General features: G+C 40.7%; 4 protein-coding genes and 1 long non-coding RNA gene across 5 annotated transcripts in view; 1 reads left to right on the top strand and 4 right to left on the bottom strand.

The window, feature by feature from the left end:
• slc15a2 (solute carrier family 15 member 2) overlaps window positions 1-11,444 on the bottom strand; it is a 14,014-nt gene extending 2,570 nt beyond the window's left edge. Inside the window, exons 1-20 of the mRNA XM_062403176.1 lie at window positions 11,365-11,444; window positions 9,815-9,902; window positions 9,132-9,273; window positions 8,745-8,837; window positions 8,343-8,442; window positions 7,475-7,565; window positions 7,317-7,394; window positions 5,794-5,876; window positions 5,565-5,648; window positions 5,339-5,428; window positions 4,505-4,549; window positions 4,199-4,234; window positions 3,510-3,598; window positions 2,912-2,993; window positions 2,558-2,683; window positions 1,650-1,814; window positions 1,489-1,535; window positions 1,287-1,394; window positions 251-350; window positions 13-156 (exon numbers count right to left, since the gene is read on the bottom strand). Of these exons, the coding sequence (XP_062259160.1) occupies window positions 13-156; window positions 251-350; window positions 1,287-1,394; window positions 1,489-1,535; window positions 1,650-1,814; window positions 2,558-2,683; window positions 2,912-2,993; window positions 3,510-3,598; window positions 4,199-4,234; window positions 4,505-4,549; window positions 5,339-5,428; window positions 5,565-5,648; window positions 5,794-5,876; window positions 7,317-7,394; window positions 7,475-7,565; window positions 8,343-8,442; window positions 8,745-8,837; window positions 9,132-9,273; window positions 9,815-9,902; window positions 11,365-11,373 (1,800 nt within the window). The 5' untranslated portion in view covers window positions 11,374-11,444. The remainder of the gene's footprint in view (window positions 1-12; window positions 157-250; window positions 351-1,286; window positions 1,395-1,488; window positions 1,536-1,649; window positions 1,815-2,557; window positions 2,684-2,911; window positions 2,994-3,509; window positions 3,599-4,198; window positions 4,235-4,504; window positions 4,550-5,338; window positions 5,429-5,564; window positions 5,649-5,793; window positions 5,877-7,316; window positions 7,395-7,474; window positions 7,566-8,342; window positions 8,443-8,744; window positions 8,838-9,131; window positions 9,274-9,814; window positions 9,903-11,364) is intronic.
• Window positions 11,445-12,784: 1,340 nt separating this feature from the next.
• Window positions 12,785-29,959, bottom strand: LOC133967275 (sterol 26-hydroxylase, mitochondrial-like). The gene is made up of 9 exons (XM_062402625.1): window positions 29,583-29,959; window positions 27,836-28,026; window positions 25,996-26,195; window positions 24,605-24,802; window positions 18,500-18,663; window positions 17,607-17,773; window positions 17,019-17,100; window positions 16,303-16,509; window positions 12,785-15,574 (listed from the first exon to the last, which is right to left on the bottom strand). The coding sequence occupies exons 1-9, from the start codon at window positions 29,853-29,855 to the stop codon at window positions 15,455-15,457; spliced, it is 1,602 nt and encodes a 533-aa protein (XP_062258609.1). The 5' UTR covers window positions 29,856-29,959; the 3' UTR covers window positions 12,785-15,454.
• A 2,652-nt stretch (window positions 29,960-32,611) lies between these two features.
• Window positions 32,612-43,613, bottom strand: LOC133967276 (sterol 26-hydroxylase, mitochondrial-like). Its single transcript, XM_062402626.1, has 9 exons — window positions 43,309-43,613; window positions 41,483-41,673; window positions 39,243-39,442; window positions 37,815-38,012; window positions 36,605-36,768; window positions 35,815-35,981; window positions 35,217-35,298; window positions 34,512-34,718; window positions 32,612-33,805 (listed from the first exon to the last, which is right to left on the bottom strand). Exons 1-9 carry the CDS (start codon window positions 43,573-43,575, stop codon window positions 33,686-33,688), a joined length of 1,596 nt encoding a protein of 531 aa, XP_062258610.1. The 5' UTR covers window positions 43,576-43,613; the 3' UTR covers window positions 32,612-33,685.
• Window positions 34,595-41,588, top strand: LOC133967277 (uncharacterized). The gene is made up of 6 exons (XR_009924028.1): window positions 34,595-34,706; window positions 36,547-36,691; window positions 37,800-37,933; window positions 40,148-40,184; window positions 40,448-40,501; window positions 41,452-41,588. It is a non-coding gene; the product is annotated as an uncharacterized LOC133967277 (long non-coding RNA).
• A 2,527-nt stretch (window positions 43,614-46,140) lies between the features above and the next one.
• eaf2 (ELL associated factor 2) lies at window positions 46,141-51,144 on the bottom strand. Its single transcript, XM_062402721.1, has 6 exons — window positions 50,957-51,144; window positions 49,837-49,931; window positions 49,271-49,407; window positions 48,707-48,885; window positions 48,314-48,526; window positions 46,141-48,164 (listed from the first exon to the last, which is right to left on the bottom strand). Exons 1-6 carry the CDS (start codon window positions 51,057-51,059, stop codon window positions 48,121-48,123), a joined length of 771 nt encoding a protein of 256 aa, XP_062258705.1. The 5' UTR covers window positions 51,060-51,144; the 3' UTR covers window positions 46,141-48,120.
• Between the last annotated feature and the right edge of the window lie 19,891 nt (window positions 51,145-71,035).

Genomic DNA, 71,035 nt, shown 5'->3' with positions numbered 1-71,035 from the left:
TCAGTCACAAACCTGTGAGTAGGAGAACTCCAGGCCAGTAATGGAGAACATGACCTCTCCAGCCGTTATGAGCACGTACTGGGGGATCTGCCAGGCAATGTTCACGTTGTTGGGTCTCACGTCTTCCACCCTGTTGGCTGCAATTTTACCTGAGTCCTGACAAAGCACACAGAGATGGTGTCGTGAGTCCGGTTCACTTTAAAAAATCTTTATAGAAAAAGAATGGTGTTTGTGTGACCAGCATCCTGACCTCAGTGAGTATGAAGGTGTAGGAAGCTCCAAAGTCCAAGACGCCCAGGTTAAACTCAGTGCAATTCTCTGACTGGGGGCTGCAGCTGACGTATGGGTATCTACACCGAGGCAGGAGAGCAGTGCATAAGGGATGAGATGAATCAGACAACATAGAAAAGCGTAAGATGACAATAAAAAGCAACTAAAATCACCCCCCTTTGGCTGTAGGCCTCCGCCAACCAATGTAGTTTGAGTCCCTCTAAGTGTTTCCGATATTTGAATCCACAATAAAGTGAGTTCACTGCGAACTTTGACCTTTGACCACTCAAATCTAAATCAGTTAATCTCTGAGTCAAATTTTTGACAACTGGTCAAAATGTGTATAGAATCCCTGAAGGTAGACTTGATACATCATGTTGCAAAGGTCAAACACTTCTTTTGTTAGGCCACATTGAGCTTGACCTTTGACCACTCAAATCTAATAAATTCATCATTGAGTCTAAGTGAACATTTGTACCATATTAAGAAGGATTGCCCTGAGGTGTTTCTGAGATATAGAATTCTTAAAGGCAAAAAATTAAATTGTGAGGTCACAAATCTTGACCTTTTACCACCAAAATGGAATCACTACATCCATGAGTCCAACTAAATGTTTGTGCCAAATTTTGCCAAGATTTCCTGATGTATCATGTTCACAAAACAAAAAACGTTTCAAATTCTAGTCAGCTGAGTGAGTCTATGTGAATATTTGTACCACATTGGAAAGGATTCCCTGGAGGTGTTCTTGGGATAATGCCTTTATAGACAGAACATTTGAATTATAAGTTCAGAGCGAACTTTGACCACCAAATTCTTTGAGTACAACCTAATAATTGATCCAAATATGACAAAATTCCCTCCAGGCATTCTTGAGATATTACCTCTTGAAGAGGCCAAAGACACAAATCTTCTCTGTGAGGTGGAACTGATTTACAGGAGCTGGTTAAACAGCAGCTAGATGAGCGGTGACTTCGTGATTTGAGCTCTTTCTGCTGATTTAGAGCTGATGTACTCACATTCCCCGCTCCACAGCCTTGCTTGGAGTGATGCTGTAACCGGGGAGCACGTGGAAAGTCACGTCTCCCACAGTGAGGTTCATTTCTGTTGGTTGCGTGTTGAGAAACCTGTTGAATTAGAATTTTAAGAACTGATTAAAGTTAGGTAAATTGAGCTATGACAAAAGGTATATTTTAAAAATGAACATTAAACAAAGTTGACCTCAGTGAAGGATTCCCATTTTCATTTTTGTTTATGGAGTCATTCACCTGGGTGATAAATAAACAGACATGTCAATAATAAAGGTTTCTGACAATAATATCGATTTCTGTTGTATGAATTTCAGAATACAGTTCTGTCAAGTTTTCCTTCACTGCACTCACAAGTTTGCACTGGATTCCTGTAGTTTGGGAGTAGATGATGAGGGTGTAGGCCTTTTGTTGTTCAAACGTCTGATCACACGGTGAAGCTTCTCCATTCAAAGTGACTTGAATTGTCAGTTCTTTGCTGGACGACCCCAGTGGAAGTGTTTCATATTGAGGAGGGTCCTGACACAAAGAGATCTGATGTTCACCTTCTTTACAATGACACAAGGAGATTCATTTCATCACTAATATTGGAGGAGGTAGATTCTGGTCTCTGCTGAGTTATTAACATGTAAACAGTTTTTGAAGATGCAAAATTGCTAAGTCAGAAATGTCCCATGACATATTTTCCAAAATAATGGTGGGTCGGGCCATATTGAAATAAAACCCAGAGATTTTGAGAATAATTCTGAAATATTACAAGAATAAATTCATAATTTTGTGAGAAGTAAGCCGTAATTTAACAAGAAAAAATTATATTACGATAATTATGTCGTAGTTTAATGAAAGAAATCAAATATTATGAGATAAGGGGGGAAAAAGTCAATTCAGATTTCATTGTTTCTTGAGAAAAAAGGAAGTAATTAATGACGTTCCTCAAAGAAAGAAAGAAATTAGCTGGAGGCTCTGACAGTAGTGCTTTCATTCAAATGTAAAAACAAAGTTATAAATGTCTCGAGGGCTTAAACACAGACAAACACCAACATCTTATTATTATGAGTTAACACTTTACATACCTAGACTCATGTTTATGTTCGATGTGCAGTATTTCTGATATTGTCCACGTTATATTTATAATTTAATTTATAAGGTATGGGTTGATCCATGTTTATTCTCTTCATATTATAGATTCAGAGTCTGCGATCCTGACACGGAAAAAACAGACCAAAACCCAGAATATACTTTATAAAAATAAGTGTAAAAACCTGAAGGTATGGGATTGGCTCTTTAAACAGGTCACTGCCAGGAAAAACCACCATGACATCACCCCTTGCCAGGTTTAAGGTCTGCACGAGACATTTCCCTGAAGGTGCAGGATCCACCACTGTTTTCTAAGAGATGGAGAAATCAAAGCACCACACTGATAAACACCAGAAAACAAACTCTTATAAGTAGTATTATAGCAAGACCTTGTTATTATTGTAAGATAAAAACTCAAATACCATGTTATATAATTTACTGATATATCATATTACACAAGCTTCAGTGAGTAAAGATGTTCAACTCATCTCCACTTCCTCTCACTGCATTAACTCAAACTATTCACGATTCAGACGTACCACGACGTTCACCTCGACCAGTGTGGCCGCTCCAAATGCCAGCGCTGCAAAAACCATCCCTGCAGCCATTTTCTTTAGAGGCCTGAAGGCAGAGAGAGTCATTGACATACAGTTACACTTCCTCCATGACTCAACACTTTTGAAATCTGAGCGATTTTCACATCAGTGTCCTTATTGACCTTATTGAGAGACTTAATTCCATCTGTTATAAATTTATCCTTTTCAACTGGCACCATTCTCTAAAAAACATAGATAAAAGGAATAATTATGAAAGAGCCCAGTGCAATTTGGACATGAAAATCCACGTTTATACTTTTAAATACAGTTTTAGTTCTTTTTCCTGGGAATGAAATGATGAAACCCTAACCCTAACCCTAACCCTAACCCATTTATTCTACTTATAAAACCATGTGTCCCTGGGTAATAAAGCAATAGTGCTGTGTATGTGTGCACCTTCATTTGTTATTAACCCTCCGAGGTGTATCCCCGCATATAAAAAGAAAGGTCATGTGCCTCATTGTGCAGGTTGAAGAGGCCTTTTAAACACTCATGTCTGCAATAAAGTCCAGAGGGTCCAAAACAACAGGTGTCGACTCACGTGAGGTGGATTCTGCAGAGGCCGATGAGCGGATAGATGATGAGGTCAAAGATGGGCACAAAGAGTAGAATCAGCAGAGCGTTCATCATCTAAACAGCAGGGAGGAGGAAGCACCGTTTTAACTGAGTCGGTAAACGACTCATAAAAGCATAAATGTTGAAGTAACACAAGAATAAAGACAGATTCTACTTTGCCAGAAGGAAATATGGTGGAGATTAAAAAAGCTGTTAAAGTGTTTTCATGGGGACGACAGCATCATTCAAACATCAGTCCGATTTATTGTCTTAAATGAGACGTACTTGTGTTTTCATCCGGGGTGAAAATCGTTCATGCCACAAACATGGAATGTTTCTGGATGCACCGAAGATTTTCATTTTAAGTGTAATTCAGATATTCACTGTTGCTTAGCTGCTTTCAGATATGCACTGATCCGAGTTTCTCCAAGGCAGGTGTATGTGTCAGGGCAAATGTCCGAGTGAGAGTTCATAAAATAGCATTTTCAAGATCCAGAATGAACTTTACATCTCATGATTGAGCTTCCATGACACAGAATATATTAGATACTATATAAGACAAGAAGGGATAGGATTTATAATTGTATTGTTCATAATGGTACATTTTGTCATGTATAAAGGAGAATGTGAGAAACTGTACACAAGCTACATCCCAGTGAGCGCAGGGGCACATACCTGCATTTGGTCCGGCTTGATAATGAAGGAATCTCCCTAAATAAACAAAAGCAACTTTATTTTTGCTTTTAGAGCACATATTCCTAAACTTTAACTCCATAAATCTGACGAGTAATGACTAAACCTGATCAATGTTTCTCATGGCCATATACAATTAAATTCACTGGAACAAAGGGAGGATCCGTTTTACAGCTGAGAGCTTGTGCAATCAGAAAGATGTCAAAACCCCCCCACTGGGTTTGGTGCAATAATAAAAGATGTTATCAGCTTTTTTGAAAATTTAGATGACAGTGTTATTTCTCTTACAACAGCCATGTTCATCCTCGTGGCTTGAAGCGTCCAGCGGGAACCCTGCAATAAAAAAACAAGAGAAACACTGACTGTGACAGACGACAGACGACAGACCGTTCTGTTTTTCTGGAAAGGACAATGATGAGGAGTTGACAAACACTCGCCACGTATTCCCGAGAAAGACTAAGGTCTGTGGGATTGGGAAATTTGTTTTAACTCAAGAAGAGTGAAATGTGAGAAAGCAGATCGTGGATTGAGATTTCATGGTTGGCACATGGTTGTGTTGAGCGTTTGGTCAGCGGAGAACTGTCACCAGCGATTGACCTTGTGCCGACTGTGCCGACTGGTCAGGTCTGAACGACCAAGTAGAATCTGATTCTTGATTTAACTTTGAAATCCAAGTAATACCTGCTTCAAATATTTAAAATGAAAATTTGAAGTCAAATAAATTTTTTTTATAAAATAATTTATTTCTATTTATCCAAATTACTATTTTGGTTGTATCAAAGCTACTAAAAATGTCTTTAAAAATGTAATAAAAATCATTGATATTATTATTATCTGATATTGGATGTGTTCTAAAGAAAAGTCCTGTTGCTTAGTTTTAGTGTTTAGTTTTTTGCAAGTATAGGGCCAGAAACAAAGATTCTCAAATTTGGCTTGGGTGTACTCATAGTCTGTAAACATAGAGTAGTCCATCCAAAAGTTGTTGAAATATTTCAACCTCGATAAATATGTTGAACCGACATGCCGATTGTCATCTGAGGCTTCTTTAACTTAATCTTGGACACATTAACGAGACAAACTGATGTTGTAGCTGTTGTTTATACGTCTTTTTTCTGCACATACCTGCTGATCGAACAGAGCCCAGAACATGGGCAGTGGGATGTAGAGCACCAACACCCGCAGCACCATCTTAATCTCCTGGATCAGACGCTTCTGTTAACACAGAGAGCCACAGTGTGGATGGATTATTGATCCCATAAAAAACCACAAATGCTTTTTTGACGTCTTCCAGGAAAAGACTGTGGGGCAGATACAAATCTTGAGGTTACAACAGTCGCCCTTCAGTTACCGAGTACTTCTCCTCAGCCCAGTCCAGCCAGTGCTTCCTCTTGGGGACATCCTTTGAGCTCCTCCAGCGGCTCTTGATGGCAAACTACAGACCCAAATGAAATAAAGGACATAAAAATGGTAATGTGGACACAGGGGATTCATGGCTATATTACACCACAATGATTATTGACAGCAAAGACAGGGGAAATTGTCTGATCAGATTGGAGGGAAAGTGGGAGATAACTTACTCCAATGCAATTGCAGACTTCTAACAGGATGTTTCCCTGGGGAGGATTTCTCTTGTACATCCCGCTGCCAGCAATGAAAACAACTGCCCAAAGACGAATGGAGAGTCAGATCGGAGCCAGAGGGGCGAAGAAAACCGTTTATGTTGGAGGTGAAAATGAAAAGAAATGAAAACATTTGCTCTTTCAGCTCCATATCGGCCAGTAATAATGAAACCCACAAATTAAGATGAGATACAGACATTTACTTTTAAGGATTTTTTTTTTTTGCTCCCTTGCCCTGAAACGTTTCAGGGTAATAAACACTTCACTTGTGGTAAACACACTTCAGGCCTCCGAGGCTGAAAACCCCCACTTTGTCTCGCACTCGCCGTGATGTGTGCAGGGCCTCCGCAGAGCTGCAAGCACTGTTTGTTTTCACTGTGAGCCTTCAGCCGAGCGTGAACCACACAAGGATCAGTGGTGACGGGGATTCACAGACAGAGACAACTGACTGTCAGGACGTATGTGGCCCAGCCTTAAACAACAGGAAGCCCAGACTGGACTTCACACTGTGCAAACACGATCTCCGCCTGAAACAAGCTTGGATCCTGAAATGTGATGCTCAGTTAGGACAGTTTAATGATTGAAATGTTCAAATTGCAGCTTGGAATTTGTATTTATTTCCTGAATGCAAACAAATTAAATGATTTAATTTAGGAATTCCTTCATTTCGAAGAAAGAAAAATATTTCTATGATACAACATTATTGTATCATTATTTACAAAAATGTTTTGTCTAGTTTATATTTTTACCCTAATTTGTCTTTATTAAAGTTTCATTTGATATTAACAAACAATTCCAACCCCAGAGCTTTCAACGAACCACAAGTCGTTACAGAAATGAATCTGTGATCTTTAACCAATGACCCAATTCCAGGCAGTATGTTACAGATTCAAGTTATAGAACGTTCATATACAGGTTTTTCAATTCATAAAATGTATACTGATTATTTACTTCTTATCTCATATATTTACTTTTACTTGCTAGCTTTTTTATTGGCCCCCTTAAAAACTTAAAAGTGAAATATCTTGTCTTAGAATGGTATATTATCTTTATCAACCTAATTTGAGAAATCTTTGCAAAAACTTTTTCCATTTGTTTGTTTGCAGCTCGATACTAAAACTCAGTTTAGCTAAATTTCAGTAAACTCACATGCTCACAACAATGACCTTGCACTGTTAAACTGATGCGTAGCAAGAAATAAACCTAGTTTTATAGCTATGTGGTCATAAACCAAAGTTAAGGACAAATTCAAATTCAATAAAACAATAGAATGATGGTGCGAGATGAAAGGTCAGAGCATCACCAAAGTGGTTACAACTCAACATGAGGTAAACATGAACCAAATTGAATGGCTTACCAATAGAGGTTGACACATCTCACTCGTAAATGTCATCACAGTCTTTTACTCTGCCAGGCTTAGCGTTAAACATCCTCTTCTACGCTGATGACACCTGATTGGTTGTAGTCGGTTGAACACTCACCTAAAGCCACGACCATCAGAATTGCAGGAACCCCGAAGGCCAGAGCGTAGCAGTCTCCCCCGAAACACTGCACATCCCCTGAAGGAGCAAATCCAGCATTAACGGCATAGCCCGGATCGAAGTGTGGACGGCAATAGGTTCCTCAGATCAACGCTCACCTCTCAGTATGGGTGTGATCACAGTCGACAGGAGGCTTCCAGCGTTAATGGACATGTAGAAAATGGAGAAGAATTTCTGCCTCTCGCTGACCTGAAGGTGATCAACAGAATCATAAGCAGAAAACTTAAGTCTGATTTTTGATTAAAATTATAATGTGTGAGATCCCTGAATATATTCAAAGTATGATCGGAAGACTGGGTGTTCATGGCATTTTGTATGATCTATTTTTGATTAGTTTTCTGCTCTGACAATGATTATTAAAACTAAAGTCAGTAATTAAGGCCACTAGAGGACAGAAAAACAAGCTGACAGAATCTCTGGGAGGTTTTTTAAGTGTTGATATGACTCATGTGTTTGCAAAAAACAATATAAGATATTCACCAATCCAGTGTCTATCGAGAAACCTCATTTATTGTTAGTTTTTCACCGGTTGAATACAAGTCACTCACTCTGCTTGTACCTCTGATTTGGTCTCCTCTGACGCCAGAGAAAAACATTGCTCTCCTAAACATTTAAAGGTTGAAGTTTCATCTTTCACCTGAACACACCTCAGCTCACCCTCCCCTTCCAAACATGAAAGAGAACCTGTGGTAGTCTTCAGGGGTCATAACAACTACAAATATATATATATATATATACGTATTTATATATACATATGTTAGTAGACACATCCATTAGGGGCAATTAAGGGGTATAGGGATTGAACCATCATTCTCCTTGTTTGTGGACTCTCATCCTGAGCTACATCCGCTAAAATAACTTGTACTGAGTCCTTTCACTTAGTGCAGTGTATTGTATTGTTTGAGTTCAGTAAACCAAAGCCGCACTGCTTCCATTACTTCGCACTAAAGAGAGAAAGTGACTCACGTGCTCCTCGTCAAACTGGTCTCCTCCGAATGCTGCCACGCAGGGTTTGATTCCTCCGGTGCCGAAGGCGATGAGTATAAGACCGACAATGGACAGAGCACTGCAACACAAACACACAGCTAATGCAACGTATGGAAGTTCATGATGCACATTAACTTTGATTATCATACAGAAAAGTGAAATATTTATCCTTTACACTCATAAGGGGATTTCTTTTATTGTTATGTTGTCAATTGAAAATCTTTGGGTTTGGACAATTCCTCATGATCACTGAGGACATGTGGTGAGCATTTTTCATTTTCAGATCTTAAATCCAGACTAAAAAAGTCAGTGAAAAAGGTTGTTTTAAAGTCCTACAAGAGACACAGATCCAAATGACTGATTCAGCTGGAGGAAACTCACATGTGCACATCGCTGTTTCCCACAGTGGGAATGGCTCCGACCGACTTGATCACATGGCCGATCACATATACGATGGAGAGGTAGATGATCGTCCTGTTGGGAGCAAACTGTGATTAAGTATATTCAGAGCTGCACTCTTACTATTATACTAGATCTGTGTGTATATGTGTGTGGTTTGTGTGGTATGGGTGATTCATCTCCACTAATATGTAGTGTCACACACTTTAGACAAAGCTCTGAGGTTAAAGGGCTGAATTACTGACATCATCACCTCCATTGTATTGGGAGGACAGACTGACACATATCCCAAACTTCACAAGTGAATGTTAAGTTCATGGTAAATTATGTCATGGCTCGACACCAGCATTGAGTTGGTGGTGGACTCACTTGAACTTTCCGAGCCAGGAGTCGGCGATGAGCGCTCCCAGGATGGGTGTGAAGTAGCAGAGGCTGCTGAAGGCATGGTAGACTGCGGTGGAGAGGTCTTTGTCCCAGTGGAAGTAGGTGAGGAAATAGAGCGTCAGCACGGCTGTGAACACAAAAACATTAGCCGGGACCCAGTGTGGCAGACGGACCTTACCCGAAACATGAAGACAGCCACTTTCTCATAATTAACCGCTGAAGTCAGTGATGAAGGAAAAGACTTGAGGACGCTTTAGATCTTCAAATTATTCCATTTCAGTATGACACTGATACTGTGTGTTAATTTTAAACAGTTGTACCGGATATTGGCTTTTTTCATGGAATGTTTACATGTGTGTGTGTGTGTGTGTGTGTGTGTGTGTGTGTGTGTGTGTGTGTGTGTGTATGTGTGAAGCAATTTGACAGACATGTGAGAGTAAGTGAAGTCATGTGAGAAGACGTCGGCCTTATCGGTCCATCAACATAACCTCAATGACACACACCATGTAACCTCCATACAATGTGAGCATCACAAGTTATGACAACTTTACATCAGAGCCTTTTCTACAGTTGTGTTCGAAGGCTCTGAAGCTTTTCTGCGAATACAGACTCCTGCTCTTCATGTCTATCTCTACACCCACATGTTGTCCAGACAGAATTTCACATACCTTTCATGCCATAGAAGGAGAAGCGTTCACAGAACTCATTCACCACTATGAAGCAGATGCTGGTCGGGTAGTTGGTCCCACATAGTTTCTGAAACAAAGTGTCGAGTTTGATGATGAGATGGATGAGAATTATAAAAAAAAAATTATATACTTTAAAAACAAAGCTCATTCCATTAATAGTTTCACCGGCTCTAACTGAGAATGGATCAATATTCTAACATTGAACAGGAGGAATGCAGCAAATACACCAACTTCCTGTAAGTCTGAAATACGCAAGTTAATAATTGTCCAGACGTAGAAGTTGGACAAATTGAAAGCATCAGATATGATCATGCTCAACTACAGTTATTCAAAAAATATATACACTCCCATTATTCTGTGATATAACATCATTTGATTTTAGCAGTTCACATTTACTAGATGATCCATTTTAAACTTACATCTTTATAAACTTCAATATTTTACTTTGATTCAACTTCATGTTGTTGCTTACAAGTTTATTGTTGAATATTAAATTATACTTTTTACTCAGTGATGTCTTTTATTCACAGATAAAATAAGCATTATACACTTGAATTTGTGATAAATTGGCCTTTTCCACAAGGCCAGAAATGACAGTTGATTAATTAGTTCATTCAGAGGGAAATAATTAGGATGGATTGTTCATTCAAGACATTTATCAAGCAAAAACAAGTTTTAGCTTCTGCTGAAGGTGACTTTTTACATCATTATTTCACTGATATAACAAAAAAGATGTTAAGTTAAAGTTAAAGTAGCTTTATTGTCAATTTCTTAACATGTTCAGAACATACAAGGAATCGATACGACGCTTCCCACTCTCCCACAGTGCACAGGCACAACAGATAACACAAGACATTTCATAATACTAAGTAAACATATAGAATTTTTTAAGTACAGCAGCATAAGGTTCTCTAAAAGTGTAAACGTAGTGATTAAAGTGATAAAGTGCAAACAGTACAAGAGACAGTTTGTTGCAGAAGTAAACATACTGAATTTTTAGGTATGATTTTAGGTATGATTTAAGGAATAATGGAATTTGCCATTCTCAGTTCAATTCATCAGTAATCTTAAACAGATATATCTGTTGCAGCACAATTTATGAACAGATTCAAACTTTCACTTGACTTTTCATCTAAAGATACTTAAACTTTTAAAACTTGCGCACCATTTTTTAACGCTTCATTATTTTAGATTGAAAATAATCAAAAAATCATAGCCCTTTGGGTTGAATACCTTTGCCTCCAGATCACAACCATGAAGGATAAGATAGACAGATCAGGAAAGTGAAATAGGGAATAGGGAGATAGATGATTGGCCACAGCTCTAAATGAACCCTGAAGTCTCTAAAAGAGATTATAAACTCTGTCATTTCTGTGTTTTCAAGTCATTAGCTGTGGATCTGCCGCAGAGAGAGTTCATCACGGTTTCCCGTTGGAGGTAATGCGCCAGTTGCATCATCTCACCACAACTTTTTCGCTGCAATCTGATACTGTAACACACAAACACAGAAAACCATCGCGGGTATTTACCTTGGCCATGGTGCTTTCTTTGCTGAAATGATTGTGGCTCTTTACTGCTGCTGCACCGGGGAGATCCTGAGTAACATCCAAGTCCGTCCCACTCTACCCACCCCGCTCCGCTCTGCTCTGCTCAGTGGCCACCAAAGGAAAACCATCGATCATTTATGCTCTAAACGAGAACTTCAAGTTAATATTCCACCACTTGACTCTTGAGGAACAAACTCCGCACACTGTTGCTGTGGGGAAACAACTTCAAACCAGTCAACCGCGCGTTTTACATCCAACAGTCAGAACTCACTGTGTGTGGAGCAGGAGGTCCGTTAGTTTGTTGGTTGTGAAGCTGGAGCAGCAGCAGCCACAGCTCTGGTTGGACAATAGAGTCGTTGTTAAACTCACCGATCACAGATCTGACTGCGGGATGAAGGGTCAAAGGGACCAAACTGCCTGTTTCCATAGGAGGTTGAACATAAACGCATCAGTGAATGTGTGTGTGTGCGTGTGTGTTAGAGAGAGAGAGAGAAAGAGAAAGAGAGAGAGAGAGAGAGAGAGAGAGAGAGAGAGAGAGAGAGAGGGAGAGAGAGAGAGAGCGAGAGCGAGAGAGTTAGGGTTAAGATTTGGTTAAAGATCAGTTCTAAGTGTGATGATTAGACAACATTAGAGGAGCAGAGTCACTTGTTGTTGGAGTAATGTGCCTCGGTGCAGTGGTGCTGCCAAGGGGGGGCCGATGGGGCCGGGCGGGGGCAGCTGGATGTAATAAAGGCTGTAATCAGAGTTTGTCCTTTTAAGTCTCAGGTGCAGCACACTAGTGTAAAGTGAATGAATGTCAAATCAGTGTGAAAATAACTGACCACTGTCATAGACTTACTGCTGAGGTCAGATTTTTTGTTGAAAGTCTTATTTAGGAAATTACAGCAAACTTGTATTAAAAGTAACAGTCTATAATACTTTTAAACCACTTAAGAAGGAAGCTTATATTTGTGTGACTGATTTTATTATTAACTGATATTATTCAGCGGTATAATTAATCTCAAAAAGTTTTTTTTTACCTTTTCACTTCGGTTTCTGGACTGAAATATTTAAAAGTGACGACACCATCTGATACAGGCTAGTTGACTGTAGTAAAAGTGATTGTTTGACTGATTATTATGTGACTCTTCTCAAGCTCTATAACATTTATATCTTGGGTTATGTATGTTCTTCTCTTAACTAGGGGTCCGTTTTGATTATCAATTTGTAATTCTAACCGTTTGGTGAACAGTTGTTGTATATGTACAGAAAAAAAACTTCTGAAATCTTTTTCAGTTATTCGGCTGCGTAGCTAAATGTAAAGACTTCCTAGACACACAATGGAGGGACATTGTCATCAGCAGCATTTTAAAGGGACTTCTGCCCCCCCCCCCCAAAAAAAAAGAAGCACATGATACCCAACCACATCATTCCAATCATGAATTGGTTCTTTTAATATCAATAAGTCAAACAAAGTACATACTGTGCACATAAATAGCAATACAGCAGAAAAGTTTAAAGGATTACAAACCCCGGTCACAACCTCTCCAAACACGTCATACACACATTTAGACGTGTTCATCCAAAACTCTGAAATTAAGAAGAATGTTGGTGGCATGGGGCCTCATTCGGGGGGTTACTAACCGTGGTGTCGTTGCAGTCTCGTAAGCTGATTGATTGTAATCAGCCGCTCCCTGGGCCCCCCCCGTCTCTTTTTTGCAGACCCTGCTGCAACCACCTTCTATTATACTTGGTCTAAAGTAGTTCCCAGAGAATCTATAACATTGCTTCATATTTTATAAACTCATCATGTTAAATCAGTAAAGTCTGTGATGTATCCCATTAGGAAGTAAATGAACATTTGAGGAAGTGAGCCCTCTCTTTTCCTGTCTAGCACTGTGTGATACCACATTTGTGTTACATCCAGACAGGTGTTGAGACCTGCTCCTCCCAGATCACACGGATGAGGGACACGACAGATATTGGTGTGGCATTTGTGGCCTTCTGGGGCCCGGACAACTTGGAAAACATTAAATTTGGCCTAAATTTCCCAGAACCAATGTAGGGCCTTTTTTCTGGTAAACACTTGGTGGTCAAAGCACGGGGGAATATTTAGGGTCTAATTTGGGTCAGAATTGTCATGTTTGGATGACAGGGAGTTTTGCTGTCGCTCACTAGTGGCCCAGATCTGGTAAACAGACAATAAACTCACGACACCTTTAATGCCATGGACCCCCTGACGGCCTTCTTTTCTTAAAGCTCTGTGAATGTTAATTACATCACAGCTATCACAGCTACAATTTGCATAAAGCCTGATACCCCTTTGTAACAGTGATGGCAGACAGCAGATGGTCAAGTCTGCTTTCTGTTTTGTGTCCTGTCTATCACATTGTATATAAACCTTTCTTTTTAACTTCTCGTGGTTCCAGTCTGAGCCATGTTGCTGGCTGTGTAACCCTCTGCAGAGCTAATAATTAAGACTAAGGCAACTCAGGTCGGAGAAACTCATTATTTCAAATCTCATGATAAATTTCCACGACAAGTCCTTTTCTAATTATGCACCCTAAAATAAAATAAATACAAAAAGGAAACGAACAATTAAGTTATAATCACACAGTCACTGTTATATATGTATAAAGGGAATTGGATGAGCACATTGATAAGCTATGTAGTGTCATAACAATCCACCGGAGGGCAGCATTGGTCCACTGCTATTAAGACATCTGACAATAACAACACAGCATTTAGAAAAACAAAATAACAGTAAAAATTAGATTTTCAAAGTCAGTATTATGTATATATTACTGCATACTTTACCATTTAATACGAACGATTTGTGGAAATGTTGCAAATTAAATATAATTAAGAAATGTTTATTCCAGAGAATTACAAGTTATTTAAATTTGAATAAAAAGGTATTTTGGGATCTTTAGTTTGTAAAAATATGATGAAGATGTAGGTTTTTGTAAACTTTTATTTTTCATAGCGTTTTTGAAAAAGGGAAAAACAATAAAACGCATGAAAATAAAAATAAATGACTTTTATACTTACATAGAGCAATTTTTTTTCACTCTGTTGCCTTAAACGAATCGTCTTGAAATAAAAATAATATGAGAAAAAGGTAGTTCGTACATCCTCTGTTTTTTCACAACATCATTGAAAAGATATAAATAACGTAGATCGGAGATAACGTAGATCGTAGATAATGTAGGCTCATACAGATGTTTAAATGTTCCCACACACTTAGGTTGGTATTCATAATAGTGCATAGAAATGAGTGGGTAAACTTTTAATAAACATCATGCATTTTGTAAAAAAAACTCCACCGTATCGTCAGTTTGATGTATAGCACGCTGGCTACAGCTGACAAAGCTAACAGGCTCATCATGCTAATAACTTGGAACATTTAGTAGCTGGAGGGGCAATATTTAACTAAACATTCCACTTAAACTCTTCTAAATATCAGATTTAATTATGAACCTTTACAATAGTAAAAAGTCATGAAATTATTTAATCTATTGATAAATGTAAAGTATTTAGATTCCCACTGATTAAAATTGGAACTGTAACTAAATACAGTTACTTATAACTGCTGCTTTGATCTACAGGATCAAATGTGGATTACTCCGTCGCTGAAAGTAGACCCAGCACATGTCCACTGTCTGGGTGTCGTTTCCATTTGCCAACTTTTTTGGAAAAGTTAAACATTTAAATCAACTTAATTTTAAGTTGATCTGATAGTTGGAAACTATTCAAAGTTTCTCGCGGGGTTTGTGGACAGCAATGAAAATATAGAGTACCAACAGATTTCTGCTGAAAAGGTTAAATTGATCTATTTTTGTGTTGTGGAACCTAAAGGAAACCTTTCACTCAAAGTCAAGGACATCATAATCTCCATAACACTTTTAAAATCTCTATACACACTGCATTTTATTCTCTACTTTTCAAGCTATTTCTCCAGTCAGAATATATTCGAAGTCAAAGTTTTGGCACATTCCACGCAGCCAGTTCTCTGTATCTGAGCCGTGGTGTCCGGTGACAGGCAGGTGACACCAAGTGAATACTAAACCACCTCCCAGAGAAACTCCTCCCTCTAGCGCCTCCTGTCCAGAAACTGCAGGTTGATTGGTTTAGCAGGGCAGAGCAGGGTTCTGGTGATGGGCTTCACCGTCTGTCCAGTGGGGTCCGGCCTCACCTCGTATCTCTTTATCAACTTCAAAATAAAACAAAGAGAATCTTTATCAAGCAGAAGAAAGTTTTGGCTGGAATTACTTTGTTGATGTGAGACAGTAGAGTGAGACAGTCCACGTTAATGTTTATGATTAGCAACCACTAAACAGCTGACAGAATCACAACTGGGATTTTTGATTTGGTCCAAAGTGGGACGACTGCTTTTTGGTTTGTGCCGAGACAAACAGAAGAGGAGCAGCCGGGCTGCTGTGCTCTGGTAGGGAGGTTACTACAGGTCAGTGCTGCTCCTGGAGAGCATCTAAAAAAACAACTGATTTCCTGGGAATTAAAAAAACATGTTGCTGTTTAACCTGATCAGTTCACAATGTTGTTTGGCTGCTGCTGGAGTCAAAGGTCACTGAGGTTAAAGTAAATAAATAAAAATGTAAATACAATTAAACCAAGTAAGAATAGTTAAAAAAGTTGTTTACAACACCTTGTTGTAGTAAATCAGTTATTTAGACATTTAAAATTCTTATGAATGAACAGGATTTTTCTACATTATAACAATTCTTATCCAATAAATATTTGTATTTCAGTACAACAGTATATTCCTATGGTATTATATATTTATACAGCAGCCTCCACTTATGTTGCCCCGAGGAGTTATATCTGTTTACACCTTGATTACCAATGTGCAGTTTACCCTAATTTTTTGTTTGTTTTTGCATCAAACAGACACAGAGCAACATAGGCATCACATGTTCTTACCCTGGACAAGAGGAGATACATCTCAAGTTCTGCCACTCGTCGACCCAGACACGCCCGGACCCCAAAACCGAACGGCACCGACCCAAAAGGGTGATGCTTGACCTTCTCCACCTCTCCACGGAGCCATCGCTGTGGTCTGAAGGTGTGAGGGTCGGGAAAGACACTCTCATCATAGGACACAGCGTAGTGGCACAGGTGAAACAACGTCTGTGAGAGGAAACACTTGTTCACTCATTTTCATCAAAGAAGCAGAAAACATACTGGACCTAAAACCCCCAAAACTCTACTATCAGCCAGAGATGCACTAAAAACAATCATGTTAAAGTTCCACATGCATATTGTGAATAATTATTTTGCAAAGCCTGCAAATCTCATTTAAATCCCTCAAAGGAAAAGCAAAAATTAAAATAAATATTTCATTTTATTTTATGTAAAAATATTTTCAAAAAAACTAAGTTGAAAAACAACAAAACTAAAACTAAACAAATATATATTTACTCAACACTTCAAACAAACAGGCTCAACCTCTGTATCTTCAGAACTGTTCAATAGAATATGTTAAATCTAAATAAAGGTGCATGTTAATTTTTTAAATCAAAATATATCAAGTCATTCTCAGTCTTAAGTCCTAAGATTGATAAGACCAAACTGAATATTTAGTAGATATATGGAAAATAACACTCTCTCATCAACCATGACATATCACGAATTCTCACATTTTTGGGGAAGACATAATCTCCCACTACAACATCTTCTTCAGCAATGACGCGGGCGTTTCCTGGCACCACTGGATACATCCTGGTGAGCACAGAACAGAGCGGGAGGCGGTTCAGGTTTCATTCTCTTGGAAAGAAGCTGATTTTGCCACTCTTACGATATTAGGTTGTGTTTAACTAAGTTTCGTTTACATATTAGTTGTTTTATTGTCCAGATTTTATCTCCTACTTTGTTTCTCCTTCTGATTAAACCACAAAAGTCACTTGGTGAGATTTAGTGAGAATAGTTCTTCTAATGTCACCTTTGGCAAGAAATTGAACAATAATCTTGAAACTACATGATCACATATAATACACTTTAAGCTCCTCAAAACATTCATACCTGATGGTCGTGGTTTTGATATACAACAGTAAAGTTAAGAACCTCAACTTGAAAAAGGTTAGTTACTAGCAGCAGCCTTGGTCAAGTTGTGCAAGAGGTGATGTTGGGTCCTTCAAGCCCGCACAATCACACTTTAAATAGGCAAATAATCCATCCAATGTCCTATTGATAAAATGCATTGACAAAGATGGCATTATCCATGTTACCGTAGCGTCTCCCTAATGATGGCCTTCAGGTATGGCATCTGAGCGATGTCCGCACTGGACGTCATCTTGTCTCCGGGGCAAACTCCTATCACTTCCTGGTACAACTGTTCCTGGATCTCTGGCAGCTTTGCCAAGTGGTACAGAGCCCAGGAGATAGTGTTGGAGGTCTGCAACCGAGAGCAACTCGCACTGTTATCTGTTGCTAAAGCTGTCAGGGTATGAAGTGGTATAATCTTTAAATCAATGCTAAACTATGAACTGTGTGTTAACAATAGTACATTCAAACCCCTTGTAGCATGGATATGTTTTTCCTTGGAGTAAATCACAAAAATTCACAGGTCACAGGCCACACATGCAGCTTGAGCACATTAGAATAATGTTTTTGCTATACTTGAAGAAAATGGTTGTTAGATATTGTATGAAAACCAAATATAAACACATTGAAATCGAGCTCAATGAAATTAAATCAATTTAGTGTCTTAGACACCTAATCTTGTGTTAGAGGAAACTTATCAAGGACATGATTCCTGTCCACAGGCTGTGTGAATTGTAAATTTAAAGGCTTTCATTGCACTTATGATATAATTCTTTCCATTTCGTTGCCTCTGTACCTGTACTGTGTGTAATGACAAAATTGAATCCAATCCAATCCAATTTAAAGTAAGTAGCTATATCTAAAGAAATAAAGGTCTGCTGAAATTATGGTAATGATTTTATGAGTCTAACTTAGCGATCTTTGTGTCTTAATCTTGGAAAACCGTCAGGATGGTTTATGTGTTTCGTTTTTTTATTGATGCTGGTTTCTTTCTCTGTTTTATTGTACTTGTCTTGTAAGCCTCTTGCTGACTGGACTTGTCCCTTCCACAGAGTGAACACACACTGGGTCAACTTACCGTGTCGACTCCTGCCAGTAGGAGCTCAGTCATACTTCCCAGAATCTCAGGGATCGTCATCTTGTCACTGAACAGCAGGTGTGTGAGGTACGCTCCCTCCAGCTGCTGGTCCAGCTTCACCTTCTCCTGGATCTCCTCCATTTTCTTCTGCACCAACTCCCCAGCTACAGGACACAAAGAGAAATGTTGTCTTTTTTCATTTCTTAGGGGAGAATTAGAAGTAAAAAGGTAGTAATGACTAGGCCTTCCAGGTACTCAAAGCTGCTTTACAAAGAAATAAAATAAAACATATCAATGACAGAAATCAATAGAATAAATGTTGCTATGGATAATGAAACTAGTGGTCTGAGGCAAAACAGTTTTTTAAGAGTAAGAGGAGATGGGCACAAAACTTTTGGCCATTGGATGGCGTAAGACTGTGAGGGATCTTGTCTAGACCAGGGGTTCCCAAAATGGGGGTCGCAACCCCCTGGGCCGGTATTTTAAATAATTTAATTAAAAAAAAAATATTGTTTAAATATATACATAAATATGAGTTGAAATTAGAATCAAACCATTAGAGATGAGCTGGATACTCGACGAGTATCCGGTACGGATAAAGCACTTTTGCCGAGCACGAGTATTATACGAGTAATACGAGTCAATATCTGTGCTCGGAATGAATGAAAATCCTCACACAGCGTCACAGCGCTCCTCCCCTTCACACACCGCTCTGCTCACTCACTCACAGAACAGCTCTCTGTCTCTCAGTCACTCAGGTCCGCGGGTCTTTAAGTTTGTTTTTATTTCAGTTTGTACTTACTTATTAACCAGTAGAGGTCTGTTAAACGTGGGTTTGTCAGACGTGGTGCTGATAGAAAGCGACTCGCGTTGCGTCTCTGCCTGTCGGAGATTTTTTTTTTTTTTTTACTTCACGCATTGAGTGTCTGACTACTCTCTAGCGTCTGGCTACTCTCTCTCTCTCTCCCTCTCTCTCCCTGCCGGTCGTTGGAGTTTTTTTTGTTTTTTTTTAAAACGTCAGTTGGCTCTAACCAGTTTTATTTTACTTCACGCACTGAGTGTCTGACACATTCTAGGTAGTAGTGGTATAAAAAATATTACAAATTAAGCTACACACACACACACACTCCCCCTCTCTCTCTCTGTCTCTCTCACTCATACGCACACTCACACACACACTCACACACACACTCCCGGGTTAAATCACACCCACTTCCGGGTTAGGCCCCGCCCACTCCGAGTACGGATACGGATACAGATAATTCATATGGTTAACAGATACAGATACAGATACAGATAATGCTGTACTCGCTCATCCCTACAAACCATGCAATAAAAACATCTCCATCATTTTTTTCCTTTTTCTTTGTTTACCCATGAGGTTATTACGATATGGATTAGTGGTACGAGCAAGAATTGCAAGACTAAAAGAAAGTCCTTACTAAACAGACAATCCCAGTCGCAGCTCAAAGGGCTTCATATGAGGTGGCATATTTAATTGCACAGGCAAAAAAGTCAGACAAAATCTGCGAAACCTTAATTAAACCCGCTGCTGTAGTTATAAATCTGGCAATGCATGGGGATGAATTATGAGCCCATGATCTGGAATCAGTGCCGCTGTCAAACGGGACTATTGCCCGGCGCATCTGTTAGGCTTTCTCACAGTAAGGACCCAAAAAGGCAAGAAACACAAGTGCAAAAAACAGAAAATCCAATTCAGGATAAAAAATCGGAGTCTAATACCATACCAGGTAAAACAGGGCTCAAAAACTGCAGAATATTGTCGTAGCTTCTCACAGACAAACGATAACCATCCGATAGGGGACAACAGAAAGACTGGGCTTATATAGAAGGGGGAACAAAGACAAGACACAGGTGAACAAATCAGGCAAACACTCAGGGTGATGATAGGGAACAGGTGCCTCCTGGCATTTTCTTGGGCGGAATGGGGTGCTGGCGGTGAAAGTTCTTGCGGAGGGCTGGGCATAGGACGAAGCGAGAAGGGACCCAGGTACTCGAGTCCCCGGCCATAGCGGGCGAACATCCAGCAATCAACGCACCGTGTGTGTCTCTGAACCAACGATGAGACGTGGGGGTGGGGGTGGGGGTGGGGGTGATAGGCAGGGTTCAAGGGGCTACAAATAAATGGCTTGATTCTGGAAACGTTGAAGGTGGGGTGAATGCGACGAAGGGGACCAGGGAGGTCGAGACAAACAGCGGTGGGACTGGTGACCCCGGCGATGGGAAATGGTCCGGTACTAAAAACAGTCTTAAGATTCATGTACTCACAGGGACAGCCTACGGGTCTGGAAAATTCTCTGGCGATCCAGAGGCTGGGGGCAACCGGGTCTGGGCTTGAATTAGACAGTTTGAAAGACAGGGTGGGCTCAAGCCCACAATTCTCATGCCTCTCCAGTCAATATGGGGATTATGTTTGGCAAGCCAGGGGTGGCCAAGGACCATAGGGGCATTAGGGGAGTCGATAACATAGAAGCTCATCTCCTCGTGATGGTTACTGGAGAGGAAGAGACCCACCGGAGCGCTGACGTGTGTGATGTTGGCCAGCCTTTGGCCATTAAGCGCGTTGCCCACCATTGGAGTCTTGAGTCGTATGATCGGTAATCCCCACTGAGCCACGAAGCAGAAGTCGAGGAATTTCTCCTCCGCTCCGGAGTCAATCAATGCCACCAACACCTGTTGTTGGGCCCCCCACTTCAGGATGTCAGAAAGAGATGTGCGTTGTTCTGAGGAGGGCAGAAGGGATGTCAGGCTCACCAGTACCCCTCCTACTGGTGAGCGTTGGTTTTCTACCGGGCAGGCAGAGATGAAGTGCCCCGGCTGGCCACAGTACAGGCAGGAACGGGAGGCGAATCTTCTCTGCCGCTCAACAAGGGTCAGACGGGTGCGATCCACCTGCATGGATTCTGGTCCAGGATCCTCATACCCCGAAAAGAGTGCTGGTTGGGTGACAGGGGTGACAATAGAGAATCTACGGGGGCCCCCGGAAGCCCTAATGCAGCGGTGCTGTTGCATCCTCGTGTCGATTCTGATGGCAAGGTTGACCAGGGCATCGCAGTAGTGGGGTAGATCATTGGTGATCAGCTCGTCCTTGATCTCCTCCGACAGCCCATTCAAGAACGCATCAAAGAGAGCATCGGCGTTCCAGCCAGAGGATGCTACGAGGGTCTGCAAGTCGATGGCATAATCCGAAACTGACCCTTCCCCCTGGCGCATATGTAAGAGTTCACAAGCAGCCTCATGTCCATGTTTGGACCGATCAAAAACCTGTCTCACCTCGTCAGAAAAGTCCTTGAAGTTGTTGCAGGAGGCGACTGGGCCTCCCAGAGAGCGGTTCCCCACTCTCTTGCCCGTCCGGACAGCTGGATGATGACGTACGTCACCTTTGAGCGCTCAGATTGGAAGGAGATTGGTTGCAGTTCAAAAATGACAGAGCACTGGGAGAGAAGAGAGCGCCATGTGCCGGGCTCACCAGCGTATTTCTGAGGAGGAAGCAGCTTAGGTTCATGGGCTGGTGCTGGAGGCTGGGGCGGAGGAGCCGCGGAGGATCGGCTGAGCTGCAAAACCTGCATCTGAGCCGTCAGGTCTCGGACACTCATGAGGGCGGCTTCCAGCTGAGTCTGGGGTCATCCTAGGACTCTGTAATGATGTTCGATGGCAGCCCTCACTCGGTAGGGGTCTGCTGAGTCCTTTCTGGTCGGATGGTACTGTTAGGCTTTCTCACAGTAAGGACCCAATCGCAGACCAATAAATAAATAAACAGTGGGAAACACATGGAATAACAAAACACATGCAGGAGGCACAAGGGAAAATGTCTTAGATCATCACCGACATGGTCCCGGACATAAAGTGTCAACTGGTGGATAGAGTTAAGAAAGGGAAATATTCTTTACAGTTAGATGAATCCACAGATATATTAAACTCTGCCCAGCTGCTTGTTTTCATCAGATACAGTTTTGATGGAAAACGTATTGCTCTTTTGCTCCCTTGCTCCGCGCTCCGGAGTGGACATGCACAGATGAGGACATTTTTACAAAAATTCCTGGCCGATACCGATGTTTAAAAAAACTATCTAGCCGATAGCCGATACCGATGTTTGTTTATTTTGTTTTTGTTGTTATTCATTCACCCTTTTGTGCCAGGAAAATAATTAAATAACTATTTAAACAGCAACATTTTAAATAATTTCAGCCATTTATCACTCTTATCTTTTAATGAGCACAATTTAATCAGATTTATGAAACATCTTTGATTTAATTAAACTCTATTTAACGGAGACATATTATGCCCATTTTACCACAAGTTGATATGGTTCCTTGGGGTCTTAATGAAATATCTGTAACCCTTTTTACCCTGTCTAAAACAGCCCTCCTCAGTTTGACCTGTTTTGAATGCCAACAGTTACTTCCGCCATTTACCCGCGCTTCATTGAATTTCTTCACTTTGACATTCAGAGCACTGGGCAGAAATCACATTGCGTCAACACTCACCGTGGGCCTTCGCGATGCTTTGTTATGATTAAACAATCGGATTCCCCTGGTCCGCACCAGTTCTAAGTCAGCTGCTAGGCGCACCGCCGGAGGGGGCCCCCCCGCGAACAGAGCGTTCCCCCAGTGTGCGCCGTAGCTGAGGTGATCCGCGAGAAGGGCCCGACACAGGTCCAGAGTCGCCGCCGCCGCGACCGTTGTGCCCGGTCCCCTCCAACGGCCCGCCTTCCGCACCGCGACGGACACCACCCCGCGGTCCAAGAGAAAGAAAGGCCCCCCGCACCAGAGACGCCATGAGGCGCCACCGGACGGGGACCTCCCCCCTAAAAATCTCAATGCAGGCCACACACCGAGCGTCCGGCAGCTGCTCCCCCAGCCGTGGCAGGTGCCCAGTGGTTTTACCACAAATACCAATGAACCTCTGCCAATGACATCGGTGAAAGTCAAGATTATTACCGATGCGCCGATGTCAGTATTAGAGGCGAATATCGGCCGCTGCCGATGTTTGGCCGATACATCGGTGCAACACTAGTATTATTCAATATTCAATCTCTTACAAGCAAAACACTTGTACAAGAGCTTAAACATATTCTTGACATTGCGATAAAAATGGTGAACTACATAAAAACATGTCCACTCAATATCAGACTTGCTCTTGCAGGGAAATGTGATGAGCCGCCTGTATGACCTGCGGGACGAGGTGCGCATATGATCGAGCATGGATCCAAGCTCACTGACCACCTCACTGACCCTGACTGGTTAACAAGGCTGGCAGACTTGTGTGAAAAGACTTTCTCAGCCCGGATGTACATAAAGAATAAATACAGAGCGCAGCTAAATGTGGATAATGATCTCCGAAATAAAGCCGAGGACGGACCTGCTCTGCTCCATGCATGGTGCCCACCTATCTCATTAGTGTGTTTAAGAAATGAAAGTAATTTTTAGGCTAAAACAAATAACCCTAAAGATTTGCACATGGCAGCAATAAGGTGTCGGCTGCTCGCTATGTACACAGACGCGCACATACGTGCACCGAGGCACACAGACATCACATGCACAACTTTTTTATACTTACAGCATATGCTCACTCATCCCGGCTGTTTATACAGGGAGATCCGTGTATTGGGGTTATATTCTATTTCTTAAATTGCTATAAAATAATCTCCGGCTGTAAGGCTGTTGGTCTTTTGTGTTGTATTAATGCCCGTGTTTGCATAGGGCTAAAAGTGCGTGTACGTAACATTATATAACACAGTCAGGGTTGTAGGGGGTCGCCAGTCTCTGGCACCGTTATTTTTGGGGTCTCGGGCTAAAAGTTTTGGAACCCCTGGTCTAGACTGTGGTTCAGACAATGATGTGGGTATAAGAGCAGCAGAATCCAGAAGAGTCAAAAAGTCACAAAAATATTAACATAGGACATATTTAATCATCAATTACCATAGGTAGTCAAAACGGAGCAAAGGCTGAGACACAACCCTTGCTCTCTGCATAATGATGTGGAATTTGAAAAAAAGTTAATAAAGGTAAACTCAAAGAAAGTCAGTGATTAAGGGGGTTGTAATATGCTCCACTTGGATTTTCGGAGATTGCCGTTGCTTACCGACTTTGAAGAGGTGATCCCAGACCGCCACAAACCGTTTCCAAGCAGGAAGGTACGGCCACACGGACTTGGGGAAGAGGATCACAACCTGCGAGAGGTGGAACATTTCCCCAACGGAGGTAATGAACTTTTTGGTTTCCTCAGGCAACACCTCGTTCAAGCAGCCCATACGTGTCTCAAACAACACTGAACAGATACCTACATTCAAAAAATTTGAATAAAAGGAATATAAAGTCATTATGAATATCATGAATAGATTTTAAAAGGTCATGCACAAGTCTGAGAATTCCGTTAAAACCCAGAGTTTATACAATGTGACCAAAAACATGGGGACACTTGAAATTTACATGCAGAGGTAATAGTTCGGACCAAAGTCGTTCACATTCCTGTTTTCCACCAGATTTCCACCATCCAACTAAGTGGCTAAAATAAACTTAAAAATTCTGCAGAGTAAAATCATTATTTTTTTTTTTACATATCCTGCTTGGCAGAAAATGCTAATTAAAAGAACTGGTGGGTGGAGCCCTGGACTCTTTCCTTATTGTCAGTGTTTAACTACGCCTGTTTACTCTTCCAATATTAGTTTGCAGGGATGGCTCTATTCCAACTATCAGCAAGAAAGTAAATAAGCATATTCACAGAGTTACCCGAGTTTCTAACATTGATCTTGCCTGAGGGAGGCTTTGTAAAAACTGTTGTAACAAAGTCATTGGTTAGAGATCATGGAATGCACCTAATCCTCCCAGTGTGATCTTAGCAGACACTGGGATCAACCCCACAGTTTATCTCTCTATATCTAATCAGCAGTCAAGGCCAAAAGACTCTGCAGCCATGTCAGAGTGAACACGCCTGAATGACAGCACGCTCACTTCCTCTCCAGATAGTTCATTCTCTGCTCCAACTACATAAAGTTACAAACGTTACGAAACACTTGAGTAACACTCATTTAAAGCTGTAAGATCTGGTGCAGGAGTGAAAGAGTCAAGGACAACTGCAGTGAGGTTGTTTGCACTTTCAACTCCAAGGCTGGCGTAGGATTGTTAATAAATAATAAAGAGATAAACCATCTAGAAAGGTTGAAGAGATCTTAACTCTTAGCCGTCATTCATTGAAATCATTACTTTTTGTCATTTCTCAGTGTTCGTGGGAGTGGCTTCCCAAGAGGAAATGTTTGACAGATAAAACATTTTTTAACGAAGGTTGACAGAATTAGAAAAAAAGAAACGTGTGAAGAAATATATATTGTGCACATGTTCAGTTACTCTTCATTCATGTTAGATTTTGTAAACCCAAGTGACACATCTTTCTCATTCCTCTACTTCAGTGTGTATTAATTCAACTTTTTTTCCACCTATGATGAAAGAAAACTTCAGATTTGTTTTACTGCTGACCTTCAAATGCAAAATTGTAGAGTTCCTCCGTCAGATTATTGACCATAACTCCCTGGCCGTCTTTCTCCCTCACCCAGGCCAGTCTGTCGATAAAGTCAGTCACCACCTCGTTGATGGTGTTAGTGTAGGAGGAAACGTGTTTGGGTATCAACATCCGCGGGTTCAGGATACTGCGGGTCCGCTGCCAGTTGGCCCCCATCCTGGAAAGAGGAGGATAATAAGTGGAAATGAGGCTCCATTTCCATTTTGGGGCAGATCGGTTCATGTACAGTGAATTTAAAATGTAGATAAACTAAAATCAAAACCCAATCTTTTCTATGACCTCTCATTGCGGAGGTAGCTAGATTGCACACAAAGATTTTGAAAGCCATCCAATTAATTCTGCAGCGGAAGTTCGTTATGGTACAAAGGCTTCAAATCACGAAAAATGGCCGCTCAATTCATAATGGTAGACTTTCTATTAGGTCTAGGCAAATTACCCCAAGAGGTTTTCTTGCAGAACTGTGCATGTTCCTTGGTGGTGGTTTTACTTTGTTAATGACATTACCCTCGCTTCCATAGGTGGGGCTTCCTCTTTGCCTTGGACTCCTTTGGGAAGGTACGCACTTTCGTCGCTCTTCGGACTTGCATTACTTTTAATTTGTAAATAACATCAGAGGTTAGTGTACATGTTATAAAATGTTGTTTTAATGATTTCATGTTAGTTTGTTGTGTTGTCAGTTATTGTATTTGTGTAAACCTGCATGTGATGAAGAGGTGTGTCTGCTGTGTAGCGGTGCTGCAAGTGTAGGTACTGTTAGCATGCTTAGCGACCATTGTGTTAGGGGAAATCTAAGTATGGTATATTCTATGCAGCCGAAAGGTCGTTATTGTTGTTGAAGTTGATGTTGATGAAAGGAAACCGCGGACCCAGTACTTACATGTATACAATGTTTATTACACAGAAGTTTTACAGGTCAGGGCGAGCTCTAGAAATTCGAAAAAATCTCCCAGGCCAAATATTGAAATCTGACTTCCAGCGGTCAAACGCACATTTATATAGGGAGGTTGGTTCCGCCCATGACTTCAGGTAAATTACATCCATCATGGGATTTCTGACTAAATAAGGGCATGTTTTTGTACCTTAAGATGAAGACACATTGGTCAAGAACATTCCTTCTACACCCATCCAGTAGCTAGTCAGAGATCATTCCTTAAGTCAAAGGTCATCCCAAAAAGGTAGACAAAAAATAAGATAAACATCTGGAGGAATCTCTGAGAATGTCTGAGAGTCCAGAAAACAGGCATCATAAATGTAAGCCTGTCATTATGTTTTAAACACATGCCAAAATCATTTACACTAGTGAATATACGCCATAAGTAACGCTATGGATGTTGTACAGGTGACGAGCAAGCAGTAACTTCATGCACACACTATTTGTTTCCACAACTGCAGGTATGTGAGTTTATGTATGTCTTGTTGATTTTTTTTTTTTATGTCCAAGACGTAAGATAGATTGACTAATTTATGTAAAGTGTATTTTATTTACTTTATCTAATTTTATTTATTTATTATTTTATTTAACTTTAGTGATTATCAGTGTGTATATATATATATTCATTGAGTGGAACTCTCCTTGCCTACTGGACAAAGAGACCCCTCTAAAAAAAATCATTATTGAGCTCAACATAGTTGTGTTATTTTCTAATTGTTTTCTTATGATGCAGATACATTTTCTGTTAGGTTTTAAATTGTCCCTCTAGACCTGATATTTGCTGAAAAATCTTGGAAAAAGTGTTGTTGGACTTTTCCTCTGACTGGCCTGAGAGACAAAGGTAAAGCTAAGAGAGGTCCACTCACTCAGTCAGGGGTCCATAGGCCTGGTTCCCCATCTCTCGGTACAACCTCCAGTGGGGCATGTCGGTCCGGATCGGATGTTTCCCCTCCTGCCTCAATACCTGCTCTATCAGGTCCGCCTGAGCCACGTTCACCACGGTCAGAGGACCAATCTCCGATTTCCACAGCGGACCGTAGATCTTGCGGTGCTCGATCTTTGAGCAAACAATATGAGTTAATACATAGGGATAGTGTATTCAAATCAATCAATCAATCAAATTTTATTTGTATAGCCCATATTCACAAATTACAATTCATCTCATAGGGCTTTAACAGGGTGTGACATCCTCTGTACTTAACCCTCAGCAAGAGTAAGGAAAAACTACAAAAAACCCTTTTAACAGGGTAAAAATATGTAGAAACCTCAGAGAGAGCCACATGTGAGGGATCCCTCTCCCAGGACGGACAGAAGTGCAATAGATGCCACATGCAGGAGAACATCATCAATAATCAAAGTCTCTAGCAGCATTGATGAAGCACAGTCCATGCTCAGCAACCATCTAGACCACGGTCCACCATCCAGACCAGACGCCACTATTCAATTGATATTTTGCTTTTTTTTGTGTGTGTTTGTGATGCAGAGAGATAGTTTGAATGTTTCTTATTTGTGTAACAGTGTCTCAATCTCTGCTGTCTGCTGTCTCCTTTTCTTGGATAATACCAACAAAGCTAAGCATTAACACCAAATGTATGAAACCTGTACATTCTTGTGCCTTGGGGCTGGACAGGTAGATCAGGTTCTACCTCAAATTACTACTTATTTACTTCCCTTAATTTACTTTTCCTTTTTCTATAAACCAATCATCAAGACTCCTGAAGGAGTTTATTGGCTCTCATCAGCAGGCACAGCTGTCATCGCAGGGTGTCCAGTTGCCGAAGCCTTAATGTCCCTTGCAATTATTTCATAAATATCTCAAACAATCTCAAAAGAAATACAGGTTTCCATGCACCAACTTATGAAGCTCTGGGGGAGTCCAATGGGTAGAATGGTTGAGGGTGATTTGCGTAATTAAATTCAAAGGTTTCTATAGCTGTTTATAGCTTTTTTTTAATAATGATTTTTGTTATTAACTACACACTTGTTTAGTTTTTTGCTTTACTTCTTCCATTGTCACTTGCATTTTCTTAAAATCATGTAGTTAAACAGCATTTATCTTCATATGTCTGTGAACCACTTTGTAAACGTGTATTTGAAAAGTACAATGTAAATACATTTTTTTTTTAATGTATTTGTATGAATACATCGTACTTGTACTGTGATAGCATCTGGGTGTTTCTCAGTAGTAGGACAATTAAAACCTGAAACACACTGGAGTATGTGCAAGTGTCAACAGTGCCTCATTATTCCCACCCACCCAAAGTGACCTAAGACCCGCCCATACCCTGCCGCTGATTGGCTGCAACTCAAGAACTCCCTCGGTTGGGTTAACAAATGAATGGAGACTGATGATTGGTTGGCGTTACAGCCAGTGTAGGTCCAGAGTCCAACTCAAGTAGGGATCAAAGTGAGTCAGTGTGTTAGAGAAATGTTTATTTAAAATATATTAACATAGATATTATTACCATCTAGTAATGACTATTAGTCTTTCACGATTTACATGTTGATAGTTCTGTAGCTTCAATTGTCCAGGTCTTGATACAGATGAAAATTAAAAGCAGCAGCAGGCTGTCAACAACATGCGTGTTCATGTAGACACGTATCAGTACTCACCTGCATCTGCTGAGTCGTCTGGAAGTATCCCTTCACAAAGAGCCAGTACAGGTTGGTCAAGAGATTGGGTCCGTGCAGCTCATCCATGGCTTTCAGTTTGTTGGGGGCTCCCACCACGGAGCTGCTGCTGCTGCTGCTGCTGCTGGGGGCGGCGGAGCTGGACACATATCGTCGGTGGGAGTCCGGGCCCAGTCCCGCTGTCGATGCCCCCATCCCTGTGCCATGCTGTGGGTTCAGTCGCAGTCCGACGCTGGTCAGAGTCCTGCGCAACATCTTCAGCTCAGAGTCGGTGTGTTGTGTTTAGTGTGAGAGCCGCTGACTGTTGGGCTTTTAAATCTATGTTTGTCTTTGTGTGTGTGTCTGTGAAGATGTCAATAGAACTGAACTCTAAACAAATGCAGGAGGGTGGGGGCAGGAGCAGTTAGGGTCAGGTATATGGCCTTCACACAATGATTTATAATAACCATTGCTGCTTGGTGTTAATCTTGAAGTTAGTTTGAATGTGTGTGCGTCACATCGCTGTATCTCACACCTATCTTGATAAGAGGTCTGATAGGAGTCCCTGCCTGTTGTGAACACTGTAAATCTGTGCCATGCAACTCCACTGTACTTTTAACTTGGTCTAATACTTAACTGTTTATATTAAAGCATAACTCCCTTAGCTTTAGTCAACATCACACACATTTCAAGCAGTTGCCCCAGGTTCTGACAGGCAGATCGGCAAGGCATTGTTTTGTTGAAGGATGAGCATGTTAACACAAACAGACTGTCATGGTGTGAAGATTCTGTCCCGGAGGCTGTCAGAGGAGGAGCCTGACTGGCAGTGGCTCCTCATCATTCGCTGATTCCAGAGCCAAGAGGCTGGGACCACGCCTGTGCAAGGCAAGGGAGAACCAAGTCTAAACCATGGCGACTCCTCATTGTTGACCAATCAAGTTCTAAGTACTGTTATAAGTATTACAATTGCGTCCATTCGGGGCGACTCTTGACTGCCCTTGCTAATGGACGGCCGGGGCTGTGAGTTGGGTGCCCATTGCTGTGCTGTACCTGCTGTACATGAAAAAAACCTGAATCATTGTCTCATATTTTATATGTTAAAGGGGACATATTATGAAAAATCCACTTTTGTAGTGCTTCTACACGTTAATTTGGGTATATGGCATGTCTACCGTCCCAAAAACAACTCCCGCGATTAGTTGTAGTTCCTCTTTGTAAGAAACCATACGATAGAGTGCGTCGAATGGGAATACGACCAGAATTGACGTCACAGACGGTCTACATGGCAAGGTGTGACTTCATACACCTGAGAGCCGGACCCGTCTCACCGGCTCAGGGTTCCCCACGTCTGCAGGGTATGTCTCATTTTCATCATTGATCATTATCGATCTGTGACAAATCTCCAGCCTTTGTGTCCCCTGTGTGTTTCCCGCTACGGTTAGAAGTAGCGGGCTAACGCTAGTTTGCTGCTAGTTTGTTTAAAGTTGCAGCACTTTCTGGAATGGCTGCTTGTGAACGTATTTACAGCAGTATTGCATATGGAACCCCAGCCGGGAAGCATCGGACTGGGAGGTGGGGGGAGAGATCCCATTTTCGGGACAACGGACAGCCTCTCCTGTGATGCCCGGGCGGCGAAGTGGAGGAGGAGGAGGGGGACAGAGAGCTGCGCCTTATAACTTTTGTGCCCGTACAGATTTGCTCCACGCACCCCGAGCTGCACGAACCGGTGACGGTCACCAGCAGCTCGTTGCCGCCTCCGTCGCTCGCTTTAAAATAAACTCATACGCATGTTTTTAAGTGCATTTCGCCGCAAAAGCTGCAGCGGTGTTAGCCTCAAAAGCTGTAGCCCCCCACGATCCCTTTTTCTGTGTGTGTCTGTGCGCGCTCAGAATATATGCCCTGTAGGAATAAATATACACATACAATTATATAGTGGATACACACATATCTTATGCATGTATTTAAATAATGTACATCTTTATCAGAAGATGTAGTAGTTTGAAAATTGTAGCTTCAATGAAGAAACAGGTCAATCTGAGGAAGGCTTTTTAGACAGGGTAAAAAGGCTGCTGTTTTAAATTATCCTTGTGGTATTTTGACCAAAAAATGTTACAGATATTTCATTAAGACCCCAAGGAGCCATATCAACTGTGGTGAAATGGGCATAATATGTCCCCTTTAAATCAGTCAACCATGTAATGTATCCCGTGAGGAAGGAAATAAACATTTGAGGAAGTGAGCCCTCTCTTTTCCTGTCTAGCACTGTGTTATACCAGACTGGCGTTGAGACTTGCTCCTCCCAGATCACATGAATGAGGGACACTTCGAAATAGCAAATGTGGCCATAATTTCCCAGAACCCATGTAGGGCCTTTTTTTCTGGTAAACACTTGTAGGTCAAAGCACAGGGGGGAATCTGAATGTGAACCGAATGTGACCCGTGTGGTTAATGGTGACTGTGGCCCAAATACCACCAGACTTTTTTGTCAGAATTGGCGCCTTTGGATGACAGGGAGTTTTACTATGACTCACTAGTGGCAAACAGATAATAAACTCACCAAACCCCTACATCACAGCTATCACAGCTACAATTTGCATAAAGGCTAAAAAATATAATTAATTAAATAGGAAAAGAATAAATAAGTTATAATCACACAGTCACTGTTATATCTACAAGGGAATTCGATGAGCACATTGATAAGATATGTAGTGTCATAACAGTCCACGGTAGGGCAGCATTGGTCCACTGCTATTCAGACAACTGACAATAACAACACAGCATTTAGGAAACAAAATAACAGTAACAATTCGATTTTCAAAGTAAGTATTATGTATATATTACTGCATACTTTACCATTCATTACAAACAATAATTTGTGGCATCACTGCCAATTCAATTTAATTAAGAAATGTTTATTCCAGAGAATTATAAGTTATTTAGATTTTCTTTAAAAGGTATTTTAGGGTTGTTTCATCATCAAGATTATGATTCTTGAAGCATGAAATTTAGTCTGGAGAAATATGATGAAGATGTAGGTTTTTTTAATCTTTTATTTTTCATAGCATTTATGAAAAAGGGAAAAACAATAAACCAGATAAAAATACAAAAACATGACTTTTCATTTTCCATAGAGCATTCAAAAAATATAAATAAAGTAGATAGTAGATAACGTAGGCTCATACAGTTGTTTAAATGTTCCCAAATACTTAGGTCGGTATTCATAATAGTGCATAGAAATTAGTGGGTAAACTATAATACACATCATGCATGTTGTAAAAAGAACTCCACCGTTTACTTGGAACATTTAGTAGCTGGATGGACAATATTTAACTAAACATTCCACTCTTTCAAATATCAGTCTAAATAACGAACCTTTACAATAGTAAAAATTCATGTATTTATTGATAAATGTAAAGTATTTAGATTCTCACCGATTTAAATTGTAACCAAATATAGTTAATTATACTTTGTATACTCTGTTACCCACAATATACACACCCACACCCACACACACACACACACACACTGTATCACTCTTTCACTGTAACCCCAGCACATGTCCACTGTTTGAGTGGCGTTGCCAGTTTGCTAACTTGTTTTGGAAAAGTTAAAATTTTAAATCAACTTAGTTTTAAGTTGATCTGATAGTTGGAGACTATTCAAAGTTTCTCACGGGGTTTGTGGACAGCAATGAAAACATAGAGATTTGTGCTGAAGACGTTAAATTTATATGTATTTTTGTGTTGTGGAACCTAAAGGAAATCTCACTCAAAGTCAAGGTCATCAAATTCTTCCTGCTGCTAAGCAATAGCTAAAGAAAGCGGACAAAACCCTTTACACTGACACAAGGTAAAAGATTACATATTTACATCCATAAAACTTTTAAAATTTTTAAATGTCTATACACACTGCATTTTATTATTTACTGTTCAAGCTACTTCTCCACCCAGATTATATTCGAAGTCAAAGTTTTGGCACATTCCACGCAGCCAGTTCTCTGTATCTGAGCCATGGTGTCCGGTGACAGGCAGGCGACACCAAGTGAATACTAAACCAGCTCACAGAGAAACTCCTCCCGATGCTGCCCCCACGCTCGCCTCCTCCCTCTAGCACCTCCTGTCCAGAAACTGCAGGTTGATTGGTTTAGCAGGGCAGAGCAGGGTTCTGGTGATGGGCTTCACCGTCTGTCCAGTGGGGTCCGGCCTCACCTCGTATCTCTTTATCAACTTAAAAAAAAAAACAGAGAGAATCTTTATCAAGCAGAACAAAGTTTTGGCTGGAATTACTTTGTTGATGTGAGATAGTAGAGTGAGACAGTCCACGTTAATGTTTATGATTAGCAACCACTAAACAGCTGACAGAATCACAACTGGGATTTTTGATTTGGTCCAAAGTGGGACGACTGCTTTTTGATTTGTGCCGAGACAAACAGAAGAAGAGCAGCCGGGCTACTGTGCTCTGGTAGGGAGGTTACTACAGGTCAGTGCTGCTCCCGGAGAGCATCTAAAAAAACAACTGATTACCTGGGAATAAAAAAACACGTTGCTGTTTAACCTGCTCAGTTAAGCTGCTGCTGGAGTCATAGGTCACTAAGGTCAAAATAAATAGATAATACAATTAAACCAAGTAAGAATAGTTTTAAAAAGTAATTTACGACAAACTTTGTTGTAGTAAGTTAGTTATTTAGACATTTAAAACAATTAAAACAGTATTTTTCTACATTATAACAATTTCGTATCCAATAAATATTTGTATTTCAGTACCACAGTATACTCCTATGGTATTATGTATTTATACAGCAGCCTCCACTTATGTTCCACAGAGGAGTTTTACCTGTTTACACCTTGATTACCCATGTGCAGTCTACCCTGATTTTGTGTTTGTTTTTGCATCAAACAGACACAGAGCAACATAGGCATCACATGTTCTTACCCTGGACAAGAGGAGATACATCTCAAGTTCTGCCACTCGTCGACCCAGACACGCCCGGACCCCAAAACCGAACGGCACCGACCCAAAAGGGTGATGCTTGACCTTCTCCACCTCTCCACGGAGCCATCGCTGTGGTCTGAAGGTGTGAGGGTCGGGAAAGACGCTCTCGTCATAGGACACAGCGTAGTGGCACAGGTGAAACAACGTCTGTGAGAGGAAACCCTTGTTCACTCATTTTCATCAAAGAAGCAGAAAACATACTGGACCTAAAAAAACAAACTCTACTATCAGCCAGAGATGCACTAAAAATAATCATATTAAAGTTCCACATGCATATTGTGAATAATTATTTTGCAAAGCCTGCAACACTCATTTAAATCCCTCAAAGGAAAAGCAAAAATTAAAATAAAACTTTCATTTTATTTTATATAAAAATATTTTCAAAAAAACTAAGTTGAAAAACAACAAAACTAAAACTAAACAAAGACATATTTACTCAACACTTCATACAAACAGGCCAAACCTCTTCAGAACTGTTCGATAGAATATGTTAAATCTAAATAAATGTACATTTTTTTAATCAAAATATATCAAGTCATTTTCAGTCTTAAGTCCGAAGATTGAAAAGACCAAACTGAATATTTAGTAAATACTATATGGAAAATAACACTCTCTCATCAACCATGACATATCACAAATTCTCACATTTTTGGGGAAGACGTAATCTCCCACCACAACATCTTCTTCAGCAATGACGCGGGCGTTTCCTGGCACCACTGGATACATCCTGGTGAGCACAGAACAGAGCCAGGAGGCGGTTCAGGTTTCATTCTCTTGGAAAGAAGCTAATTTTGCCACTCTTACGATATTAGGATGTGTTTAACTGAGTTTTGTTTACACATTAATTGTTTTATTTCCTGGAATTCATCTCCTGCTTTGTTTCTCCTTCTGATCAAACTTCAAAAGTCACTTGGTGAGATTTAGTGAGAATAGTTCTTCTAATGTCACCTTTGGCAAGAAATTGAACAATAATCTTGAAACTACATGATCACATATAATAAACTTTAAGCTCCTCAAAACATTCATACCTGATGGTTGTGGTTTCGATATACAAAAGTAAATTTAAGATGTTAAAAAACCTCAACTTGAAAAAGGTTAGTTACTAGCAGCAGCCTTGGTCAAATTATGCAAGAGGTGATGTTGGGTCCTTCAAGCCCGCGCAATCACACTTTAAACAGGCAAATAATCCATCCAATGTCCTATTGATAAAATGCATTGACAAAGATGGCATTATCCATGTTACCGTAGCGTCTCCCTGATGATGGCCTTCAGGTATGGCATCTGAGCGATGTCCGCACTGGACGTCATCTTGTCTCCGGGGCAAACTCCTATCACTTCCTGGTACAACTGTTCCTGGATCTCTGGCAGCTTTGCCAAGTGGTACAGAGCCCAGGAGATAGTGTTGGAGGTCTGCAACCGAGAGCAACTCGCACTGTTATCTGTTGCTAAAGCTGTCAGGGTATGAAGTGGTATAATCTTTAAATCAATGCAAAACTATGAACTGTGTGTTAACAATAGTACATTCAAGCCCCTTGTAGCAGGGATATGTTTTTCCTTGGAGTAAATCACTAAATGTTGCGGGTCACAGGCCACACATGCAGCTTGAGAACATTAGAATAATGTTTTGCTATATTTGAAGAAAAATGGTTGTTAGACCAAAATACAAACACATTGAAAACTAGCAAATTTTAGACGCTAAATCTTGTGTTAGAGGAAACTCATCGAGGACATGATTCCTGTCCACAGGCTGTGTGAATGGTAAATTAAAGGTTGTGGTGCACTTACGATATAATTTTAAATTAAGATTCTATATCACATGAAATAAAAGGTCTGTTGAAATTATGGTAATGATTTTATGAGTCTAAGTTAGCGACCTTTGTGTCTTAATCTTGGAAAACCGTCAGGATGGTTTATGTGTTTCGTTTTTTTATTGATGCTGGTTTCTTTCTCTGTTTTATTGTACTTGTCTTGTAAGCCTCTTGCTGACTGGACTTGTCCCTTCCACAGAGTGAACACACACTGGGTCAACTTACCGTGTCGACTCCTGCCAGCAGGATCTCAGTCATGCTTGCCAGAATCTCAGTGATCGTCATCTTGTCGCTGAACAGCAGGTGTGTGAGGTACGCTCCCTCCAGCTGCTGGTCTAGCTTCACCTTCTCCTGGATCTCCTCCATTTTCTTCTGCACCAACTCCCCAGCTAGAGGACACAAAGAGAAATGTTTTTTCATTTCTTAGGGGAGAATTAGGAGTAAAAAAGTAGTAATGACTAGGCCTTCCAGGTACTCAAAGCTGCTTTACAAAGAAATACAAAAATAAAACACCAATGACAGAAATTAATAAAGGAAATGTTGCTATGGATAATGAAACTAGTGGTCTGAATCAAAACAGTTTTTTAAGAGTAAAAGGAGATGGGCTCAACACTTTTCGCCATTGGATGGCGAAATACTGTGAGGGATCTTGTTCAGACTATGGTTCAGACACTGATGTGGGTAAAAGAGCAGCAGAATCCAGAAGAGTCAAAGAGTCACAAAAAAACTAACGTAGGAAATATTTAACCATCAATTACCATAGGTAGTCAAAACTAAATGGACAAAGGACAAAAATGTAGAAGAATGCGGGAGTAAAATACAAGTCATGAAACTTCTTGCTCTACAAAGACAGCCTTTAAAAAAACTCCTCAAATCAGAGACCAGGTTCACATAAAAGATTGATTCACTCTTATTAATCCACCAAAACGTGGCCGCACGTCTTTATCATCTGAGGCAAACACACCAGCAGGGCACTGGAGCAATAGCTGAGACACAACCCTTGCTCTCGGCTCATATTCATCCCCTACAGGAAGTTTTGGGATGACAATGAGGAGAAATCACCATTGACAAAGTAAAAATCTGGATGATTTATTCATTTGCAGATTAACAAAAGTAATTTGATCTCCTCAGCCTTCCTGCATCGGGTCTCTAAAGTGAGACAGTAGTAATTTAACCCACTTCCCTCCTCGGGTCATGGGCAAGACTTTGTTTACATAAGATAAGGTCATCACTCTTTTGAAAACCCAACTAATTGTCAAGTTCAGGCTGAAGAGGCTCTCTCTTTTTAACCACCCTCAAAATAACAGTGAAATAAGGCACCATAAGTAGCCACATTGCCCCTAAAAAAGATAATAAAGGTGAACTCAAAGAAAGTCTATGATTAAGGGGATAGTAACCTGCTCTGCTTTGATTTCCGGAGGTTGTCGTTGCTTACCGACTTTGAAGAGGTGATCCCAGGCCGCCACAAACCGTTTCCAAGCGGGAAGGTATGGCCACGCGGACCTGGGGAAGAGGATCACGACCTGCGTGAGGTGGAACATTTCCCCAACAGAGGTAATGAACTTTTTGGTTTCCTCAGGCAACACCTCGTTCAAGCAGCCCATACGTGTCTCAAACAACACTGAACAGATACCTACATTCAAAAAATTAGAATAAAAGGAATAAAAGGTCATTATGAATATCATGAATAGAATTTAATAGGTCATGCACAAGTATGAGATCTCCCTTAATCCCAGAGTTTATACACTATGACCAAAAACATGTGGACACTTGAAATTTACACGCAGGGGTAACAGTACGGACCAAAGTCCTTCACATTCCTGGTTTCAGGTTTTCCACCAGATTTCCACCATCCAATTAAGTGGCTAAAATTGACTTCCACTGACTAACAAAAACAAAAAAATGAACATATCCTCCTTGGTGGAAAATGCTAATTGCAGAACTAGTGGGTGGAGCCGTGGGCTCGTTCCTTAGTCAGTGTTTAACTAAGCTTCATGTTTACTGTTCCAATTTTAGCTTGCAGGGTTGGCTCTATTCTAACTATCAGCAAGCAAGTAAACAAGCATGTTCACAGAGTTGCTCGAGTTTCTAAAATTGATCATGCCTGAGGGAGGGTTTGTAAAAACTGTTGTAACAAAGTCTTTGGTTAGAGATCATGGAATGCACCTAATCCTCCCTGTTTGATCTTAGCAGACACTGGGATCAACCCCACAGTTTATCTCTCTGTATCTAATCAGCAGACAAGGCCAAAAGACTGTGCAACCGTGCCTGAGTGAACACGCCTGAATAACTTCACGTTCACTTCCTCTCCAGATAGTTCATTCTCTGCTCCAACTACATAAAGTTACAAACGTTACGAAACACTCAAGTAAAACTCATTTAAAGCTGTAAGATCTAATCCAGGAGTGAAAGAGTCAAGGACAACTGCAGTGAGGTTGTTTGCACTTTCAACTCCCAGACTGGCGTAGGATTGTTAACAAATAATAAAGAGATAAACCATCTAGAAAGGTTGAAGAGAAGTTGGATGCTTTATCATCTTAACTCGTAGCCGTCATTCATTGATACATTACTTTTCGTCTTTTCTCAGTGTTCGTTGGAGTGGCTCCCCAAGAGGAAATGTTTGACAGATACAATTTTTTTTAACGAAGGTTGACAGAAATAAACAAAAATTCAGAAAACCTTGTTCCATTCAACGTGTGATTAATTATAACATATGTGCACATGTGCAGTTACTTTTCATTCATGTTAGACTTTGTAAATCCAAGTGAAACGTCTTTCTCATTCCTCTACTACAGTGTATATTAATTCAACTTTTTTTTCCACATCTGATGAAAGAAAACTACAGATTTGTTTTACTGCCGACCTTCAAAAGCAAAATTGTAGAGTTCCTCCGTCAGATTATTGACCATTACTCCCTGGCCGTCTTTCTCCCTCACCCAGGCCAGTCTGTCGATAAAATCAGTCACCACCTCGTTGATGGTGTTAGTGTAGGAGGAAACGTGTTTGGGTATTAACATCCGCGGGTTCAGGATACTGCGGATCCGCTGCCAGTTGGCACCCATCCTAAAAAGAGGAGGATAATAAGTGGAAATGAGGCTCCAGTTCCAGTTTGGGGCAGATCTGTTCATGTACACTGAATTTAAAATGTACATAAACTAAAATGAAAACCCAATCTTTTCTATGACCTCTCATTGTGGAGGTCACTAGATTGCACACAATTTTTTGAAAGCCATCCAATTAATTCTGCAGAGGAAGTTTGTTATGGTGCAAAGGCTTCAAATCACGAAAAATGGCCGCTCAATTCATAATGGTAGACTTTCTCTTGGGCGTAGGGAAATTACCCCAAGATGTTTTCTTGCAGATATGGGCATTAGCCAAACAACATTCATCTGAAAAAAAAATTCTGTCATGTTAGGTAGTTCTTGTCACACTGATGCATGTTCAAATGCATCAGTATATGCACAAATATTTTCATCAGTTTGGTTTTACTCTACTTAGTTAGTTACTTAGGTCATGATTGACAGCTGCGACTGACTCGCTATTGCCTGTGCACATGTATAGGTCGATACCTTGATAACAAAGCTCCACCCCTTCATAACTACCTCCATGGCCACACCTTGAGCTCACTCGGTTGCTGACTATAGTCTGTTGACATTATGAAATTAGGTGAAAGTGGCTCCTAAACACATAACCAGAGGCACGGCTGGTTAAGCTTATTGGCTAACTATAAAACAAACTTTGATAATGACATTACCCGTGCTTCCATAGGTGGGGCTTCCTCTCTGCCTTGGACTCCCCTGGGAAGGTGCGTAATTTTGTCGCTCTTCTGACTTTCATTAGTTTTAAGTTGTAAATAACATCAGAAGTTAGTGCACATGTTGTATAATGTTGTTTTAATGATTTCATGTTAGTTTTTTGTGTTGTCAAATATTGTATTAATGTAAACCTGCATGTGATGAAGAGGTGTGTCTGCTGTGTAGTGGTGCTGCTAGTGTAGGTACTGTTAGCAGGCTTAGCGTACATTGTGTTGTTAGGGGAAAGCTAAGTAAGGCTATGTATGTTGTACAGGGGACGAGCACGCAGTAACTTCATGCAGACACTGCATAAACTCCACAACTGCAGGTATGTAAGTTATGTATGTCTTGTTGTATTATTTATTTAGGCTAACACGTACGTTAGATTGTCTAATTTATGTAAAGTGATTTTATTTACTTTATTTATTGAATTTGTTAATTATTTGACTTGATTTTACTAATAATTATTGTATAGTTATTCATTGAGTGGTGCTCTCTTCGCCTTGGACTCTGCAGGTAATTTTCACCCAACGTTAGTGATAGAGGGTAGAATATTTGTTGAGTATAATATAAGTTGTAAATGACGCAGGGAGACTGTGCCTTACCCGGACATGTCCCAGGAATTGCTGGACCGAAGAACAAGTTCCAAGCTCTATTATTTATATTTTTAGGAATATTTTTTTAACGACCTAATTTCCCCCTAATTTCAGAACCCCCCATGATACCTATTTTTTATCGGGTGTATCATATCAGGTAAAATGTACCCGACGTTAGTGATGGTGTTACTAATTGTACGATAGTGCTCTAGGGGTTAAAGAAAAAAAAACTTTTACAAGGCAGAATTGAAAACACTACATTTACACACCAAATAGTAGTTGGTTGTTTAAAATCTTGTGTGTGTGTTACCTTTAAAGCCAAGAAACTGATCATGACTAATTCTTGGATGTCCACCTGACCCACTGCAAGCATCTTATAAATGAAAAGCATCGGGGGAGTGATGCACACCATGTACTGTCCAGACAATGCAAAACATTTTAAGATTGTAAAAAGGCTATTTGATAAGCTCAATGTATTTTTCAATCTATTAAGCTTTAGGTCGCATCTACAGTCCTACTGGACACAGAGACATTCATTGAGCTCAACATAGTTTCATAGTTTTATTTTCTAATTGTTTTCTTATGATGCTGAATCATTTTCTGCTGAGTTTTAAATCGTCTCTCTAGACCGGATATTCACTGAAAAAGTGTTGTTGGACTTGTCCTCTGACTGTCCTGACAGACAAAGGTAAAGCTAAGAGAGGTTCACTCACTCGGTCAGGGGTCCATAGGCCTGGTTCCTCATCTCTCGGTACAACCTCCAGACGGGCATGTCGGTCCGGATCGGATGTTTCCCCTCCTGCCTCAAAACCTGCTCTATCAGGTCTGCCTGAGCCACGTTCACCAGGGTCAGAGGACCTATCTCCGACTTCCACAGCGGACCGTAGATCTTGCGGTGCTCGATCTTTGATCAAACGATACGAGTTAATACATATTTTCTTGTGGGATAGAGTGTATTCAATTGATATTTTGCTTTTTGTGTGTGTTTGTGAAGCATTAACACCAAATGTTGTATGAAACCTGTCCATTCTTGTGCCTTGGGGCTGGACAGGTAGGTTCTACCTCAAACTACTACTTACTTATTTCCCTTCGTTTAATTTCCTTTTTCTATAAACCTCTCATCAATACGCCTGAAGGGGTTTATAGGCTTTCATTAGCAGGCACAGCTGGCATCGCAGGATTTCAAGTTGCCGAAGCCTTAATGTCCCTTGCAATTATTTCATAAATATCTCAAACAATCTTAAAATAAATACAGGTTTCCATGCACCAATTTAAGAAGCTCTGGGGGAGTCCAATGGGTAGAATGCCTGAGGATGATATGCTAACTTAAATTCTATCTATTTTTATTATCAGCATTTGTGTTATAACTACACTTGTTTAGTTTTTTGCTTTACTTCTTCCATTGTCACTTGCATTAACTTAAAATCAAGTCATAACACAGCATTTATCTTCATATGTCTGTGAACCACTTTTAAACAGGTTTTTGAAAGCACAATGTAAATAAAGTTCTTTTAAATGTTTTTGTATTATTACAGCGTACTTGTACTGTGATAGCCTCTGGTTGTCTCTGCCCTGGATGACATCGCATCGCTCAGGGTGGGGGGGGGGGGGCGTGGCGGCGGCGGATACCAACATGGAACCAACATAACGGTGGTCCGTCTGACGCAAGCATTGAAAGTGACAGGTGAGGGCCGGTGCGTGCCGGCAGAGGTGGGATTCCAGCCTGCTGTGCCTCTGAGCTCCACCAGTTTGAGAATCACTTGCATAGAGTGAGATGGCGGTTTAACCTTTTTCTATTTTACTCTAAATTTTTCCTGTTTTTCCTTAATTTTTTTAGAGCATGCCCTGCATCTGGCAGGCCCTCTCGGGCCCGCGGGCCGTATGTTTGACACCCCTGCTCTATTCTATGGGCTTGTGAGCTACTTTTGAAATGACCCAATCAACATGATCTACCGTTCTTTTTTTCCTTGTTGGTATCCGCCGCCACGCCCCGCCCCCCCGCACTGAGCGACACATGGCTGTTGAGGCCATAGATGGTTGAGGCGCACTGACAGCAGACCGCCCCAGTCGACGGTCGCAACACATGCATGCGTGATGCGATCTGCCCACACTGCGATCTACTGGTAGATCGCGATCGACGTATTGGGCACCCCTGTTTGACTGGAGTATGTGCAAGTGTCAACAGTGCTTCATTTTTCCCACCCACCCAAGGTGAGCTAAGACCCGCCCATACCCTGCCGCTGATAGGCTGCAACTCAAGAACTTCCTCGGCTGGATTAACACATGGAGACTGATGATTGGTTAGCGTTACAGCCTGTGTAGGTCCAGAGTCCAACTCGGGTAAGGATCGAAGTGAGTCAGTGTGTTAGAGAAATGTAAATTTAAAATATATTATTATTATGACTTATTAGTCTTTCATGATTTACATGTTGTTGGTTCTGTAGCTTCAATTGTCCAGGTCTTGATACAGATGAAAATGAAAAGCAGCAGCAGGCTGTCAACAACATGCGTGTTCATGTAGACACGTATCAGTACTCACCTGCATCTGCTGAGTCGTCTGGAAGTATCCCTTCACAAAGAGCCAGTACAGGTTGGTCAAGAGATTGGGTCCTTGCAGCTCGTCCATGGCTTTCAGTTTGTTGGGGGCTCCCACCACGGAGCTGCTGCTGCTGGTGCTGGGGTCGGCGGAGCTGGACACATATCGTCGGTGGTAGTCCGGGCCCAGTCCCGCTGTCGGTGCCCCCATCCCTGTGCCATGCTGTGGGTTCAGTCGCAGTCCGACGCTGGTCAGAGTCCTGCGCAACATTTTCAGCTCAGGGTCGGTGTATTGTGTTTAGTGTGAGAGCACTGCCCCCCCTACATCACAGCTATCACAGCTACAATTTGCATAAAGGCTGACCCCCCCTTCACGTCAGGGTCCCATGTTTCTTGAAAAGTGCTTTTTCTAGTTATGTAGGCTAAAATGAAATAAATAAAATAGGAAAAGAACAAATAAGTTATAATCACATAGTCACTGTTATATCTACAAAGGGAATTCGATGAGCACATTGATAAGATATGTAGTGTCATAACACTCCACGGTAGGGCAGCATTGGTTCACTGCTATTCAGACAACTGACAATAACAACACAGCATTTAGGAACCAAAACAGCAGTAACAATTAGATTTCGTAAGTATTATGTATATATTACTGCATACTTTACCCTTCATTACAAACGATTTGTGGCGTCACTGCCAATTCAATTTAATTAAGAAATGTTTATTCCAGAGAATTATAAGCTATTTAGATTTTATTAAAAAGGTATTTTAGGGTTTTCTCATCATCAAGATTAGTGATTCTTGAAGCATGAAGTTTAGTCTGGAGAAATATGATGAAGATGTAGGCTTTCATTTTTCACAGCATTTATGAAAAAGGGAAAAACAATAAACCAGATGCAAATAAAAGTAAATGACTTTTCTTCTTTCCATAGAGCATTTTGTTTTCACTTAGTTGCCTTAAACAAATCATCTTAAAATATAACATGAGAAAAAGGATATTTTTTACATCCTATGTTTTTCCAAAACATCGTTGAAAAGATATAAATAACTTAGATCGTAGATAACGTAGGCTCATACAGTTGTTTAAATGTTCCCAGACACTTAGGTCGGTATATATAATAGTGCATAGAAATTAGTGGGTAAACTATAATACACATCATGCATGTTGTAAAAAGAACTCCACCGTTTGGTTAGTTTGATGTGTAGCACGCTGGCTACAGCTGACAAAGCTAACAGGCTCATCATGCTGATCACTTGGAACATTTAGTAGCTGGATTTAACTAAACATTCCACTTAAACTCTTTTAAATATCAGACTAAATAACGAGCCTTTACAATAGTAAAAATTCATGTATTTATTGATAAATGTAAAGTATTTAGATTCCCACCGATTTAAATTGTAACTAAATATAGTTACTTATACTTTGTAATTGCAATATATATATCTATGTTAAATCAACATGTTCTGTTACCCACAATATACACACCCACAAACACACACTGTAAATCCTACATTCATTGTAGCCACAGGACTCACCTGAATCTGTTGAGTCGTCTGGAAGTATCCCCTCACAAAGAGCCAGAACTGCTGTAGGTTCAGTCGCAGTCCGACACTGGTCAGACTCCTGCGCAACATTTTCAGCTCAGAGTCGGTGTGTTGTGTTCATTGTGAGAGCTGCAGACACAGACACAGACACACGCACAGACTGACTGACTGGCCCTCCTGCTGATGATCTGTAGACTATGATACCGACCTAAACAGCAGCAGACTGTAGAAGCACCTGTGCTGCTGCAGTGCAAAGGTTTGAAACTGTGCAAACTGGAAGCTTTAATAATTCAACCTATAGAATAACTGACAGCCGCTCCGGCAGCTGTAGAGACAGAAGATGAACACAGAAAGAACTCAACTGCATGTGTAGTAGTATGTCCACACGACGATGACGTCACCTTATGATCCCGCTCTTAAGGGGAAAGTTACAGGAAACTTAAATTACACTGATGAGCTAAAGATTATCCCTTAGTTCATTCTTACTTATAGCTTATTCATATTAATATGTATACAGGCATATGTAAAAGATAACCATTTCTTTCATATATATTCATTAATGAAATATAAGCAAAAACCGTACACATCTTTGTTATTGTATACATATACCTATACACACATGAATATATGTATATAACAAATGTGTGCACACACGTTTATGTATACACGCATAAATAAACATATTTGCTATTATGTGTATTTTGTCCTTTTTTGGACATTGCTGTTAATTGTGCGTTGGTGTAATTTTATCAGTTGGCTTTGATTTAAGGTTTTGTTTTATTTGTACCATTTGTCCTCCTTTTGAGGGACTTTGTTCCAGATGTTTTGAATATATATATATATAAATATATATAGAGAATTTGAAAATGTACGTCTTTACCACCACAGGAGGTAGGGGGGAGAACAAACACACCAAGATTTGTGGTGGATGCAGTTAGCGTAGTTTGACATTACCTAAAGTTCAACATTTTACATGAGCAAAATAAAAAATAAATAAATCTCTATGATTGATAATGCCAGAGGTAGAGAGAGATTTTATTTGTGAGTCTAAATCCTCAGAGAATTTGCTACTGGGATATTGAAGAACAGTTATAAAAAACCTGTGGTGATAGGATCCTCCACAAATTTACACTAACTGTAGTTATATGATAATTTCAACTGACAGGGAAAACACGAATAAACTCAGAGCAGGCAGGATTGTTTTGTACAAACACAACAACACAAAGATGTTACATTTTACACATGATGGCGTTCACTAAGGAGATCTGAAATAATCAAATACATCAAAAACAATTAAAATCTTTATTCTTCTACAAAGAAATTACTCATTGTTTACAAATGATGCTCAGAGGTGACCCCCTCCTCTCCTTAAGGCTAAGCCCGCTGTATTATTGACTCCACAGACTCAAAAGACGTTGTCAATTCAATCTGAGCCAGCGATATGCTGCAACATAAACAGCAGCATCCTGTTTGCTGAGACGGCTCATGGGGCAAAACAAGGCGTTACAAGTTGAAATTGGAAAAAGGCAAAACAAAAAGGCACATGAAGTTCTCTTAAGACTCAAATCGCGGTGCTGTAACAAAGCATTTCGGTTGTTTGTCAGTATAGTTCACACCAACTTGCAATTCCAATTGCTTGGCTATTAATATATATATAAAATATGTTAAGCAATTCACCATTGGTCGAGTATAATTTGAAATATAAATAGTTAGATTCAAGTATTGCAGGTTTAAAGCTACAAAGCAGGACCCTGGCTGAGTCAACTGAGCACTAGTGCACTACATTTCAAGACGTCTTAATCCTTAAAGCTGCAGTGATCCAAACTTGTATATAAATATTGAATTAATTGACAAATAGAATGCAAGGAAGTTCTCCTGGGTTTATGAAGCTACACATAATTATCAGCCTTTCAGCTTAAGCTCAGCAGAGCATTCAACCAACGTTCACCACATTGTTTTGGTTTTCTGAGCAACAATCTCCGCTCTTATCAAGCTTGTCTCCAGGATTCAAAGAGCAGCTGATCGATCAGATAAATGTTTTTGGGGTTGACCAAAACAGAGTTGAGCGGGGACTGAGAGTGAATATTTCTATGCAATAAGGGGACAATAAATCAACGTTATGTTTTAGAGTGCATATCTCCACCAAGGGCCCTTCTCCTGTATGCAAGCACATTTGATCCACGAGCTCGCCCTTTCTTTTTCATCAAGATCCATGACTGGTTCCCTGGGAAATCTATCTCAAAAAGTTATAGCAAGTATACAGACTCGTGCCAATGGGTAATGGGTTCTTTCTTGGCCATTTACCATCCTTCCAACAAGATGTGTGGAAATCAATTCAGCAGTTTTTGTCTAATCCTGTTGAAAAATAAACAAAGGATCCAACATTGGTGAAAACATAACATTTGTTTGCCATTTGATTGACTGTCAGCAGAATTATTCAAATACTCAGACCTGATTTCCTTGAAATTTTGTGGAGGGGTTGGGTATGACCAAAGGAAGATCCCATTACATTTTGGTGGCCCTTCCATTATCTTACATGCAAGATAGGGCATTAACCTTGGTGAAAGAATGAGTTCTCAGTGTCTTTCTAGTGGACGTATTAGATGAAAAGATTGTTGTTTTGCAGCTGGGTTTCGGTAATTCAAAGCAAAAGGCTCAAAAGCTAACTATAATAACTCTATAAGGCAACAGCTAAAGATACGTCTGTGTCATATCAGTGTGGCTCATCCAAAAAGAAAATCCAAAACTAATACACCGGAGATTCTTCAAATTAAGCTCAAGCTTAATATCTGTCCCAGGCACAAAAACAGTTCCAAATATGAATAAGCGGAGATACAGAAGCTCTAGTGGTGGTTTAAGGCAACTGATTAATGGTCAGAAACACCATCTACACAACATGAATATTTTCTGTCTCTGATATGCTTTAAACACACACCTTCATCCAATGAGATTAAACAATATGCATAGTCTACTACTGCTTCTCTTGCACAAACCACATCAAATCACTCTGAACTAAGGCATCTCTGACATACAGCTGCATACAAAACTAACAGATAACGAAGCAAGAAATAAGACGTAAAACTTGAAGTTTGTTGGCAGAGAAGCAACAAATTACACAGTGTTTGCCAACAGAGTTGTGGATGAGTAGCTAAGGCGGGCTCACAGACGCTCAAAGAATCAATGACAGAAACAGGTCCCAGCCTGGTTCCTTTACTAGTCACTGAAAATCCTCTTGATGTCCACAGGTCGGCAGACGTGTTCACGGCGTTCAATCACTCTCACTACCTGACTCACTCAGCTGGAGGTCATTCTCTGCAACACACGGAGACGTAGAATATAAAATTAGTTATAGGGTTAGGTGACTTAAAAAAACTGAGAATCATTGGAGGTTCTGGAAGTTTCAACCTCAACTTTAGACTTTTTAAATTACATAATGAATGTGTCATATCAGTCATACTCACTGAGTGTGCTCATGAGTCCTCCACTCTCCTGGGGGCGACTGCTGGTGTTGATGATCGGCATGCTGTGGTTGGCCGGCGCTGGGGGCGCTGAGGAAGTCCGTTCGTCTTCGGAGTCACTGCTGCTGGAGCTGCCGTCGCTGGAAGATGAGTTGGAGTCTGAGGAGCTGTCGCCGCTGCTCAGCTGGTCCATGACCTGTGCCTCTGCCATCAGTTCTGCACACAGTGAAAAAAGCAGAAAGTAAGACAAAGACATTATGGAATAGAAAGGACATTAAATAAAAACCAACCGGTCAAGGAGGATTCTGCCTAATTCTCCCTGATACAAATGTGCTAAAACCTTAAATTAAGTAAATTAATATCCAGTAAATTGCAGAAATTTTGGCAAAGTGTCACCTCTCTCAATGTCGTCCATGGGGGACGCTGGGGACGTCTTCTCTTTAGGAGGAGAACTCTTGGAGCTGGCTGAGGTTTTGTTACTGCTGTTGTCCTTGTTGTTGTTGCCCTTCATCTGCTGGCCCAGACGGCTGGTCTGTTGCTCCAGGCGAGAATGGATCTTGCTACTGCCCTCAGCCCTGAGAACAAGCAGTGCAAACAATCATTGCATGTTTCTATTAAAAAACTATGAGGAAACAAATACCTGCAAAAGAAATTGGAAAGCAGAGCATGTTTCCATCTACTCCAGGCATGTGAATACAACTGAGAGGGCATTATAGGATTACATGAAGTAATCCAACATCAGTAAATCTCATTCATCAGGGTATTGTATTGCTGCCAGGTTTTGCCTTTTACCCTGAGTTGAACTTAAAATCTGTTGTACTTGGCTTTCACACTAAAAGAGGTGAATAGAAACATGTCAACAGACAAGAACAAACAGTATGGTTTGTTGAAGAAGTAAAATAAATTAAAAAGACAAACAGTATTACCAGAATTTGTCAGTAGATTTGCATTACTACCCACCTGGTTTTCTTCACAGCTAAGTTGCTGTTGAGTTTCTCCAGTCTGTATTCTCCTGTGTCATGGTTCACGATCAGGATGCACTCCTTCATGTACGGCCTCTTGGAGCCCTTGAAGACTGTTACTGGAGCACTTGAACCCTAAAAAACACATACAGGCAGGGTTTAGGTTGGATTTTCAAATTCTGCAGTCATGTGTCTGAATCTCCTTTCACTCACAAAACTCTGACCACACAGCAAAATGGAAGTCAAAACAAAAAGTGTTTAATCTAACTGTTTTTTTAAACTATTAAATCACAGCTATTCTTTTAGAATTTACTACTATTGGTCTATTGTTGCTTTGCTTTCCAGGGAGGCAACCTTTGTAAGTCTTTCCAAAAACCTACCTATTTTAACTACAAATTATTTTAACTATCTATAAATTTGAGAATAATTTTACAATAGTTGATTGATTTTTCACTTCGCACCATAATGTTTGGCCGTGTTGTCCAGCACAAGGCAATCCTGCCATGGCAAACATCAACACATGTTTTACTAGTAAGGAAAACCTCATCTTAATCACCCTCTTACCTCTAAATTGGGTAAAGTAATAGTGACTTGCTCTCCTTTGCCCACTTCAAGTTCCCCTTCACATGCTGTGTCAATGGAGGCTGGTTTGAAATCATCTGTGGGAAGAAAACATATAAAGGAATCATGATTAACACATTTCTAAATATATACTATGGTGAGAGCTCAAGGTACTGCAATTTATGAAACGCATGCAAATAGAAAAACAAGTGTGACGACACACGAGCTGCAAAAGGTCACAACACAAATGATCTAAATAATCAAATACTTTGCACATTCCAGTCTGTGGTGTTCACATACAACATATTGCACATTCCCTCCTATCGTGCTTATAGTAATTTTAACACTTAATCTTTGTTTCCTATTTTATACTTTCACAAACACATCACAGCAAATTCCTTGTACGTGTTACAAGGAATTTGTAACACGTACAAGGATTTTATTTGGCAATAAAACCTGATTCTGAAACACAGAAACACGCTGCAGATTACATAGTTCCATCATCACTGACCAGACCTCCATAACTTCACAAAGCATTGAACTACAAACTGGTTCGGCACTCTTTTGGGTCCCCTGGAAACATTCTTGTTTTTCCCGCTATTTGTTATATTTGCATGTTGTTGGGACTTTTTGCAGTACATGTGTCATTCTTAATTCTTAATTTGCACGTGTTCTCTATTTTCCCTGCAGTACATTGTGCTCTCTCGGCCACTGTAGTATACAACCTATATGCTCAACCTTATCCACTGTTCTATAGTATTTATATTTTGAATATTCATATTATATTTAAACGTTTGTGAACACAGCAGCTGTTGGTGTGGGTGCTGCAGCTACACAGCGGAGCCCAGCAGATGGCAGCAGAGTACAAATTGACGCAATGCTAATATTAGCAAACAGTCGGGTCAGCTGGTTTATCGATACTTTAAATATCGGAGATTTAACTGATTAACTAACGAACACGACAAAAACCACAAAGAAATGTTAGCTCAGTAAAAAGTTAAGCTAACAGGCGGTTATAACAGGACTGTCGACGCGGCTCAAAAGCTAGCTTTCGGACTTTAGAGCTAACTAGCATGCTACCGCTAGCCTCTCCAGACATAAAGTGATGTGAAGCAGCACTTACAGCGCACCGTGTGAAAGCCGCTCTTCGGGTGCTTCTCGAACGTCTCCCCCAGTTTCAGGACGTGTTCCTGGTTGTCGAAGTTGGAATACGAGGTCCCGTTCATTCTGACGCTTTCACCAGCGTCCACGCTTTCTGCTGTTTTATCCGATGTACGACCACGGCCCTGAACGCCTCACTGCTGCCACGAAATCCCGCCTCCTACTGCTTATGATTGGTCAAACTTCCTGATTTCCCCTCTCACCTGGCTGATTTGTTTAGCGCCTGTCAATCACGACTTTTTAATACAGGGGGTATGAATACCCGCCGGTATAGCCTTTAGAGTCACGGAGGCACGCAAGCCTCCCCACCACGGCAAGGTAGCAGCCACGGGGGGCAACTAACTAAATCACGACTTTTTAATGACAGGGGTATATGACACTTGGTTTCTTGGTAATTTTTTAAACAGCACTTGTGTACTTCTACTTATTCAACATAGTATTTTAATGCTATTATATACTACATAATACTGATAAACATGCATATGAATATATATAGCATGTTGGTATAGAACTACATAAGCATACTAAATATATAATGTAATAAATCGTAGTACCTTAGTTTAACATTCTATGTGATTGAAATTGGTTGTTTCTTAATGTCTTTATCCTTGTTCATGCATAAATTAATGTAAAATACACATATATCTATTACTATTATTAGATATGCTTAATTGTATTTGCATCACTGCAGTTTATTGTTTATTGCATTTTAACCGTATAATTTAATACCTTACATTGCAACATTGTACGAAAAGTCCTATATGAATATGTGTGGTTTAGTTCAGTAATATGCAGTATTACGTACAGCGTAAGTCCTCATTATAAGTGGTTTAACCATACCGGATAACTACATAGTATAAATATACAGCTACATACCATTTAATGAGCTCAATGTAAAGGTAATTATTAAGATCTTGAAAGTATGTTTTGATGTAGTGACCTTCCCATTCTCCGTTCCCTCAGGGCCTGAGATAGGCAGTGGAGAACAGGCCATAGGTCATAATGTACTTCAGTATTGAACATTTCTTACAAATTTACAAATAATATACGAATCAGATTTCTGAATGCTAATGCAGCCTTGGCTTCAATCACTATTTTATTACTGTTTTACCAATTCATGTTATTGACCTTTTGTGTAGACTACTTATCCTAAAGTCAAACATCAATTTAAATACAGTATAACTTGTTGCACAATGATACGTCGTGTTAGATAGAAGTTGATATTCCAGAGATATACAATATGCATTTTCCAACACTGTACACTTGTCCACTCAGCTGCAGATAATAATTACTAAAAAGAAATCTAAAGATATTCTATTCCATTCAGAACATTATTAACTTTGGCATCAAACTCAAACTATGATGAAGCTCATCTTCCTCTTGAGTTCATTATATATGCAACAAATCCTTTATAAGTAAAAACTCGGGTAGTGTGTCCTTTTTTTTCTTCAACATTAAAATGTTACTAAGAAAATAATTTAAAGCATAATTTTCTGCCTTAGTGTCACATTTCCCTTCTGAAAAAAGGAAACATTTTACAAGGTCTTTATTTTGATAGAGACTTACTGATCTGTCTTATGCATGATCTTTGATATTATGCTCACCTGTGTTAACTTTACAAATCTGAACGTGCTTAGACCCAAAGCTTCAACGGATGAAACCGAATTGATTTTCATTTATCATGACATATATAAGACTCACAAGCTGCTGCCCCTAACACTCAAAAACACTTTATCCATTAAATTAGCAGCAGCAGTGGGCGGAATCGTGAAACTGCAGTAATTACTGAATTAGCTGGAAAAGCTCTGAAAACCCACTGAGGGTCCTGAAGGTCTGGCAAGCAGCGACTGATGAACTGCTGCAGTAACACTCACTGACGACCCATTCAATCTCCCACAGGCTGCAGGGGCTCGGAGCTCCATGAGCCGCGAGACAGCGACAATAATCTCTCTTCCTTTCTTTAAATTGATAATGATTCCTAAGCCTTAAATTCCTGCCCTGTCCAGACTTCACCATTGCCCATATGCTCCGCTGCCTTCAAACATTAAAGGATCAACATTTGAGACAAGTGGAATGTCGAGTTTATAGAGGCGTATAATCACCGGTTTCACAACACAGTCCTGCTGCCTCCTGTCTGCTCACAGCATATGAGGTAGTGATGCAAGGGCAGGGGTCGTGTAAGGGAGAGAAGCAGTTTGGGAAATACAAGTAAAAAGAAAAGAACGTGGAAGGGTGTTGAAAGGAGAGTGGGGCTCTTTAACCTTTGACCTTTAGCTTCTGGGGTAAATGTTTATGAGCTGCAAGAAAATGGAGTATAAAAAGTTAGGGATGATCTCAGTATGTGATAGTAGAGGTTAATAAACACCAATTTTATAGATAACACATAGATAACTAGAATGAATAGAATTACTTTTTATTTGGATCTGAAGCTGCACTGAATCATAAATATATCTACCCTAAATCTAAGAATTGTTCTCAGAGAAAATCAACCAAAATGTTGAAAAGCGCTCCATCTCACATTCTTAAAGAAAGGGAAAAATTCCCGTTTTTTCTCCGGATCTACACCAAAATGTAAAAAGTTCTTCCCTAGAACGTGTGACACCCCTGCACAACAATTTCACGGAAATCAAAGCAGTAATTTTTGCGTAATCCTGAGAACAATCAAACACAAATATAACATATTCTCCATGGCGGAGGGAATGATCATTTATTCACATGCAAGTGCCATGTTTGAAAAACAACCAAGATGGATTGCAACAAGGACGATCATCCTGTTTCACTGTGTCTACATCCCACGTGAGGAGAAGCCGGCAGGGGTCTGTTTCCATGGACGGAGGTAAACACTGGCTGCACTCTGGTGATATCAGTTACTGTGAGAGTGTGTGTGTGTGTGTGTGTGGGGGGGGGGTTGCCCTTGGATCGTGGGAGGCAAGGTTTACTGTTTCCAAGCAACTATCCACACATTCACAATACTGCGGCCCAGGCACAATAGAGAGTTCCCGGGTTGTGAGTGAGCAGCAACGGTGACAGAGGCGACAGCCCGGGTCTGCAGGGGGAGAGTAAAGACACTCAGCCAGCAGCTCTCTGTAGTCATATGGCTATGGTGACCTGCTATGGAATATGTAGTATCAGAACATTTTGGACATTTTATACTTCTGCCTCTTTGATTTATTACCTCTGCCAAATATATCACTCTATGTTTGTTGGTTTATTTTTTTTTTAACTAAGGAATTTAATTCCATCAAACTTGGTGGAGGGATGGGAAAGAACCCATTAACTTTTAGTGCTGTGGTAAATCAAGGAATTACGAACAGGAATTTTCTTGTATTTTCACTTAAACATTACAACATTTGGGGTGTTTTCAACATTTCTGTTGAATTTTTAGAGGGAAATAACTCATGGCTTTCTTTAAGAATAAACTCTTTTAAAAAGTTTAAATTTGTTAAACTTAAACTTATTTTTTACATATTATTTATAATATTAACTTTATTTTCCTGCTATCTTTTCCTCTATAAATTGATTTGATATCAGTCTCTTAGTCAGAACGTTGTAATTCATTTTTAGATCCTTTACTTTGTTGATCACCTGTAAAGCACTTTGAATTGCAATGATGTTGTGCCATAAAAATACAATTTGAATAGATTAAATAGATTAAAGGAGTGTTAACATGATTGGCATTATATACTGTAAAGTATTCTTGGTATCTGTATCCCAAAGCTGCAAAATGTTTGTCATGTGGCTTACTAATCCGGATTCATACAGTATATCCAATGTACTATATTAAAGTCAAAGATTATGGTTGTACTTTTGAGCTCTTTGTTTTACACTACCAGACATCGTTTTGGTATTAATGCTAAAAAGTCTATTTAGAGTAGATGTTTTATTTAATGTTAGAGGAAGAGACTCAGCTGTCAGAGCACAGACACGTGATGTTCAGATTGATTCATGACGAGTGATGGAGAGTGAACAGCAGCACCGTGATCTGACCTCTCTGTCTGTGGAGTGATGGGGGAGGGTTGTTGGGTGAGGCGGGGGACGTAGTGTTACCTCAGCCAGCTTTATTTATCCGGACCAATCAGGAGCAGAGTGAGAGCTTCGGACCGGGATACGGCTGGTGGTATCTTCACTTACCGTCGGAAATATCAACTTCGCCGTGTGAATGTCATGAGAAAGAACCACTCAAGGCTGAAAATGCATTCATTCCACCAAACACCTGCAGTGTCCAGTCTGTATATGTTCCGTTCTATATAGACCTCTCCACCAAACATAACCATTATACAACATTGGGCTCATACAACATGAATGGTGTAATTTCTGGGCCTGAACAGTTTGCTTTTATGACCAATAATGTCATAATAGGTAATGCTATATATGCATTTAAAAGCAAATCCTTTATGATCTTGTGTTGTGAGTAAGGACCGAAGCAGTAAAGATTTTAAAACTGTCGTTGGCTGTCACTGATGATGATGGTGTGGTTGATTAGAAAGATGGTTGTACTGAGGATTGTGGTTGTGTTGCTATTAATGTTAATGCTATATGTGTAAGGTGACATTCAGTTTCCCTAAGTTTCTGTTATTGTTTCATAACGTACCGTATCATATTGTACCGCATTGTATCGTATCGCATTGTACTGTATCATACGTATCGTAGCATGCCGCATTGATCATGCAGTATCGTACCGTAATGTAATGTATCATGTATCACATTGTAACGTATCATATTGTATGTGTTTTTTAAGTTTTTTTGTGGCTAGATTCATGTATTTTTTTAACAATACATCATTTTTTCTGGAATTTCGCTCTCTCTGGCCTCTCCTTTGCAAATTCTTTCTGTCTGTCTGTCTGTCTGTCTGTCTTTCTTTCTCTCTTCTGTCTGTGTGTCAGTGTGTCTGTGTGTCTGTCTGTCTGTCTTTCTTTCTTTCTTTCTTTCTTTCTTTCTTTCTTTCTTTCTTTCTTTCTTTCTTTCTTTCTCTCTTTCTTTCTTTCTTTCACTCTGCTGACTCATAATTGTCCGGCTAGAGGTTGAAGGAATAAAACCCAGCCCTCTTCAGTTGATCCAAACATAACACGCAAGGGGTGTTTTTTACGAGTGGGGCTTGAACGCATCGCAGTTTCCAAGGAGAAACCCGCACATGAGGGAGGTCTGTGCTTGCGTGAAGTAAATAAAAAAACTCTCATATTAACACGAAGTCCTAATGATCGGTCAGTGCGTGATTTCATGGCGCTGCCGTCACCGCCCAGCGCGCACGGGTCCCGGGTCCTTCATCCCGAGGAACGTGGATCCACCGAGCATCTTGTGATGTGATGTGACGTGAAGGAGCCCTGGAAATAACAGAGTGAGTAACCTGCAAAATGACACCTTGTGTATATCTATTCCCTAAATGCAAAATGCAGATAATCGACTGATGCATGATTGATACCTTGTGGTTTTATGCTTGAATCAATGATGCTGTTCACCTGAAGCTTTGTTTTTCCTCTACTGGGATTTTACACTTGCTTTCATGAGCTTAATGTTTCCCCCTAAATCACCATGTAAGGCCACTTTCTATTCACTGTGTTTGACATATTTATACTTCATGTTTATCCTCCTGCAACCTGTCACAGTTTGGCTGCATGTGCCTGAAAAGAAGCAGGGAATTTGAGTGGAGCTGGACATATCTGACTAATTTATTTATATAATTTTTTTTTATAGAACTGGTATCAAATATTAAATACACTATATCGCAAGACAGAAAATGCTCAACCCAAATAAGGGGAACCCAACGTGGCATCTTTTTAAATTGGTCATGTAACATTTCATTTAGATTAGTTCTTTCATTATTCTATTTTTAAATTATATGATGATGAATTACTGATATTGTATTTGTAAACCTATGTTTTTGAAGCTCAGTAAATAATCTTTCAGTTTTCAAACCAACAAGGATTTGAAAGTCCCTGTCGAAACTGGAAATTTGGACATTTACAGTTCCATCCTTTATATCATGTGAGATGAAATAACTGGAACAGTTAATTGTTACACTAATGAGCTCAATGTTGTTCTAAATTATGATATATTGTGTAATATTATGTTTTAAGATAAAATGATTGTCTTAGTTGGACCTTTAAATATCATTAGCTGTTTAATATAAAAATATAGGAGAAGCCAAAGTGGCATCTTTGCCTTTTAGTGAGATATATTGGCCATAGACGATAAAATATTGATAGATATTTTCCACTATTATTACTTTTTAAATAATTATAATAATAAATATTGCCCACATTTATTTTCTTAAACACTGTTTTCGAAGCTCAGGAAATAAACTTTCAGTGTCAACTTTTAAGCCAACAGGGACAAGAGGATATTCATTTAAATTCTCAATCTACTGAGACATAGTGTCAAATACAGCGACTGGAACAGCTACTGAGAGGAAGTCACGGTAGGATATCCTGTACACCTCAATTTGTATTTACAAGGATAAGAAATGGGAATTATGTGAATCCAAATTAGAAAGGATCTTTATTGTTCTGTCTGACTCCCACACACTGAAGATCTTAACGTCATTACCTGAAGCAAAGCAGTGAAACAGCTGCCAGGCTGAACTCTCCTTGCCTTTGGGAATTGTCCCTGATCACTGATCGGTGTCAGACAGTCCTGTAGACAAACTGTCACTGAGCACTACAACTGGTTTTTATTATCATGTTCAGGAACCACACATTGTTGTACGATTTGAGGGGGTTTGAGCTGGTACAAATTATTTAATCCCAAGATAATAGAGCTTATGCTCATGCAGCTTTTGTCTTAATTTTCTGTTCGCAATGTGTGATGACATTTATCAAATGAAATACCGAGGCAGTGCTGTGGTTCCTTGGGGAGCCCCTTTAGGTTCTTGGATCCTCCCAGGAGTCGTTTAGTGGAACATTTTGGGGATGACTGGTTGTCAGGAAGCAGGTGCATCCAAGCCTTGACTGGAAACGCCCCCGGGGCTGATGGGGAAGCTGGCTGACTTCCAGGCTGCAATCAGATAATGTTAATGAATTTAGTAAAACTGTCTTATTTGCACAAGCAGCAGTTCCCTCAAGTTTTGGTATAGGGATGGAAAATGCTGTATAACGGAGCTCATACATAGTTGATGAAATGATGAGTGACTGGTCACGTGACTGGAAAAGCGTTTGAATTGAGCAGTGAATGGAGGCTCAGGACACGGATTAGTGCACCGTGAAACATGTAACTGCTTCGCTTGCATAATGTTTGACATGCGAGGTTTGAAGCAGAAACGACTGGCTCATTAACAGGAATCAAATTCTTCATTCATTTTGTTTTGCTGGCACTAATTGGGAGTGACTTGAATTTTCTTCTCCATCATTTATGGATTAATTGAACCAATTAAGGCCTTTTTCTACTGTCCCTAGAGAGGTAAATGAATATACCATATATTAACTTTGAATTTGATGACTGTAGCTTTCACTGAAGTCTTGCACTTTGTATTTTAGTTTGAACTGCCGGGGTGTTCATATTAGCTAAATCTATTTGTGTTTCTGAGTAAAATCCCTCCTATATGTTCTTCTGAGCCCGTTCCAAACTAGACACTTGTTAAAGTGGATTGCATCAAATTAGTTGTGTATTAGCATGCTAACATTAGCTTGGTAGTTGGTTCAGTTTAAGGGTTCGTTTAAGTGTCTGGATTGCCGCCTGGTGGCTGGCTAGCATATAGGTCATAAACCCTGCATCCTCCCTGTTACTGGATGGGACATCAACCCAACAAAAGAAGTACACTTCAAATACCTCTTGACTGCAGCTCTTTCCTTTGCTGAGTTTGGAATACAATGGGAGGGAGATGCATGGTCCATCTGTATTAGCAGTCCATGGTCTCTAGCTCAGTGGTTCTCAACCTTTTTTCAGTGACGTACCCCCTTCGAAGAGAAAATTCTGCCGAGTACCCCCTAACCAGCGCAAAGCATTTTAAAACTCCATCAATGTCCATAACATTGCTCATTTTTAGTGGTCTCTCTTGAACTATTTCGAAATAAAAAGATATAAAAAATAACTATTATTATCTCAATATAAATAAAGATTTGTGCACATCAAAATAATTATCAACTTAAAGTGACCTCTTTTGGGATCATAATAAATATATGTTCTCAAACTGAACTCATGAACTTAATTATAGCTAAACACTTCTTCCAAAAAAATAAATCATTAACTTAGTTTTAAATAAAAGATTAGCTCAAAACATATTTTTTCAATATTTATCATCTTAAAATATCTTCTTTAAGGATCGAAAAAAATACTGACAGGTAGCTTGTTTCCCTCTGCTTCGGGGAGGCTTTTCGCATCGTGTCTTGAGATGACCTGAATTCAGAAAGTTTCCTCTTAAAAAACTCAGGTGGCTTACTCAGGTGTCTGGAGATACCGCTGAAGATGTGGTGGCTTAATGCCACTGTTGGCTAATCTCTCCCCACAGAAAAAACAAAAAGTGTAAATAACCCAATCTATGTTATTGTTAATATTGTTGAAGTGTCTTTCTGTTATTTTATTGTGAAATATTTGCTCGCTTTCAGGTCATACAATTTCATTTCCGCTTTTGTATTACATGCTTTTATTTTGAAAGGGTACCGGTAGAGACGCGGACTTGTTATGAATGATTAACTTCACATCGGAAAACTTTTACGTTTTAGCAAGGCTCCGAAGAAGCACAAGCTCTCACGGTGTTGTTTAGGGAAGGCTCTCTGCTCTGGTTTCGCCTTCTTTGGTACCTGTCCCTCCGTGTTTCAGCAGCATTGCTGTATTCAAGGCAGGTGATGACAGGTGATGACAGGTGGCGTGTGCCAGGTTGGGTCAAACCATCGGTATGGGGGAGACTCTGTTTTTTTAGGATAATTAAATTGAAAAGCCTACTGAATATAAAATTTAGTTCATGAACTTACACTTATATTTTATTGAATGTTTGTTAAATAACAATTTTTCAAGGATTTTTGAATGGATGCTAATTTTAAATATATAAAAACAAAATCTCAAGTACCCCTTGGAGTACCTTCAAGTACCCCCAGGGGTACGCGTACCCCCATTTGAGAATCACTGCTCTAGCTGGTGTTTGATATCTAGTGGATATCAGAGGTGTCTTCAGCATAATTAGCATGCAGTAGCTCAGAGGAATAAACATGACTTTTTCAAGTCATGTTGTCTCCACTTTCTTATCTGTGTGAACGACACGTAAGTGTAAAACGAACTCACTCTCATAGGCCTTTTGTTTAATGTAGTGAAAGACCACACACTGTAGACTGTCATAGATTTTCCATTTTCCTGCAGTGTTTCTTTGTTGCTCACCTCCTGAGCTCTACATGGATTCAAACAGCGGGTGATGTGATGAAAGGTCAAGTGGACCTGCAGGCTCCTACAGCTTCCTGCTAACACATACAGACACATATGCACAGCAAAACAGGATTCACTAAGACCAGATTTAATGAGACAGGTCGATGTGTGAGGCTAAACCAACAGAAATGCATGGCAGGTGTACACAGGGCCCCTTCAATGCTAATGCAGCATCGTAATGCACTGTTTTTGTTTTGGGAACAAGATCAGCTCAACCGGACACAGAGTAATTAGCTTCCATTAACTTATTGGCAGAGTTCATGTTTTTTTTTGTCCATTGACTTCCAATTAGTCAGACTCTAAGTAGCAATCGTTACTGGGGTCAGTAAAAGGATTAGGGTTGTTTGTTTTGAGTAGTTTTGCACAGTTCACAAAAGACTATAGAAAATGACAAGTATATATTTAGATAAAAGATTTATACGTAATGCTTTTATTACCGAAATTTTTTTTTTTACCACATGTGTCCTCGCTTGACACTGTCCAATAAACAGACTGTAAAACAGATGGATAATGATAGCAATTTTTCCGTTTCTGTGTTGTCAGTTTCAAGATTTAGAAAATGCTCTCAAATAATAACAAGTTTGGCTTCTGGTTTGTACCTTGTATTTTGAGTCTATTTAAAATGATAAATAAATAGCAAAGAAATTAAAAAATGTCTACTGCAGTTTCTCCTGTAGCTTTCAGCTGCCTTTACCTTAAACGTCCCACATCATAAATATTGTGATATTGTTTAAACCGGGTTAGCGTGATGTTGGTGCTGGGATTACTTCTGAGTGAATGATCGTCTGCATCAGCCCAGTTAAGGTCGGATAAGCTTCAGATCCCGTGACCTTCCACAGGACGCACAGGCTCGCTGTAGATCATGGATGGACGATTCCAACCACACCAACCAGCTCCAGAAGTAGCTCCAGCTCCAGAAGTAGCTCCAGCTCCAGAAGTAGCTCCAGCTCCAGGGGGTTGTGTAGCTTTGATTTTCTGAGAGTTCAAACCTCATCTCGGCTTGAGTCAGTTTTACCACACTAAAAATTACCCATATCAATCTGTAGTATTTTTAAATGCAGAGGAGTGAACATGTTTAAACTAGAAAAAGGCTCTATAGAATCTAAACAAATGAACCCTCTCTTTTACCGGTGACCTCAGTGGAACGACTCTCAGCCTTGATGCGAGGAATGCCACCTTGATTCAGCCATTACGCCTCTTAAAAATATTCAAAATACCCAATCTCCAGGAGAAGTGACGCTTCGATGGCATCTCATTTGTAGATTTAAATTGAGGGAATTTGAGGCCACAGTCGAGCCTCTCACACTGAACCCTGTCGTCCCCTGAGAACCTCCTTTGTTCCAGCGTCCTGCCTGAAGGATCAACTGTATCTCATCCCCCTGTGTCCCGTTAGAACATCAGTCACAGCTGCATGCACAGCCACATGAAGGCAGCCAGACTCCTGTGTGTGTGTGTGTGTGTGTGTGTCTGTGTCACCCATCCTCCTTGTGTTAACAGAAAGCACTATAAACAAAGGGCATTGTGGGTGGATGACAGTCTCTAGTCCCTATCCCAATTATAGACAACCACTAATTACCAGTGCAGTAGTTAAGAATCATGCAGCTGGGGCAACTACACACTGCTTCCGAGAGACCATGGAGAAAAATGCTGCTGCTGCCGGAGGTGAAACGGTCACTTACATCCCTTTCGCGTTGCCCGTGCACGCCAATCAAAACGCAAGCTAAATAGTCTTCTCTGTCTGTGACTTCAGACATGAACTCTTGAACGTGAAAATGTCCAGAAAACCAGGTCCTGACTTTTTCCCGCCATGTGGCAGGACATTTAAATTCCACTGTGGAAAATGATATGTTTTCATTTACACAAGCGTTGTCACCAAACGCTCTTCAATCTCGCTGTCTTTCAACTTGACCTCTTCCTCTCCGTCCTCTACGTGTACGGCTCCTCTTTATCATCCTGAAGCATTCAGATTTTTTGAACACGCCCCCCTCGCTTGCCGTGTAATTTTTGTCTGCTGTTTTCTCCCGTAAGCTCACATGGACATTCGTTGGGTGTTGGAGGAAATAGTGTCATGTGAAAAATCTGCTGCGGAAATTACTTGTAGATGCGTTTTATAGAACATCGTCACCAGTGTTGGCCCTATTTTACATGGTGGCTTGTGGGAAAATGGCCACTGCAACTGACTTTGACATTTGCTTTGTCACATATGGCCCATCCAGATAAATTCTGGAAAATGTCTGATTTTGCTCTCCTGACAGTTTGGATCATGCACAGCTACATGTTGTGTCTTTAATGAGAGAAAACTCTGCTGTGAACGAGAAAACTGACTGAAGAGCAGGAAGGTCACTTGATAAAATGCGGATACAAGTGTGTAGCATCAGTGCTCCGTCAGTCTGATGAGGTGAACGCACATACAACTCGCACACATGCAGCTGCTCAAACAATTCAACAAGCGGAGTGAAAGACACGGTGTCTCAGATAAGTTTGGAACATAACTCGTCATGTTTCTGTGAGATTAAACAATACAGGGTCAGCAACAAGACTGTGTATATTATGTTAAATAATTAAGGTTTGTTTTAAGTTCAGTTTGTTATAAGTCATTGGTCTAATAAATAAAGAACATTGCACTTATATGATGTTTAAGGGTATTGCACGTATGACGTACATTTCATCAGTTTATCACATGTAGATCACCATTACAGACGTCACATTTTGACATATTCCAACATAAATGAGGCTGAGAACACGCATGATTTTCCTTCTCTTGTTCTGTGATGCATTTGATTGATTGAAAACCTGTTTTTGATGTTTGACTTTCTTACAGCATTCATTTCTAATGTGCAAGACATGTGAGGCATCCTGCATGAAGCCTTAATCCCATAATAACGTGATCTGGATTAGCCTGCATAATCCATTCAGGTTCATTACTCTGGTAGCATTAGCATATTGTCATACAGGACATGCAGATGTGGTTCATAATCCGTGGTGCAGTGGTGCTAGAAGAACAAAGTAAAAGAAAAATATATGCGTATATTTGGGAAAACATGACGTTTCTGTTTCCTTCAGGAAATCTACTGTTTTACTGCCTGTTTTTCCACTTCCTGAAATATTATTAGAAACATGATTTAACCCCCGACATTTTTAACAATTTCCCAAGAAATCATTTATGGCTCTTGATGAAAACACCCAGGCTCATTAAGACTTCTGATATCTCTGGTTGAATTTGGTGCTGCCTGAATTTGAGGGGACATCTGGGCCTTGGCCGAGGTTTGTGTTCTACTTTGTTCCACTCCAGTGTTTTTATTGCCATTTGTGTGTCTCTCAGCAGGATGACTCAGAAATTACCAAACAGATTGCCATGAATATTTGTGGAGGGGTCGGGGATGACCCGAGTAAGAACCCATTAACTTATACAAGGATACGTACAAAAGGGTGGATCCAGGAATTTGTATTTAATTTGCACTAACGTGGTGCGATATGGAGTAAGCCTTAGCGTAGGTATGCGCCCTTCTACTATTGTTTTGTTCTCCTTTTATCGGTTTAAAATGTGAGTAAATATGTTTTACTACCTCCTATATAACCCTAGTACCACCTTTAAATCAAAAGTCAGACAAAAGATGTAGGTGGTGACTTCAGCAGCTTCTCTGAGCAGCAGCAGCTTCCTGTCATTTATTTCAGAGCTCGACCTCACTGACAGCTTTCGGCAGAGTAAACGCTCCCTCTATGCGTGACCTCTCCACCCATCATCTATGGTGTGGCCACGAGCAGAGCTGCAGACGGGGCTCACGCTGCGCTCATGCCATCCAACCTTTTTCCTTCACGAACAACCATTCGTAACCTCACTCTCATTTCCTGCACCTCCTCTCCCCTTTGGCTTCTCTCTGCTACACGCTCGGATGTTCCCGTCTGATCCCCTCTGTCCGAACCTTCATTTATCTCGGTTCTGTTCATTGCTTCTCTCTTTTTGCCAACCGAAGAGAAAAAACACTGGGCTCAGCTGGAGATGAAGTGAGCAGACCCCACATTATTACCCCGTGACCACTCTAGCATGTTTGAGTTTTTCCATCATGACTGATCCATCCGTCCGTCCATTATCTATACCACTTATCCTCTGAGGGTCGTGGGGGGAGCTGGAGCTAATCCCCAGCTGACATTCAGTGAGAAACGTGTGTGGTGTAGGGGAATTTTAATTTTTTTAACTGCAAAGACAAATCCATAGCTTTGCTTCAGCTTGGAGAGATGCCAGATAGAAATGACATCTTATGCAAATAGATCATTATGCACAGTATACATTGGAGGGGGCGTGCATACCGTGCAATTGAAAGCCAGTACCGTCCAATGGGTGCAGGGGGCAGTGTAGGTGGGCGTGGAGTGTCCTCAAACTCTCAGTCAGGCTCCAGCCCCTGCTCCTCCAAATACGGTTACCTCTAGTTTCAAAAAGCCAAGACGGCGCTGGACCAAATGTGGAACTCAAGGCTTCAAACCAGCAGCCCACACACCAATGGGTGATGTCCTGGTTGGTTGATACTCAGTGACTTTACACTGTCTCCTGAAAATATTTCTTAAAAATGTCCATTTGCATCAGACCATTTACTCCATTTACATCCATCGTTTTCTTTCTTTCTTTTTTTTCGCTGCAAAACTGAACAAATGCAAGTTCAGCCAACTGACGATGTTGGTCCTCCTCAAGGTTTCTTTTTTCGCTTGTTAAGTGAGTTTCAAGAGTGGAATCTTAACGCCAAATTTGATAGTGTGTGTGTTCTGTCGATTGTTCTGTTCGGTTGAAATTAGAAATCCTCTAGTGTGCATCAGGCCTTAAAGAACAAGAATAGAACGCACCACACAGTGAGGTTATTGTCTCTTAGATTCCATCATGAACGGAGGCAGTGGCATTTTACCAGCAGAATGCACATTCCTCTTGGTTTGTGTTTGTGTTTGTGATGTGAATCCAGATGCAGAATGTTAATGAAACTGAAAGCCTGAGTGCTGCTCTCTCCTGACATCCTGCAGACGGCCTCTGCTTGTGTGTTTGTGTGTGTTTTCTGCATGTGTTTGCATCCACAACCTTCCACTGGACCATTAGGATTCAGGTCACAGCACATTTTTTTCACCAGGAGGAAGGATTATGCTGAAAGCAGCTGAATCGACAGGCCTGTGCTCAGTGAAGAGGTTGGTCAGTTGATCATCAGGGTCCCTGAGGAAACCGTCTGGTTCAAAAGGATGAAGACCCGGAGCTGACTCTCTGTTCATCTGCTCTGCCAACTTTTTGTCCGTACAACCTCCGTACTCTGTCTTTCTCCACCATGATGTGCTGAAATACAATTAGTAGATATTTCTCCTTATACAAATCAAGGCGAAAGGATGCAAAGAAGAATCATGGAGCCCTGTAAAACCCCCTGAGGTAAAAACCTGACCGGAAAAGTCCTCTTGATCCGTTTATAAACTGCTGTGATCAGCGTTTTGCCGCAGCAGGAAACACAATAACTGTCTGGCAGCCGGGGACTTTAAATCCAGAGGTAAACACTTTTCACTGATCTTGTCTTTTTTAAAGTAGCTGAGCTGCTGAAATTGTTCAGCGCCACAAACTCGTTTACTCGGCCCGACCTGAATCGACACAGCCGCTGGCGATGACACAGTGATACAAGCTCCTTAACACCTTCGCTGCTGTGAGCGTGACCTAACCCTAGAATCATGATGATTTGATACAGGATGGCCTATAACATGGGTTTCATAAATCTGCAAACTTTTTTTTGACACTATGAGACACGATGTAGAGTCACAGTCATTGATCATGCAACATGGCCAAAATGTTGGTTCCTATACAGTTGAACCTCTGTGTTTTCCACCATTTTTGCACACTTACATAATCAACAGCTCTTCCCATAGGGTCTTTCCATATTTAACATAGGAGGCTTGTTTTTAATGGCATCTGCTTCACTGGTGGATGAGCCTTTTGATCCAGAGATAGCCCAAGGTTTCTTCTAATGGCTTTTCCACGTGCAGTTATTCAAAGGCCAGCGACCTTGTGTGGCTTCCAGCTCTTTCATTGTACATTTGGTTATATCCCCGCTATTGCATAATGTTGCACTGTTCAACACAACTGTGTTCGATACAGACACGGACCTCGCCCTCATGCAGACTAATTGACTCCAACAGTTCGCTTGTTGCCTTCACTCAGGCCCGAGTACTGTGTCATCGAGATTCAAAAAGCCTCGTCCACTGTCTGCATATTCTGCATTATAATGTGTGTCAGCCAGCCCCCTTCATTGATGTGTAAATGCAGAATTTTCTGCTGTTTGCCGGAGCTTCCCTACATTACCATAAAGATCGCCGTGCTGGAGTTGTGATGTGTTTTTGTTTCGACCTCCCACGCAGCAGCAGAGTCTTCCCGAGCAGCCGCCTCTGGAAAAGAGGAACATTGATCATTGATCTCTCAGTTTCAGAGGCTAATCTTTCCTTTATTGAAGATGAACCAGGCAGTGCTGCTTCTGCTTCCTTTTCAGTTCTGGAGATTCAATGCGTTCGGTCCACAGCACAGAGGCGAATCAATCGCAGTGTATATACTGTATCTACTGAGGCAATAAATTTAGATTGGACATTCAGAGAGGTGTGTGTGCAGTGTCTGTGGTGCATCACATTTACTTTCTTATCACCCAGTGTGAATCTTAGGCGGCCTTCACACCTTTTTGGTCCAGACTTTGGGACTTTTCAGTTTATTCCGAACAAAAATAACATGGGAAAGGTGAGTCAGACCACAGTTCAGACCAGCAGATCAAAACTCAGTTCGACTGAAAGAGGTGGTCTTCCGACAAACCATGATTTAGATCCTTTGCAGAGTGAAACACTTTATTTCAGGATAGTTTGGACTTTTGGACCAATTGCATGAAAAAAACCGAAAGCAGCTCACAGGATTACTTGTCTTTGCGTCTAAAGGAGGGGAAAAAGCCTCAGCAGGTATAATGTTTGAACGACGATGATTTTCATCTTGCTTGTTAGAATACCATAATGATATTACAGTTGCAACACAATTAATCACTCATTTCTAGTCATAGCTGAATTGACTAAATGCTGACGTCATGGTCGTCTACAAATAGGTCAATGTCAAATATAGGCAGATGCAGCCCATGTAGGTGATAAATACTTTAGTGTGCTCCCTAAATTACAATGTGATACCAAAACAAAGACATGGTTCAGACTTTCAGGTGTGAAAACAGCTTGATGATTCAGATTCAGACTTTTGCTGGTGGTATTTGGAAGAAAACGGGACAATCACAGGAAGCGTAGCAGTTTAACATTTTAAAGTGCCTCTTTCTCATTTACCTGTGGCTAGAAATGATGATAATGACATAATCCTGCATTACATCGCTCCCTCTAACCAGATCTCTGGTGTCTTCTGGAGGAGACCAACCAAGGCAGGCTGATTAGTGGCATATATAGGCGGTGCACTAAGAGACCCAGCTCCGAGAGGGACTTACTGTAGAGTCTGATAGATCGACAGGAAAATTGGATTTCAAGGCTTCCCATCAGGAGGGCTGGGTTTATTCGGTGTAGTGCACGGCTGCAGGCATGCTGATTATGATAGCAGGCTCCCCAGTGCACATGGGGATATAAATCAGCCAATACAGCGCTCTGTGTGCTGACATATTCCTTCACAAACACATCAGAGAATATGGGGGTCATTATTCTCTAACTAACATCTGACATGTAAATGCCAGTTTAATGGAGTTCGGCTGCAGCATCTCCTTCCTATCAGACCTGCGGATGGGAAATTTATTAACAATGAGGTTAATGGGTCATGTTGGTTACGTGTGGCCCCAGTTTTTCGTTTGGTTCCTGTTTTCCAGACTGTTCCTTGCCTGGCCCAATCAATGAAAACACACACATTTAGGTTACCAGCATATTTGGCTGTTGATGAACAGAAAAGATCATCGTAACATATTATCCTGCACAGTATCGCAATATGAGACGCTGCCATGTTCTGCCAGGATCCTGTCACAAAACAACTACAGTCCACACACATCGACTCATTTCATTCAACACCACAAATGTAAACCTCATACTTACTTGAGGAGTCATTAGAATTCACTGTCTGGGAAGAGTGATTGTCGGAAACCAAATTTCCTGACGGTGCATTCAGTAGTTGCTGAAATATTCTGTGAGGATCAAAGTTTCCAGCGTGACTCTCAAACTGAACAGAATAAGTAAGAGATATTCATTCATCTCTGATACAAAACTGAAATCCACCGGAGTGTTCACACAAAATATGAAATCAGCAAGTCATATGTACAGTATGATAATGACTGCGGAGGTAGGATGAGATCAGACTTTATTACCAAAATAACAGCAGTGCAGTTTCGGCAAACTCTGTACTAAACTTTTAAATCCTACCTCGTAAACCTTCACATGCCCTTTTAAAATGATATTTTTTCTATATGATCATGTTATAAATGCTTTTACAACTGATTCTCAGAGATTCAGTTCTCGTTCCCACTGTTGTGGTGATCGACACTTGTGTAGAAAAGTGAACCGCTAATAGGTGACCAGAGCTGCTAGAGCTCTGGTCACCTATTTATTCAAAGTTATAAATAATTGTATACAATTTGCACCAAATTTCGACTTTGTTCCTCTTTGGACCCTTAACAATATAGAGGGCAAATGTGACGCCGATACAACAAACAGTTCTTATGATATGCATTCAAAAACAGGCAGAGATTTCTGGAACTCCTGGATATCGACACACTGAAGAGGAGTGGAGCTATTTCTGTTTGACCAAATGAACCCAACTTCTGTCTGTTGACAAAGACCCAGTTGATGGTTTGTATTTAGTTCAGTGTGTCAAGCCTGTGGCCGCTCTCCTGTATGTGTATCACTATGAACCTTTGTGCAATGTGCCCCGCATCAAAGTCCACCCATGCCACCCACCCCTCTCATTCAGTCATTGTCGGGCATCAAAGGGCTGCGCTGTGCCCCACAATGGCGCTGTGGTTTCCAAGTCATCAACCACCAGATAAACCCACTGGCAAAGGACGTGTCTTTTACGACGTCCTGTATTAACACACTCCGCCTCCTCCCTTCGATATGTAAACAATCCCTCCAGCCAAGAGGGTCAACAACGATGCATTGTTGCTGTGTAGGAACAGTAACAGCTATTGTGCAGCATTGAGCTCTGCATATTGTTAACCTCGCTGCCTTGGCACACACTAGGCCTCCCCTGTGTGTGTGTGTGTGTGTGTGTGTGTGTGTATGATGTGTGTGGTGTGTGTGTGGGTGTGGTGTGTGTGGGTGTGTGTCTGTGTATCTGTGTGTCTGTGTGTTAGGAGTGAGTCCTGTCCTGTGTGTGCCGCTTCAGGAAAACCCTGTGCTCCAGTCGGTGCTTGATGCTTTCAGGCTCCCACGGTAACTTACCCTTCACTTAAAGCCGCCTCCCCCTCTTTCATCCCCTCGTGCGGCTCCTCCCCTGAGTCACGGAGACTGGGCTAAATTTGGCAGGCCTCAAAAAGTCATGGTGTTGCACGTTCTTGTTGAGTTTGCACCTCTCAAATGTGGCCCTCCCCCTCCTTCTCTATCTCTCTCTGTCTCGTTTCTTTCCCTCTCTCCCTCCCTCCTCAGTAAAAGGCTTGTCCGTGACTCACCCACGGCAGAGCGAGGGGCCCTTTGAATTATTGAACCAACGGTGGAGACCTCATAAATTATCTAGCTGTGAGTCGCCGGACGGAGCAGGGCAGCTCAGTGGATACATCTCATCTCGACCCTCGGTGTCAGTACCACCTATACCTCTGGATGGGTGTGATCACAGGACATGGCCAAACTGAATACAAACACACATGTGCAGTGAATCATACACTGTGCAGTTAAAAAACTCTTTTCTTATTGGTTTCTACAGAAACATGGGCTTTTAAACCAGAATTTACAAAGGACGTGCAGCGTGTGAAGCTTACATACCTAACACTGAGACATCCAACCGTAAATAGTCGACTTACATTAGATTTACTTCCAATTAACTGGAATCATGTATCAAATAACTTTGGGGAAAAGTTTCACTCAAATGTGAGAAACATTCACTGTTTATAACAAATTATATAAATGAACGCTGTGACCGCTCCCCAAACGTGAAGCGAAATCTCTCCTGGTGCTGCCTGAACTATAGATCATAAACCCTACCTCCTCCATGTTAGCTGATGGGACATGGACCAAAGTAAAAACCTCGCCTCAAATACATTTCACAAATATGGTTACTGTCATTTCAGGTAGTGATCATTTTTTTCAGTAAATTTGGTTTGAATTAGTAGTTTGATGCTGTAAAAACGTCATGATTGACAGCTGAGATTGACGCAATTGGTTGACTATGTGTATCGGCGTAGTGCTGCCAGATCCCAGTGGGATAACGCTCCGCCACTATACCACTACACCAAATAGAATACGAGCAGTTTGCATAATCTTGTTGAAGTTCACTTACATTTTTTAACACTTTAAGATCCAACCCTTAAGTCATACAAGAGAGTCAATAAGAATAAATGGGGGAACTTTAGGCACAATGTATGTCTGAAAACAGCGATCGATTATTGCTGATTATTCTCTTAACTAAAGGTCCATTCAGTGGAAATATTTCAGTTGAATTTATCCACAAAATCATCATTTGGTGTCTTGCTTACAATCGTACAAGCCCATTTGAGATGCTGCAAAATGAAGCATCACA

This window comes from Platichthys flesus, chromosome 13 (assembly GCF_949316205.1).
Source record: "Platichthys flesus chromosome 13, fPlaFle2.1, whole genome shotgun sequence".
Classification (NCBI taxonomy): Eukaryota; Metazoa; Chordata; class Actinopteri; order Pleuronectiformes; family Pleuronectidae; genus Platichthys; species Platichthys flesus.
The sequence above is the reverse complement of the archived record's forward strand: the minus strand, read 5'-3'. Positions and strand labels throughout refer to the sequence as shown.

Bases quoted from the DNA above. Each gene is read 5' to 3' on its own strand.
- LOC133967275 (XM_062402625.1), bottom strand. From the start codon at position 29,855: ATGTTGCGCAGGACTCTGACCAGCGTCGGACTGCGACTGAACCCACAG. The intron at 28,027-29,582 runs GTGAGTACTGAT...GTTTGCTCAAAG, and splicing joins AGACGACTCAGCAGATGCAG to ATCGAGCACCGCAAGATCTA. The intron at 26,196-27,835 runs GTGAGTGGACCT...TCCTCTTTCCAG, and splicing joins GCCTATGGACCCCTGACTGA to GATGGGGGCCAACTGGCAGC.
- LOC133967276 (XM_062402626.1), bottom strand. From the start codon at position 43,575: ATGTTGCGCAGGACTCTGACCAGCGTCGGACTGCGACTGAACCCACAG. The intron at 38,013-39,242 runs GTCGGCAGTAAA...TTTTGAATGTAG, and splicing joins CTACAATTTTGCTTTTGAAG to GTATCTGTTCAGTGTTGTTT. The intron at 35,299-35,814 runs GTAACATGGATA...TGTGCTCACCAG, and splicing joins ATCATCAGGGAGACGCTACG to GATGTATCCAGTGGTGCCAG.
- eaf2 (XM_062402721.1), bottom strand. From the start codon at position 51,059: ATGAACGGGACCTCGTATTCCAACTTCGACAACCAGGAACACGTCCTG. The intron at 48,527-48,706 runs GTGACACTTTGC...CACTGTGTGCAG, and splicing joins CATGGACGACATTGAGAGAG to AACTGATGGCAGAGGCACAG. The intron at 48,165-48,313 runs GTGAGTATGACT...CGTGTGTTGCAG, and splicing joins AGGACTCATGAGCACACTCA to AGAATGACCTCCAGCTGAGT.